The following is a 72,089-nucleotide window of genomic DNA, read 5'->3' as shown; positions in this document are numbered from 1 at the left end:
TACATTGGGGTGAGGCAGCAAGGCCGCTCTATGTAAAGGTAGTTGTAGAGGATTCCCGACTTGAAATTTATAAGTGTTATTGGAAGTTCTTAATAAATCTGTTTTGACTTTTATGGCTACATAAGCCCTATGATTGTTACAATGATTCATCATATTCATGTTGTAATTCCAAGACCTTGAATAGGTGTTTTGGTTTTCATATTAGTACTATTTGACATGTACTAACGTCCCTTTTGCCGGGGGCGCTGCATCTTTAACGGATGCAGGTGGTTCCACAACAGGAGGCATTGACCAGTAATAGCGGTACACTTTTTCCCAGCTGACTTGGTGAGCCCCACTTCATTCCGGGGTTATGCATCTTTTGTTCCGTGTGTATTATGTTTTGAGGTATAGTCAGAGCCTTGTTGCTGGCACCATCATTGTACTCTTTTATATCTATTAGAGGCTCCATAGACATAGTGTGGTTTGTGTATTAGTGTGGGAAAGTTAAACTAAAGATGCCGTAATTGTATCTCATGCTTCCACTGTAAAACTATGATTGTGAAATGTATTGTTTTGGAGACTTATAAATGAAGTAACTAATGGTGATGGAACTTGTGTTGTTCATGAATCCTCGTGGTATTAATTAATGAAGTTTATATTCTCTTTATTTATGGGTGAGTTGGGTAGAAGAAAATCCTGTAGGCTTGCTCGGCCGGGTTATCTCGGTTGAGCACCGGTCGCGCTCCCCGAGGTTGGGGCATGACAGTAATTGAGGTAGAGGGGTGTTTGTTAATCGCGTTCGCGACCTATAGTTCGTGTTCGTGTAGTGTTATGATCAGGAGAAACATGTTTGTGAGATTGGGTTCACCTTCGCGAAGCAGCGAAGTTTGGTTGGGGCTTGGTGCGCCGCATTCGCGGTCAGAGTGACTCATTCTCGTAGAGTTGGTAGCAGGTGAATCACGTTTGCGGTGAAGGCTTTGTGTTCATGAAGTGCAATATGGGGATGGAGGCTATTTAGACTTCCCGATCGTGATGGGTAAACCTCGATCGTGAAGGGATTACCTGAAGCAGACCTTTAAGTTTTATATTTCGGGACTTTTGCCCATTATTTCATATTTTAAGCCCTAGACTTTAAGAGGAGGAGAATTTGAAAAACCATTTTTAGTACTACATTGGAGGTAAGCATTTCACTTGGACATGGCTTTAGATCTTGGTTCTCCATGGATTTCTACACCTAAAACTTGGAATTTTAAAGTGAAATTTTGGGGTTTTGTCTACAACTAAAGATGACGTATTTTGGGGATTTGTGGGTCGATTTGGACCCGGTTTTAGAATCTAATCACATATTTGGACTCGTGGGGTTATGGGTAGCCAGGATCTATCCCTTGACTCGAGTTTTGATTGTGTGGGCTCGGGTTGACTTTTGGGTATTTGATTAAAGATCATAGCTTTAATGTTTAGAGATGTTTCTTATGGCTTTATTTAACGTTATTGAGTTGTATTTGACTAGATACGAGTCGTTTGGAGTTGGTTTTGAACAGTAGGCGATTGTTGCTTGATTTTAGCTTGTGGGCGGAGGTAAGTCTCTTCTCTATCCTTGTAAGATAGGATTCTCCCCATAGGTAATCTATTTGCTACTTGAATCATAATTTTGGAGCCACGTATATACGAGGTGTCGAGCGTATATGGGTATCCGGGTCTTGACCATATCCGGTATTGTTGACTTGAATTGTACATTGTTGGATTATGTGAAGTTGTTATTCACGTTTAATCGATTATATGACTACGTGATAATTTATATTAATGACTTAGGAGTATGCCTAGGGTTATGACTTGTTTATTTGATATGAAGGATTATTTTGCCGTGTTGAGCTTTATTATAAATCCGTAGTCATAACTTTCTCTTATTTGCTCCATAATTTTGGTGGTTTCTATGGCCTAATTGACTTATGATAATTGATATGATTAAGCTAGAACATGCCAAAATAGCTTGTTGAGCTGTAGTGATAAATTGAGTTACATGATTTACCATAGCCATCTTTTAGCCATATGAACTTTTTGTGTGCATTCCTATTATCATGTATGGTGCCCTTTTATTACGTCATTTCATATACATATGCATGAGTTGGAGAGTTGGATGTTGTGGAAATATTGAAGAATATGGCACTAAGGACAATGTGACCGGATATTAGTTATCGATTATTGATGGTATTTGAATGGTTCGGGTTGCGCGCCACAATGATTGATTAACGGTGTTATGATTAGATTGGGTTGTGCACTGTAACAATTGACTGGTGATCTTTAATTATTAAATTATCGACGCTTGGATATGGATCCGTCCCTCTAGACATGTGATTACCCATGTTACCTTGGGCCCTATGAGTGTAGGTATCGGTGATTCTTTTGGTGCTTGTTGGACACGTTGCATGTGTCAGGCATATGGATTTGCATTGTGAGTGTTGATATTGGATCGGGGGCATGCATTGGAAGCTTTTCCTCATGCATTGGCTCTTATATATGTTTATATTGGATCAAGATCATGCATTGATAGCTTAGACTGATGCATTGACTCTTATACACATTGATATTGGATCTTGAGCATGCATATGTACATATCTTTGACTTATGCAGTGATTTGATATAATTGTTGTTGACATGAATTGTGTTTTGGTGTGATGATCGAGGTGCTGATATCTTAATTGCTCTTTTTATCTGTTAAGCATGCCTAAATTTTGTATAACATGTGTTTCTTTGAGTTGTCGTATTCATTTGATGATAGCATGCTTATTTCCATATTTTATTTATGCTTTACTTGATTATTGGATGGATAGTGAGTGTTGATGTCGACCCTTCGCCACTACTTCTTCGAGGCTAGACTTGATACTTACTGAGTACCATAGTTTTGTACTCATACTATACTTCTGCATATTTTGTGCAGGTTATGAGACTGATATTAGAGGTATCATTGAGTTGAGTAGGAGCACTATATTGGACATTGTGGTGAGTGTTGTACTTGATCCAATAGCAGCACTTGGAGTCCCCTTTCCTATTTATCTATTTTCTGTTAATGTATTTCTTTCCTGGACAGATGTATTTATTCAGTTCATTCTAGTTACTCTAATTAGATGCTCGTGATGTTGTTACACCGGGTTTTGGGCAGATGATTAGACAGTTGTGGTCGTGTTTAGACCTTTTCATGGATTAAGTACTCATGTTATTGATTTGAAATTTATTTTGCTTTGTTATTCATATTGTGAAAATAATCAATGGCTTTATAATCGGATTTTGTAATGAGGATTGAGTATTGGCTTGCCTAGCTAGCATGTTAGGTGCCATCATGGTCTTTGGTGGGATTTTGGATCGTGACATTATTTCGACCCGATGACACGCCCATAGTAAATGCTAGGATGAGTAAACAAATCTGATCCAGTGTAGAATATACATTCTCATTAGGCCTACCAATAGGCCCCCAAACCGATTCAAACCATTCCAAAATAGGCAAATTGCCTTCCAAAATTCATATTGACCCTATCCATGACACAAGCAATCGGTTGTCTAACTCTTAACACAATTTCACAATCCACAACCAAAGGGATAGTATGCCTTTGAGAAAATCTGATCCCTAAACCTTCAAAATGTCACAACCCAAAATCCACCCTCAGGCCGTGATGGAGCCTAGCCGTACTTGCTAGGCAATTCAACTCACAATCAACAGAATATAATTTAGATTCTTTCAATTAACAGAATCATATAATAAATAGATTCAAGAATAATCTCGCAAGGATAATGTCTTATACAATCATAACATGGGCCAAACACGACCAAAATAGAACAACCCCCAAGAACTAGGTGACACAAGTAAATGGGCAACTACTGAATAAGTACAAGTCTGAATACATAATTGAAATGGTCAGAGAGAAAGAAAAATATACAAGATTAAATAAGGATAGGAACTCGAGCCCTGCGAAACAAATCCATGAGATGCAGCTCGCCCTAAGTCTCTAAGCAAATGCCTAGAGTCAACAAGAGGCTCCTTTAGTACCACCTGAGGATCTGCACAATAGGATGTGTAGAAGCGTAGTTTAAGTAAACCACAATCGATACCCAGTAAGCATCAAGTCTAACCTCAAAGAAGTAGTATTGAGACTATAGGCATCAAGATACTTACAACAAAGATATAAATAATAGACCCTAGAGCTGAAAAAGTAATTATCCTTATGAAAAATAGGTATCAAATATCTCAAATAGTCGAAATATGTAAAGCATGCTCTTACAATTAAAGAGATAATCAAAAAGCTGGTCAGATATGGTATTTAAAGATGGAATGCTTCAATCAAGATCCTACCTACCTTAACCGATACAAGATCCATGTACCTCAATACGAAATCCATGTATCACTGAAACCCGATAAAAAACCAATGTATCACTAAAACCCGATACAAAATCCATGTATCGGCCACGCTCACAGGGTCCAATGTAACATGGGAAATCAACTGACTTTGAAGGGGCAGTACCAAATCCAAGCACAACATGGAGCTTGATAGCTCACTTATAATCAAATGCGCATTCATCATGTCATGTACCATAAATATATTTGTCACGCCCCAAAATTGAGGAGCGCGACCGGCGCTCAATCGAGTGAACCCGACCGAGCAAGCCTGTTAGATTTCATTCTACCCAAACTCATCCATGAATGGCGATAATACATATTTTCATTAATTAGACAAAATGGTGTTCATGTCTACAATACCAATTTATTTCCAATAGCTTCATCATTTTTAATGTCTCGAATGGACAAGTAATACAACTACAACATAACATATTTTGTCTTTCCCAGGACCAATACACAACCCACACTATATCTACGGAGCCTCTATGGATAAAGAAGAGTACAATGATAATGCCGGCAACAAGGCCACGGCTATACCTCAAATGGAATACACAAGATACAAAAGATACATGACCCCGGAATGAAGTGGGGCTCACCAAGTCAGCTGGGAAGAAGGTGCACTGCTATCACTGATCAATATCTCCTGTTGTGGAACCACCTGCATCCATTGAAAGATGCAGCGCCCCCGGCAAAAGGGACGTTAGTACTGTCGAATAGCACTAGTATGTATAACTAAACACCCTCTCAATAGAATGACAAATAATACAACAAGATTATCATGATATCAAAGGAAGTTTTAATCAACATCAAACCTTAATTTATGATCAAGACACTGTTCAAATAGATTTCCATATCTCACATTGGGAGATTTTTAGTATCGATATACCATTGTCCACAATACCATTATTCACAATAGTATTATTCACAATACCATTATTTACAAAACCAGTACCACCGTACTCTTAGCACGGGTCCGATCACGACCCGATCGGCTAGGCCATCTCATTAGAGACATCAACCACAATTTCTCTCAATATCAATACCACTCGTCTTTAGCACGGAGTCGATCACGACCCGATCGGCTAGGCCATCTCATTAGAGACATCAACCACAATTTCTCTCAATATCAATACCACCGTCTTTAGCACGGAGTCCGATCACGACCCGATTGGCTAGGCTATCCATTAGGGACATCAACCACAATTACCATCAATACTAATACCACCATAAATTTTGTACGGAGTCCGATCACTACCCGATCGGCTAGGCCATCTCATTAGAGACATAACCTTCTAGAAATATCCAAATTCAAATACGAACATACACCAAAGTCCAAAATAACCATAAGATCCTATTGAAACCATCAGGACCGATTCTGAGATCATTTACTCAAAATTCAAACTTTGGTCAACTCTTCCAACTTAAAGCTTTCAAATTAAGAATTTCCCTTCCAAATCAATCCTGAATATCTCGAATATCAAAATCAACCATTCACACGAGTCATAATACATTATATGAAGCTACTCAAGGCCTCAAACCACCAAACAAAATGCTAAAGCTCAAAATGACCAATCGAGTCATTACAGAATACAAGGATCTCCACACTTGATCTCAACTCCCCTACTAAAATGACTACTACAATCACCTCATGAGAAATGCTCCCATAAATCTTCTACGTCAAGTAGCAAAACATGAACATTAGTGGTTACTAAGCATACAATTTCTGTAATACATCTGCAAATTAATACACAGTGTGTCTTCCAAAACACACACCCTTCTCAGGCAATACAGGATAGTGCTAGAATTCTCTTAAACATCTGAAATATCTCATGTTGTGAAGAACTCATGGCCTTCCCTTCAAATCCAACCACAACCTTGACCATTCTATCCCAATCCCAGAGGTCTCACCGCATCTATCATGTTATTATATGAAAATATAAGAACCCAGTTATCAACTCTGAATCGCAAGTAGGATGGTCCTCCTTATAAAAATTTCATCGACAAGAAGACTTCCCCTTAACTCAATTTAGGACAGAATAACAACACGCAACAAACATTCCATACCCGAAAAAGGCATCGGTCTCAAGTCATGGTCAAAACCATCATGAACTCTTCGAATCTCATCTGCACATAACCAAGCCATCAAAACTAAATCCCTCTAAATCAACCAAATCATACCGACTACCAAACCTAAAAGTCTTGCCACAATAGCACCTATAAGGCCCTATCATACCAAAGAAAACAATCTTTTCTATTACCATGTCGATCCAAGCCACTACTACGCTGACCCAACCTCTTCAGCAAATACTTAAGTGCCACATCATAGAACTTAAACCCACTAGAACTATTCTTGGGAGTCATCCACTCTGTCTAGCCTTGTTGCATAGCCAATACACGCCGAACGATTCGTGCTCTATTAGACAATCATTACTCTAAGAAGCAACCTCATCCTTAGTCAACTGAGTAAATCCTTTCTCTTTTACACCATATCCATGACGAGCATCAAACCTGAGGCATTCCACATTCTCCATATATCAATAAAGCATAGTAAATCATGCATCCAGAAAATTCCTTATTCAAACATCCTCGATGTCACCCTTCTCAAATCATAGCTGCATAGCCTAGTTCAAGAACCCCAACAACACATGCCCATATGATTGGTAGACTCCCCCACTTAGATTGAAACTGCAAAATACATCATCTGATAACCCAAAATACTCCTCTTTATTAACTTTCATGGTCTCGCACTATTATTCAGCTGAAGTCTTCACAAGCTCACATAACACTAGTCATAACACATTCTAAATTCTCTGTCAATGCTTAATATCCTCGTGACGGTCATGCCAACTTCCTCAAGTGATATGAACTGTAGTTGTAGTATATGCAGTCCAATATATAGAAGGAATACTCTTCATAGAAACCTCACAAGAATCATACAACCTCAAACCTTCTCGCAGGGGATAACCCGCCTGCTTAGCCTCAAATAAACATCTTTATATGCCCTTACTAGGGTTATAACTACTATGCAATCAATTGATCCTCCCGAGTCTACACTCGTCAACAAGATATAAAGGTCCACTTCATTCCACAAACGAACAACTAGCCACTCTCTGAGCCATCAATTCCCCTTCTAGGGATACTACTAGATATGTAATAGCCCAAAATCATATGTCCACATAACTGGATCCACCAAACCAAAGTTTCGGTCTAAATCTAGTCTCAAGTCCTTTGGCCTACACTCAAAACGCAAAAAAGCATCTCACACCAAAAATGCCACAGCATCAAAAGTTACTGGTGCCTAATTCATACCAAGCACTCAACGTCGCATACGAATGAATAGAAATAAGTCGAAGGTATAGACTTCAAGATAAAATAATATTTGGCTGAATGTTTAGCAAGGATGGAAGGTTAATCAATACTCTTCTCACATGGTTCTTGTCGCAAGGTGCAAGGTCTTTCCACCAGTTGAGTATCAAGGGTGGGATATTTTGGACCATACCAAACCTGGGACTTCATGTCTCATTTTATGCATTTCTCCAGTTGATGTGCGAACTGTGGTATGATATCCAAGCAAAGCAAATGGCAGTACTCGTGCCATTGTTTATAATTATCTACCATTTTCCTTAATATCTTCTCGATGTTCTTGTTAGCGGCTTCTACGACTTCGTTCATTTGTGGCCTATATGCTGTGGAATTCCTATGCTTGATCTTGAATGTTTCACACATAGCTTTCATCAAATCGCTGTTTAAATTGGCGGCATTGTCAGTAGTGATTGACTCTGGTACTCCGAATCGACAAACAATGCGGTCCCGAACAAAATCCGCTACAACCTTCTTAGTTATCGCTTTATAAGATGCAACTTCAACCCATTTTGTGAAGTATTCTATGGCCACCAGGATGAACCTATGCCCATTTGAAGCAGCGGGCTTGATTGGGCCGATGAAATCCATACCCCAAGTGGAGAAAGGTCAGGGTGAACTTGTCGCATTGAGTTCATTGGGTGGTACTCGTATCATGTCAGCATGTATCTGGCATTGGTGACACTTTTGAACATACTTGATGCAGTTTGTTTCCATAGTCATCCAGAAATACCCTGCTCTTAGTATCTTCTTGGATTAGATGAAACCATTCATGTGTGGTCCGCAAGTTCCGGCATGTATTTCCTCAAGCAATCTAGATGCCTCCTTGGCATCGACACACCGTAGTAACCCCGGGTCAGGAGTCCTTCTATATAGAATTACCCCGCTTTGAAATAAATGGTTGGCTAATCTTCGAAGCGTGTGCTTCTGAGTATGGGTAGCAGTCTCTGGGTATTCTCCCTTTTCCAGATACTTCTTGATGTCGTGGAATCGTGGATTTCCATCAATCTCTTCTTCAACATGAGCACAATAAGCAGGTTGTTTATGAAACCTTATTGGGATAGGATCAATGAAATTCTTGTCCGGGTACTGTATCATGGAAGATAAAGTGGGTAACGCATCTGTGAACTCGTTCTGAATCCTTGGAATGTGCTTGAACTCTATCTTTGTGAACCTCTTGATCAGTTCTTGTATACAATGCAGATATGGTAATATTTTGGTGTTCTTCGTAGCTCATTCTCCTAGAAACTGATGCACCAAAATATCAGAATCTCCAATTACCAGAATCTCCTGAACATTCATGTTAATGGCCAAGCTAATCCCCAAAATGCAAGCCTCATATTTTGCCATATTGTTGGTGTATGGAAACCTGAGTTTTGCAAATACCTGATAGTGTTGGCCGGTTTCTGATACTAAGACAGCCCCGATACCCACTCCTTTGAAGTTTGCTGCTCCGTCAAAGAACATTATCTAACCATCATATGCCTCGGTGATATCTTCTCCCAAAAATGACACCTCCTCATCGGGAAAATACATTTTCAATGGTTCGTATTCTCTGTCTATGGGATTTTTTGCCAGATGATCTGCCAATACTTGCCCTTTGACCGCCTTCTGAGTTACATAGACGATGTCGAATTCACTCAACAATATTTTCCACTTTTCTAACTTGCCCGTAGGCATGGGTTTATGAAAGATGTACTTTAGCGGATCCATCCTTGATATGAGATATGTAGTGTATGCACAGAAATAATACCTCAACTTCTGAGCTATCCATGTCAAAGCATAGCAAGTATGTTCCAGCAAAGAATACCGGGCTTCGTAAGGCGTGAATTTAATGCTCAGCTAATATATCTCCTGATCCTTTCTTCCATTTTCATCATGTTGTCCCAAAACACAACCAAAAGCTCCCTCTAATACGTACAAATAAAGCAGCAGAGGCCTTCATGTTTCTGGTGGACCAAAATGGGTGGTCTAGATAAATATACCTTGATTTTATCGAAGGCTTTCTGGCATTCTTCAGTCCAACTTGTTGCAGCATCTTTCCTCAGCATCATGAAGATTGGCTCACATATCACAGTTGATTGTGCTATGAAGCGACTGATGTAATTGAGACGCCCTAAAAAGCTCATCACATCTTTCTTATTCTTCGGAGGTGGTAGGTCTTGGATAGCTTTGACCTTTGATAGGTCCAACTCAATCCCTCGATGACTGACGATGAATCCTAACAATTTTCTCGCAGGGACTCCGAAGGCATATTTTGCAAGATTCAACTTCAAATTGTATTTTCGAAGCCAGTCGAAAAACTTCTTTAAGTCTGCTATATGATCCGAACTCCTTTTAGATTTGATGATATCGTCATCCACGTACACCTCTATTTCCTTGTGTATCATCTCGTAGAAGATGGTTGTCATGGCTCTCATGTAGGTGGCCCCAACGTTCTTCAGACCAAATGGTATCATTTTGTAATAGTATATCCCCCATGGTATAATGAAGGCTGTCTTTTTGGCATCCTCTTCATCCATCCAGATCTGATGGTATCCTGCGAAGCAATCCACAAAGGATTGGAGATCATGCTTGGCACAGTTGTCAATCAGTATGTGTATGTTGGGCAGTGGAAAATCATCTTTGGGACTTGCTATGTTCAAATCTCGATAGTTAACACATACTCTAACTTTCCCATCTTTCTTTGGAACTGGCACAATGTTGGCCAACCAAGTCGGATATTCGACCACTCGGAGAACCTTGGCTTTGATTTTCTTGGTGACCTCTTCTTTTATCTTCAAGCTCATATCCGGCTTGAATTTTCTGAGCTTCTGCTTTACCAGTGGACACATGGGATTAGTGGGTAGCTTGTGAGCCACTATAGAGGTACTCAAAACAGTCATATCATCGTAGGACCATGCAAAGATATCTTCATATTCTTGAAGGAATCTGATGTACTTTTCCTTATCTGATGGTGATAGATGAATGCGTATACGTGTTTCCTTGACCGTTTCGGAATCCCCCCTAGTTAACGGTCTCAGTTTCCTCCAAATTAGACTTTGGTTTGTTTTCAAAGTTTTCCACTTCTCTGATGATTTCCTCAGGTATTATATCATCTTCCAGATCCTCTTAATCACTATCCTTATGTCGCGTTGTCTCATTACATTTCACAGTCGTAGGTCCATCGGGATAAGTAACAATAATGCCAGGAACTCGACGGGCCCGAGATGGTACAGCAGTCTAGTTCTTGAGAACTCCTTTCTCCACGGTCTGAATAGTAAGGTCTTCCTCCTCCTCCTCCTCCTCAACTATTGCACTGCAGTCCATATCCTCTTTGTCTAGAAACAGCTTCCTCATGCCCAATAAAACTTTATCTTCCTCGGATCCCCACATCATGTCAGCTTGATGGAATGTCTGGTGCAAAGGTGGTACCGGTTGTTCCAGTGGATAATAAGGACCATTCCATGGTGTTGACCAATCCTGCTACTCCTGCCATGTGTATTCATATTCGAGTCCAAAAGTCATGACATGACGCTGTGGTTGTACGGGTTTCGTGATCCCTTGGAGATTTTTTCCGAGACCCTTGCCGGGTTCATACCCTATCCATAGTAGTATGCTTTGTATCTTGTTGTTCCACCATCGACCCTTTTCAATTGCGTTGACTCGCTCAATGCGATGGTATGTTTCTCCACCCAGCTCTTTTATGTTTTCGATGACTAGAACAGTCTGATTGGTGTTGATGTGGTTACTTCCATCTCCATTAATGATCACCTCCTGATGATTCCACTCAAATTTCACAGCCTGATGCAAAGTTGAAGCCACTACACCAGCAGCATGTATCCATGATCGTCTCAATAATAGGTTGTCAGTAGCAGATATATCCAGCACCTATAACTCGACATCAAACCAAGTCGAGCCTATTTGTAGACTGAGGTTGATCTCTCCAATGGTAGCTCTCTGAGATCCATCAAATGCTTTCACATTCATGCTTCCCATTCGTATCTCTTGTAGGCCTTTACCTAATCTCTTCAGAGTAGTCAGTGGGCATATGTTCAGACTTGAACCGCCATCTATCAGGACCCTGGCGATGAACTTATCCTCAAATCGCATTGTGATGTGTAGTGCCCTGTTGTGACTCAATCCTTCTGGTGGTAATTCATCTTCATGAAAGTTGATTCTGTGACTCTCCAATACCTGTCCGACTATGTTAGCCATCTCCCCACTAGTGATGTTGGTTGGTACATAAGCTTCACTCAACACCTTCATCAAAGCATTCCTGTGTGTTTGAGTTTTGCATGAGTGACAAGATGGATATCTGAGCGGGAGTTTTGTTTAAGTACTCTCTTGCTTGCACCTTCCTCCAAAGATCATCATTGACAGTCTTGATAATAGGTGGCTTAGATGTAGCTTCCTTGCTTGTTCCTCCCAGGTTCTCAGGTGTGTAAACTTGACCAATTCTAGTCATACCTTGTGCTGCCCATATTTCCTCTATTTTTGCTTTTCCTTTTCTCCTTGCTTCCGCAATATAGTCCCATGGGATGGCATCACACTGGTAGGATAGCATGGGAGCTACCATCACGGTAAAGGTTGTAGATACCTCAACTACAAACGGCTCCTGGGTTTGGACCACAATCGGCATGCGGGTGACTAGAGACATTTTTGAAGCATCTCCCTCTCGAATGAGTCCTATTGACCCTTCTGAGTCCCATTCTTCATCTGTCTCTATCACATTCACTCCCTCACCTCTATGATCCGGGAGAGGATTGTTACGAACATTTGGTGCAGCTTCCTTTGCCTGGATGACCTTAGTGTCTATCAATGTCTGAATTTTATCTTTTAATGTGCGGCACTCATCAATGGTATGACCCTTCATGCCTGAATGATAGGCACATCTCTTGTTGGGGTTGATCCATTGGGAATAATTATCCATAGCAATGACAGGAATGGGAGTGACGTAACCAGCGGCCTTTAGCCTCTCGTACAATTGGTCTATGGGTTTAGCAATTGGGGTGTATTGTCTAGGTGGTCTTTGGTTAAACTTTTGTCATGGTTTTTGGTAGTTTTGGAGGGCGGGTGGTGGAGAGTGGTAATATGTGGGTTAAATATTATAGGCATGATAGGTGGTAACAATTTGATGGTATCTGGGGGTGAGGGTTGGTATGTGGGTGGAGGTGTTTGGTATGTGAGAGGAGACTTGGGACCCTGGGTTACCATTATGGCACCTACTTCTTTCTTTTCGAAATACCTCCCGATTGCAAAGCTTTGTTCGTGGCCTGCAATGCCTCGAAGTTGGTTTCCATCCCACTCTTAATCCATTCTTCTATTCTTTCTCCTAGCTTGATGATGTCGGAGAATTTGTAATTTTCAATAACCATTAACCTTTCATAATACTGCGGGACTTGAACTCTGACGAAGAACTTATTCATTTGTTCTTTTTCAAGTGTTAGCCTTACTTTCGTTGCTTCTGATCTCCAACAAGTAGCATACTCACGGAAGGTTTCTGTTGGCTTCTTCTTGAGGTTTTGAATGTAGAAAACGTCTAGCGGTTTTTTCGTGTTGAATCTGAATTTGTCCATGGAGTCTGATGCCATGCATTCCCAACTAACCAACTTCTTTGGGTCTTGACTGATGTACCAAGATAAAGCATCTCCTGTGAGGCATCGCATGAACAGCTTCATATGGATTTGTTCATTCTTGCCCACTCCTACAAGTTTGTCATAATATGTTATTAGATGCACTTTCGGATCACTAGTCCCGTCGAACATTTTGAACTTGGGAGGTTTGTAACCCTCCGGCAGTTCCACATCCGGCTGAATACATAGGTCCTCATAGTTTAGACCTTCAACACCTTTACCGACTTCAACATTCTGAACTCTACCAGTGAGCTTCTTTAGTTCCTCCGCCATGTTCTTAATGAGCAGGTCTTTTTCAATCAATTCGGGTATGTATAGGGCTTGTTGTGGAGTATGGGGTAAAGTTTCAACATATATCGGATTATTTTGGTGGCCTCTGGGAACTTGGGTATATGGGTGGTCATTAGTTGAGTTTTGGGGATCAGGAGTAGGTTGTGGTGCATTCTGGGGAGTGTGATAAGTAGTGGTTTGTGGGTATTGAGCTGGATGATGAGGGTGTTGTTGAGGAGTCGGTACTGGTGGAGGTTTAAGATTCTGAGGAGGTGTGGGATAGTTGTATGGTGCAGGAGGATTTGGTGGTGGGTTTTGGTTTTGAGTGTTTTGCGGTGGTATCTGGTTTTGGGGAGTCGGATTTTGCTGGTTAATGTTGGGGACATTGAGAGTGAGGGAAACGTTTGCCAAGTTTCGTACCTGCTCAAGTTCACCTTGTAGTTCCAAGATTTTCTATTCCAGACGTAAGACCAATTCATTCTGCGCAGGAGTACTTCGACCATCCGAGGTTTCAACGTTTTCTGCCATGGTAGCATTGTCTTTTCTGATACCACTCAAATTATCCATCTTTCCTTTTCCTTTGCCTTTGGGATTGCTTGGTGGAGGAGGAGGTGGAGGACCTCTGGATCTAGTGTGATATGTTGACGATGCCAGTATGCACGAACCAACCTTGGGGAATAGGAATAATCAAAATAAAAGAAAAATAAAACAAAAGGTAGCCAAGTTAGTAAGAAATATTGAAAGAATGCTTGCGGTATTAAAACATGTTTTGCAAAGTTATGCAATAATTCGTGTCCTAAATTTGGGGACCTCATTATGCCTAAGGTAGGCCTAAGCGATACATAGACTTGGAGAAAATCGATGCCAATAATTGCGTCATTTCATTAATGTGAAAAATGAGCCAAAACTTTACTAAATCAAAAATAATAATAAAGTTACTAGTGGCATTTAGCCTTATTACAATCGAAATCTAAAGCTAAGCTAGAAAGCAGTAAAGAATATCATTTCCTAGTCGACTTGGTCCCTGAAGGACCTTCCCCGTGCCTGGCTCTTTTGACTCCATCAATCAGGTTCCCCAGATCGCCCATATCCAACAGTAAGTAAGCCTTTGCTAGATGCCCTCCTTCACTGCCATCCGTGCTTTGACAATCTGAGAGTCTCTTCCTCATCTTTCCTTCAAGCTCCATCAATCCTTGTTCCAAGTATTCCAACCTCTCTGTTGACTTTGTGGCAATTTCTTTCCATTATTTTATTGCTTCCACATTCACTTTGTGTTGTTCCAAATGTTTAGCTTCAGACTCGAAAACCCTTTTGCGCAGCCTTCTATACTTAACATGTGCCTCAGCAGCGTCATCTACGATCCTGTCTTTCAGATTGACTCCTGGCTTGACGTCTCCTGCTATATCGTCCACCAACCACGATGGATAGAAGTACACATGAGCAGCATGATACCTGTCTGGCTCAATGGTTTCTTTTTTCGCAATGATCTTTTGGTTCCACATAGGTTGCGCCTCGAACTTGAATGGAATGACGTCCCATTTGAAATCTGCCTTGTATTGGACCATATTGGAAACCCGAGGTATGACCTGTTCTCTTCCCGCTTGTCTCATTACCCTTATAGGAGCATAAGGATAGATGCCTCGCAACCCTATCCATACCAAATGATTAGTCTCTCTTGACCTGATGATGAACTCACTGCTAGGAAACCACTCGAACATCCAAAGTACTTGCTCGTCAGTCAGATTGCTGAAGAAACGCACCCAACTTACAGCTTTTCCAGGTTGTGCAAACCTGTCTGGGATAAATGTCATTTTCTTTGGGTGATGGTAATCTATGTGGCCATTCAACGACCATCACAGAAGATCTTGATGATATTCTCCTCTCTGAAAGTGTTCCAATAGCCAAACTTGTAGTAACAGATTACAACCTTCGAAGTGTCCAAATCCCTTCTTGCATCGATCTAGAGCGCGGTATATTTCAGCTAAAATCATAGGGACGATGGTATAAGTTTGTCCTTCGATGTCTTCCACCAAAGTCCTAGAGACCATGGCTAAGCGAGTATGGATCCTTCCCCCTTTCATTGGAAATATCAACAACCCCAAGAAGCAGACAATGAACACATAAACCCGATGGTGCGTCCAACCCAAGGAAGTAATGGCAAGTTCATCATGATGAAGATGATACGACTTGCTATGCACATACCGTTTGTAAAGAAATTTGAAGTATGACTTCTTTAAATAGAGCAGCTCGTCATTTTTCTTGAAACCCAACATCTTTAGAAAATCGTGGGGGGTGCGATTCTCTGCCACTAGTAATCCCGGACTATCCCACGGCAACTTAGTGAAGCCTCCTATTTCTTTCGGGAGAGGAGTCATTTCTATGTCACCAAATCGAAAGACGGCCCTTTTCTCATCCCAGAACATGGTAGCGGCCTCAATCAATGACCTATTTGGCTGAATGTTTAGCAAGGATGGCAGGTTACCCAATACTCTTCTCACATGGTTCTTGTCGCAAGGTGCAAGGCCTTTCCACCAGTCGAGTAGCAAGGGTGGGATGTTTTGGACCATACCGAACCTGGGAACTTCATGTCTCATTTTTTGCAAACAAACAAAAGTTAGCCCCTTTCCCCCTCTAGATTTGGCTATTGACGCAATAATGATCAACACATTGGCTCATTTTCTCCAAGAAATGCACATAATATGATAGTGCCCATTGGGATTGTGGAAATCCCGTCGGACTTTGGACAGGGTTTATCTTAGTGGGTTGTTACGTTAATAACACTCCAACCCGTACTAGGTTTAGCATGATGCATGTACATTTCAAGTTGGATTAGGATTTCTAGAATGGTCTAGATTGGTACTCCCAAGTGGACAACTTGAGAGGGAAAGACACGGGTGTCACGCCCCAAACCTAGGAGCGAGACCAGCACCCGGTGCCTCACCTAACCTAGCGTACCAAATTGCGACTAAGGGACTTTGAACATATAATGTCATACTTTGGCCATGGGGCCACCTTGCAAGACAATTTGCGAAGCAAAATATAAAACTGAATGGAAATTAGCGCTAACTAAACATCAATATAAAGCTAGGCCGACAATGCTGTCATAGCTACTACAGCTGACAAACCACCAAATTATACATACCAGGCCTACAAATCCAACATACTGCACTAACCAACAGGATATGTCTACAAGCCTCTACTGATAGATGCACTATGATCGGAACAGGGCCCCGACCTACCCATAACATATATACAGATATACATAAGATGTACACAAAACTCTAGACTTGGCAACTCCGAAAGACGTGGAGCTTACCGATCAGGCTGAACTCAGGAAACACCTACTCAGGAGGTCTACCCGTCTGTCTGTCTGAACCTGCACGCATGAAATGCAGCGCCCCCAGAAAAGGGACGTCAGTACGAAATAACGTACCGAATATGTAAGGCAATAAAATAACTGAAAGCTGAAACTGAACTGATAATATGATAACTGAAATTAACTGGGAGTCAAAAATGGTCTGGAGATATACTTACCTGCTAATACTGACTCAACTCTCTCAATATATTAAGTAAAATAAATGTCCGGCCCTATAGGGCATAGAACGTGTAACTGCTCCGCCGTAGTATGCTCGCTCATAGGCGCTCGGCCATACTAGGTTGTGTATCTTGGCCATTCTGGGCTCGCTCATAGGCGCTCGGCCACAGTAGGCTTGGTATATAACTTACCATCTGATCAGAGGTTGCCCAATAGGGGCCTGCCCACCGATTATAGCTCGATGGTGGTGAAAATAGTGTAATACTATATATATATATATATATATATATATATATATATATATATATATATATATATATATATATATATATATATATATATATATATATATATGACCCTCTGCTCTCTTGACTGAATAAAGACAAAACTAAACTGAATATGAAGTCTAGATAAGGAATAATATTGTAACTTATGAGACTAGAATAATGTGAATAAATTCATGAATACGAACTTCTCTTTATGTCTCATTATTAACACATGTAGCTACGAGATCATGCCAAAATGAAGGAAGGGCTTAGCCTTAACATACCTTATCACAATCTTTCTAATCACCAAGGTGAACTCACCTCTTCGCACCTTAATCTACAAGAATGAAAAACATACTATCGTTAAGTTACGAAAGTACAACTATCACACAACGAACGACAAACTTATTTTGTATTAAAACAGGCAGCATCTCCCCTATAATCCTTACTTCCTCCAAATTCAAGATAACACCAACAATACAAGAACAGAACAATAACAACATATATACATCATTTTCCAGCCCTATATACGCCATCAAATACTACAAAACAGCCCAACACACCCCAATCTCTTCATACACAAAACGACCACCGTAGTAGTGTCAAACGACCCGAAAATGTTATGACGAACGACCAGCCAACCACCCTACATTTATATGGTGTTTCTACACCCCCTTCCTCCTCCAAAACTCCACAAAACAGTAGTAAAACACGCAGCCCAACAGCAACACAAAACAGTCCGCTACAAGTGAATAACTCGAACTCACGGCTTCCGATCACCGTCTCGTGAGTTCTCACAAGTATAGAACGACTTACCATGAATTTATAGAAGAAAAACTGGATGAAAGAGAGCAGTAAACTCACCTTATTTGTTGGATAACTCAGCTCCTATCTTGGTTCTTCAAACTCTAGGTTTTACCTCCAATTAGAACTTGAAAGGGAGAGAAAATCAATTAGGGTTTGTGGGAAATTTTTGGGAGGATTCTTTGCAGAGATTATGTCTGGTTATTATGCTCTATTTTAAGTCTAATATATGAAGAAAATAGGCCTTTAAAAGTCCTCTTTGGACGACCCGAATTGGCCCATTTTTGGGCTTTCATTTAAGCAAGTAGGTGACACACCTACTTGTCACCTAGCAGCTTGCGCAGTATCGCAACAATGCCCATATCTCTCTACTCCGATGTCGTATTGACAAACGGTTTAATGCATTGGAAAATAGACTCATAGATCTTTAATTTTATGGGTGGAACACCCCATAACTCTAAGTATATTGGGAGAAAATTGCAGTTACATTTGACCCAAAGTTTCAGTAAAACTTATGAGTGTAACTTGTGATGACTTTCATCGACTTTTGTTCCACAACTCTCTTGACATTAAAACATAACACACGGATGTCATACGACTAATATAAATCATAACATAATCTCCTTATCATGTTAATCACCCTAGTCTCACCCCAAAGGTACATGTTATAACATTCCCAACTTGTCGACTTTCGACGAAACATTATTTTATTCAATTGCTTTAGCTTCTGAACTGTCCAACCCTCTTTGTACTTGTTGTTCATGATCTTCAATATTTGTAACCTCAGAGGTAACATGATTAACTTACTTTATATACTTTTAAATATTATCTCATTTTTGGTCCTACATTAGTTTGCTTACGACGCATTTTTACGTACGAAAATATAGGGTGTAACATCACTCCCCCCTTGGGAACATTCGTCCTCGAATGTTTACTCTTAGAGACTATGGAAACTTTTGCCAGAGTATCCTTCGTACACTAGGTTAAAACCAACCTGCACGCAGCCAGAAAACATACTATGCATGCCACACATTGCCAATCTTTATAAATAGCAACAATTTGCCTCACCGACCGTAAATCATAAATATTGAAAGTGAAAAATAAAAGCTTACCTGATGACCTGCTAGCCTAAATAGAGCTATGTTGTAGCGTCCCATCTCGAACCATATCTTCAGTTTGAAATAGGTGGGGGTATTTAGACTTCATTTCTCCCTCCGATTCCCACGTCATCTCTTCTACATTCTTGCTCCTCCATAAAACCTTCAAGGAAGCTACCTCCTTATTTCGTAGCTTGCGGATTTATCGGTCTAGGATGGTAACTGGAATTTCCTCGTATGACAAGTCCTTTGTAATCTGTACATCATCCATGGGGACCACTCGGGTAGGATCGCCAATGCACTTCCGTAGCATAGTTACGTGAAAAATCGGATGGACAGACACCAATTCTGAGGGCAACTCTAACTCATAAGCTACTTGGCCCACTCTCCGAATGATCCTATAAGGCCCAATATACCATGGGCTAAGCTTTCCTTTCTTGCCAAACCTCATCACGCCCTTCATAGGTGATACCTTTAAGAATACCCAGTCATTAATCCTAAACTCTAAGTCTCGTTGCCGCATGTCAGAATATGACTTCTGACGACTCTGAGCTGTCAACAGTCGCTCCCGGATAAGCTTTACTTTCTCTATGGCCTGCTGAACTAGGTCTGGCCCATGTAACCCAGATTCTCTAACATCAAACCACCCTATAGGAGATCTGCACTTACGCCCATACAAAGCCTCGTACGGAGCCATCTGGATACTGGAGTGGTAACTATTATTATATGCAAACTCGATAAGAGGTAGATGTTCATCCCAACTTCTTTTAAAATCCAACACACATACTCGTAACATATCCTCGAGCGTCTGAATTGTGCGCTCGGCTTGTCCATCAGTCTGTGGATGAAAAGCTGCGCTGAGATTCACCTGAGTCCCTAGACCTCAATGAAATGACCTCCAAAAATGTGCTGTAAACTGAGCCCCACGGTCAGATATAATTGAAATCGGTACTCCGTGTAGCCGCACTATCTCCATAATATATAACTTTGCATAATCTTCTGTTGTATATATAGATCTGACCGGTAGGAAGTGAGCTGATTTCGTGAGCCTATCGACTATCACCCATATGGAATCAAACTTACGATTAGAACGAGGTAAACCCATGATAAAGTCCATGTTTATCGCCTCCCATTTCTATGTCGGGATCTCTATAGTCTGCATTAGCCCTCCGGGCTTCTGGTGCTCTACCTTCACTTGCTGGCAACTAGTACATTGGGCGACAAACTCAGCAAAGTTCTTCTTCATATCGTTCCACCAATATATATCCTTAATGTCATGATACATCTTCGTCGATCCAGGATGGATGGAATACCATGAATAATGTGCCTCTGTCATAATCTTGTCTCGCAGCCCTGCTACATCTGGGACACACAAACGACCCATGTATCTGAAAACCCCATCTCCCTTGAGCTCTAACAATGGCTTCTTCTGCTGCGGAACTCGCTCTCTCAACTCGACCAACTCTGGGTCCTCGTACTGCCTTTCCTTGACTTCAGCTATGAGGGATGATTTTGCAGTGTTTTGGAGTACAACTCCACCATCCTCAGAATCTACTAATCGAACCCCCAACGAAGCCAATTGATGAATCTCTCTAGCTAATTGTCTTTTCTCGGGCTCTACATGTGCTAAGCTACCCATAGATCGGCGACTTAAGGCATCTGCTACAACATTAGCTTTCCCTGGATGGTAGAGAATGGTAACATCGTAATCTTTCAATAACTCAAGCCATCGCCTCTGTCGCAAATTCAACTCTTTCTGCTTGAAGATATATTGTAGGCTTTTATGATCAGTAAATACATCAACATGAACACCATATAAATAATGCCGCCATATCTTAAGTGCATGGACAACCGCAGCTAACTCAAGGTCGTGGGTCGGATAATTCCTCTCGTGCTTCCTCAACTGCCTTGAAGCATACGCAATTACCTTCCCATGTTGCATCAGGACACATCCTAACCCGACACCTGATGCATCACAATACACGGCATAACCCTCTAGACCCTCTGGAAGTGTTAGAACTTGAGCTGAGGTCAACCTGTTCTTAAGCTCTTGGAAACTCCGCTCACAAGCCTCTGTCCATTGAAACTTAGTTTCTTTCTGTGTCAACTTCGTCAATGGTGCCGAAAGGGAAGAAAAACCCTCTACGAACCTCCGATAGTATCCTGCTAAGCCTAGAAAGCTACGAACCTATGTCGGAGTGGTAGGTCTAGGCCAAGATTTCACGGCCTCAATCTTCTGAGTGTCCACCTTTATACCTTCATCTGATACAATATGCCCCAAGAATGCTACAGACTTCAACCAGAACTCACATTTAGAAAACTTAGCATACAACTTACGATCACGGAGGGTTTGGAGTACCGCTCGCAGGTGGTCCGCATGCTCATCCTCTGAACGGGAATAAACCAGAATATCATCAATAAATACTATCACGAACAGATCTAAAAATGGCCGGAATAGGCTATTCATCAAGTCCATAAATATGGCGGGTGCATTAGTCAACCCGAAGGACATGACAAGGAACTCGAAGTGGCCATATCGGGTCCTGAAGGCTGTCTTTGGAATATCTTTTCCCGAACTCTGACCTGGTGGTACCCCGACCTCAAATCTATCTTTGAAAAGCATCTAGCCCCCTGCAACTGATCAAACAAGTCATCGATCCTTGGAAGTGGATACTTATTCTTAATAGTTACCTTGTTCAGCTGCCTATAATCAATACACATCCTCAGCGAGCCGTCTTTCTTCCGCACAAATAGTACCGGTGCACCCCAAGGTGAGGTACTTGGGCCTGATGTAACCTTTCTCCAGCAAATCTTTTAACTGCTCCTTCAACTCCTTCAATTCGGCAGGTGCCATTCTATACGGAGGGACAGATATTGGTTGAGTTCCTGGAAGCAAATCGATGCTAAAATCAATCTCTCGCTCTGGAGGAATACCTGGAAGCTCATCTGGAAACACATCTGCATACTCTTTGACTACGGGAATAGACTGAAGTGTAGGTATCTCAGCATCTGCATCTCTAACTCGCACAATATGATAAATGCACCCTTTTGCGATCATTTTCCTCGCCTTCAGATAGGAAATAAACCTACCTCTGGGTGTTGCTGTATTACCTACCCATTCAAGGACTAGCTCACTCGGAAAATGAAATCTGGCTGCCTTTGCTCGGCAATCAACTGTGGCATAGCAAGCTGCCAACCAGTCCATGCCCATGATAGCATCAAAATCCATCATCTCTAGCTCAACTAGGTCAGTTGAGGTCTGACGACTACAAATTGTCACCGTACAACCTCGGTAAACCCGTCTAGCAATAATCGATTCTCCGACCGGTGTAGATACCGCAAAAGGATCACTTAGCATTTCAGGCACAATACCAAACTTCCTCGCAACAAATGGGGTAATATACGATAAAGTAGATCCTGGGTCTATCAAAGCATAAGCATCATGAGAGCAAATGGTTAATATACCTGTCACAATGTCTGGTGAAGACTTCTGGTCCTGTCGACCCGCTAAAGCATAGATACGGTTCTGATTACCACCTGAATTGGAACCTCTACCTCTTCCTCGACCTCTACCAGCCGAAGACTGAGACTCGCGCCCTGAAGGATGCGCGGACATAGATAATCCTGTTGCTGAACTCGCTGGTTGTGCCATTCCCCCAAAATCTCTATTTGGGCAATCTCGCATCATATGCCCCGGACGCCCACATGTATAACAAGCATCAGAACCTGCTCGGCATTGGCCCAAGTGTCCTCTACCACAGATGTCACACCGCGGAGGAAATGACCATGCCTGCGCAGAACCTCGGTGTCGCTGCAAACCTGACGCCCGTGAGCTCTCACCTGGTCCTGACCGAGTATAGCGGTCATACCTGTAACCCTGTAACTGAGGTAGCGGAGGCCTAGGTGGCCGTCCGAAGTACTGGGCCCTATAACTACCCTGAGATTGCTCCTGAGACCTGGGAAATCTTATCCTCTTACGTTGCCCTTGCTCAGCCCTCTCTGTACCCTGCTGCCGACGCCTACCCCTTTCTATATTCTGGGCAAATGCCTGAATCCGGGAGATATCCATACTATCCTGCAATGCAGCGGTGGCACATGCCTCGGTTAACTCTGGGGCTAACCCTGCTATAAACCTGTGAATCCTGTCCCGCATAGTAGCAACTATGGATGGTGCATATCTGGCCAATGAGTCAAAATGGAGACTATACTCTCGAACACTCATATTACCCTGCTTGAGGGCTAGAAACTGATCGACTCGAGCCTGTCGGATCTCCCGCAGTAAGTACTGGTCAAGGAAGGCATCTGAAAAATTCTCCCAAATAGATGGAGGTGCATCACGTCCCCTGAACCTCTCCCATCCCTCGTACCAAAGGATGGCTATATCTCGGAGTCGAAAAGCTGCTAGCTCAACTGCCTCTTTCTCCGTGGCATGCATAACACGAAAGATCCTGTGAAGTTGATCTATGAAATCCTGCGGGTCCTCCCTCTGATCTGTCCCCGTGAACTCTGGGGGACTCAAAGCAATAAACTCTCGGACCCTTGAACTCCCAGACCCCTCAGAAGTTCCTGCACTAGCTGATGCCCTAGCCTGTTGCTGGGTAGCTACCAACTGTGTCAACAAATGCACCGCACTTCTCAAGTCCTGATCTGATGGAAGTGGAGGGGGAACTGGATGTGCGGTTTCCCTAGGAATCTCCGTAGTTGGTGGAGGAGCCGGTAATGGCTGAGTAGGGGTCTCACCTTGAGCCTCAGACTGGGCCCCATCTACTGGGGGTACCCTGCTGGTCCCCTCACCTACTGTTGTATCTCTCCTCTGGCTAGCCGTAGTCTTCCTAGTCACCGTCATCTGTGCATGCAAACACCAACACATAAGTTTAATTCAAATTTCCTATAACTCAGTTCTATAGCACGATTTAGATTTCAAAGAAGAGTAACCAACTCCTAAATGCCCTGTAGTTCCCTGCTTATATAATGTGGTGCACAACACATCTATAAACAAGACCCTACTAGACACGGCTTGTAGACTTCCTAGGAAAGAACTGCTCTGATACCAAGTTTGTCATGCCCCGAACCTAGGAGCGAGACCAGCACCCGGTGCCTCACCTAACCTAGCGTACCAAATTGCGACTAAGGGACTTTGAACATATAATGTCATACTTTGTCCATGGGGCCACCTTGCAAGACAATTTGGGAAGCAAAATATAAAACTGAATGGAAACTAGCGCTAACTAAACATCAATATAAAGCTAGGCCGACAATGCCGTCATAGCTACTACAGCTGACAAACCACCAAATTATACATACCAGGCCTACAAATCCAACATACTGCACTAACCAACAGGATATGTCTACAAGCCTCTACTGATAGATGTACTATGATCGGAACAGGGCCCCGACCTACCCATAACATATATACAGATATACATAAGATGTACACAAAACTCTAGACCGGGCAACTCCGAAAGACGTGGAGCTTACCGATCAGGCTGAACTCAGGAAACACCTACTGAGGAGGTCTACCCGTCTGTCTGTCTGAACCTACACGCATGAAATGCAGCGCCCCCAAAAAAGGGACGTCAGTACGAAATAATGTACCGAGTATGTAAGGCAATAAAATAACTGAAAGCTGAAACTGAACTGATAATATGATAACTGAAATTAACTAGGAGTCAAAGATGGTCTGGAGATATACTTACCTGCTGATACTGACTCAACTCTCTCAATATATTAAGTAAAATAAATGTCCGGCCCTATAGGGCATAGAACGTGTAACTGCTCCGCCATAGTATGCTCGCTCATAGGCGCTCGGCCATACTAGGCTATGTATCTTGGCCATTCTGGGCTCGCTCATAGGCGCTCGGCCATAGTAGCCTTGGTATATAACTTACCATCTGATCAGAGGTTGCCCAATAGGGGCCTGCCCACCGATTATAGCTCGATGGTGGTGAAAATAGTGTAATACTGTATATATATATATATATATATATATATATATATATATATATATATATATATACACCCTCTGCTCTCTTGACTGAATAAAGACAAAACTAAACTGAATATGAAGTCTAGATAAGGAATAATATTGTAACTTATGAGACTAGAATAATGTGAATAAATTCATGAATACGAACTTCTCTTTATGTCTCATTATTAACACATGTAGCTACGAGATCATGCCAAAATGAAGGAAGGGCTTAGCCTTAACATACCTTATCACAATCTTTCTAATCACCAAGTTGAACTCACCTCTTCGCACCTTAATCTACAAGAATGATAATAATACTATCGTTAAGTTACGAAAGGTACAACTATCGCACAACGAATGACAAACTTATTTTGTATTAAAACGGGCAGCATCTCCCCTATAATCCTTACTTCCTCCAAATTCAAGATAACACCAACAATACAAGAACAGAACAATAACAACATATATACATCATTTTCCAGCCCTATATACGCCATCAAATACTACAAAACAGCCCAACACACCCCAATCTCTTCATACACAAAACGACCACCGTAGTAGTGTCAAACGACCCGAAAATGTTATGACGAACGACCAGCCAACCACCCTACATTTATATGGTGTTTCTAAACCCCCTTCCTCCTCCAAAACTCCACAAAACAGTAGTAAAACACGCAGCCCAATAGCAACACAAAATAGTCCACAAAACAGTCCGCTACAAGTGAATAACTCGAACTCACGGCTTCCGATCACCGTCCCGTGAGTTCTCACAAGTATAGAACGACTTACCATGAATTTATAGAAGAAAAACTGGAAGAAAGAGAGCAGTAAACTCACCTTATTTGTTGGATAACTCAGCTCCTATCTTGGTTCTTCAAACTCTAGGTTTTACCTCCAATTAGAACTTGAAAGGGAGAGAAAATCAATTAGGGTTTGTGGGAAATTTTTGGGAGGATTCTTTGCAGAGCTTATGTCTGGTTACTATGCTCTATTTTAAGTCTAATATATGAAGAAAATAGGCCTTTAAAAGGCCTCTTTGGACGACCCGAAATGGCTCATTTTTGGGCTTTCATTTAAGCAAGTAGGTGACACACCTACTTGTCACCTAGCAGCTTGCGCAGTATCGCATAAATGCCCATATCTCTCTACACCGATGTCGTATTGACAAACGGTTTAATGCATTGGAAAATAGACTCATAGATATTTAATTTTATGGGTGGAACACCCCATAACTCTAAGTATATTGGGAGAAAATTACAGTTACAGTTGACCCAAAGTTTCAGTAAAACTTATGAGTGTAACTTGTGATGACTTTCATCGACTTTTGTTCCACAACTCGCTTGACATTAAAACATAATACACGGATGTCATACGACTAATATAAATCATAACATAATCTCCTTATCATGTTAATCACCCTAGTCTCACCCCAAAGGTACATGTTATAACATTCCCAACTTGTCGACTTTCGACGAAACATTGTTTTATTCAATTGCTTTAGCTTCTGAACTGTCCAACCCTCTTTGTACTTGTTGTTCATGATCTTCAATATTTGTAACCTCAGAGGTAACATGATTAACTTACTTTATATACTTTTAAATATTATCTCATTTTTGGTCCTACATTAGTTTGCTTACGACGCATTTTTACGTACGAAAATATAGGGTGTAACAACGGGACCGTCGATTGCACCGCTGATCGACTAGTCTACCGGAAATAAGCCTTTCCGATTTTAAAAGGTAATTTTGGAAGAGCGCCACTCATCAAGCGCCTCTATGTGGAGTATGATGTGAAGCATGCCTTATACAGAGATAATAACATGTTGCCAAGTATTTACATGATAAAATATGTGAAAGCAGTAAATACAATAGCAAAGTAAATATGGAAAACGTAGAAAAGGAAAGACAAAAGGAAGAAGTCGGTTTATTTCGTAGAATATATGCAAGAATGTAATAAAGTAAGTAAGGAAGTAGGCATGATATAGCAATTTTGACAAGATAAAAGAGCAGTCATAGCAAGTAAAGTTGAATAGGGGGAAGGGATGTGTATGTCATAGTAGATTTAAATAAAGGTGAGAAGGGGAAGGGATATGCATGTCGTAGCAGATTTAAACAAATAAAGGTGAGTAGGGGAAGGGATGTGCATGTAACAAAGAAAGGAATCCACATAAGCCAAGTTCGTTATGGTAAGAGCTTAAGTGTAAATCCCCAGCAGAGTCGTCATGCTGTCGCGCCCCTTTTTCTCACGAAATCGGGCTTCGACGTGTGACAACTCTTTTAAGGGAGGGTATTAAAAAAGAAGAGTCATCACCTAACGGTTTTAAGGTGCGTTAGGGCACCTATTACGCAAATAGCTCTGTTTGACTAGTCCACGCCACCAAAGATCGGGTAAGGGCTCAAATTACCTCAAAGAGAAGGTGTTAGGCACTCTTTGAGGTTCACAATTGTGGGTCTCGGTCGAACTTAAAACTATGTGGATTAGGCTAAGTGATCAAATAAACAAAGTAATATAAAAAGTCAAAGAATTTTATTATAACACAAAGGGAATTGGTACTAATCTTTAATGATTATAAGGATACCACTACATTGGTCTATGTTAAATGACTAAGCGTATAAAGGAGAGGGGGTCCTAAGTTTTTTAGCCTAAAGGATCACCTTGTGCAACATAAATAATATTTCGCAACTCCTTTTAGATAGGAGTTGCTCATATTATTCAGCGGGCACAGACTGTCATCTCTAGTTACCCAATTACTATGTTGAAGTTGTTTACCTAAAGCGTTCTAATTCAATTCCAAGCCGCGTCCTATGCGTGCACTACCCGTCCTATGCCTAAGGTCCAGGAGGCTTTGGACCTCTATTTGGGTGGTTCTAGACTTACTTAGGCTGCTCAAAAATGATAAAACTAATTGGGCATTCAAAAACAAAGAGGACTGCACATAATAGCAAAAAGTGGCTCATGTTAGCCTCCACACATAAACAGAGAAGCACGCAGACTGATTTTCATATTAAGCAATAGAACATTTCGAACTTGAGACTCAGAATCTTTTGATCTTATATGCATGATCTCTATATGATTCCAATATCAAACAGGCAGTGTTGCATTTTAGGATAACGTACAGATTAAATCATTATAAGTCCTATAGACATGGTTTCTAAGTGAATCTGATTTTAGCAATATACAGGCAACGGATTTGCAGATTACAAAAACCTATAGGCATGATTTCTAGATTATTCACAAAAAGGTAGTGAAACAACTCCAAAACCATGAACTACCAACACTTATTTTATAGACAAGTTCGTTAGGCAGGTGACAGTGTCCTAGAAACATGATATCTAATAGTCGGCGATTGACATTGATTTTATATAGTTTTATCTCTATAGGCATGCTATCTAGATGAGCAATACAAATGATATGGGCAGCTGATTATTAAACCCATAGGCATGAGCAGTACAATGATAATTGAGGTAACAGATAGATTAATTATTCGAAGTCCTATAGGCATGGCACCTAGGTAAGTAGAATATTGCATTGCTACGCCCTATAGTCATGTTATCTAAGAAAATACAGTAGTGGAGACTAGTACAACAGATACTCTAAATAGCATGTATTGGCCAGTTAAGTGATATGTGTGCGTGTAACTCCTACAGTCTGGCTTTCTACTTATGAAGTTAAACATGTGCAGCAAATAGCGAATAAATCACATATATCCTATAGGCATGCTTTCTACCCATTTATATGAGAATTAGAGCACCCCTACCCCTCTTTTACTAATCTCTCCATCTGTTTATGTTCACACATTATTACAGACCCCAAAATAATGAATACAAATGCAAATATTATATATTAAAGAGTTGCAGGCCAAATACACAAAACAGGCCCAAAAGAATATAAACTAGTAACACTTGGGCCTTCAGCAAGCGTCTCCTTTCACACGAACAGTGAACCCCGGACCCAGCGTGTTTCAGAGTGAGAATGTATCAGCTACACACCCAGGGCCATACACAAACTCATACCAAGATTAAAGGTGGTCATAATTCTTAGAAGCTAAGGGAACAAGATTGGTTAAACAAGAGGGCTTGAGCATACCAACTGGGTAGACAACTTTGGCATAGCAAGTTTGACATAGAAGAACTAACACCATATTGAACAATTATTCAACAAAGGGAGGGTATAGCATACTGAGCATAGTTACACATTAAGAAGGCTGAAGAGGCAAGTCTATAGAGTTGATAAGACAAACACACACATATACTAATTTCTCAAAAATCACGTTTAGCACAAGACATTAACCAAATGTCAGAAAAGGATTTTAAACAGGTGAGCCTTATTTGAAACAATCACAGTTAGAGGGATATGCAATTTCACATGAAGATGACCATAAGCAGCATAGCAACAAACTAATGGCATGGTTTACCATAAACCTCAAAAGTGTCCTCACTCATGAGAACATACAACACTTAAAAGAGATAGGCAGGCATAACCATTCGTACCAATTACCTAGGCGGCAGATAAACTAACATAGCAGTTTTCTCTAGAAGCCATTCTAAACCAAACATGCAACAAAATTTAAATGGAAACGTGCTTTAGCTAATTGATACAGTCTCAGAGATCTATCATATTGGGCAAGAAGAACTCAACAAGGTCTAGAATACAAACATAGAGATACAGGACAAAGTAGAGAACTACATTAGTCTAGAAATACCTAATAAAGCTAGAATCCATTCTAATAATGAAAGCATCTTACATGTGCTGAAACCTACTCAATTCAACTACTAAAGAATATGGAATTGCAGGGAATTATCATATCAGGGATCCATGAATAACCGGGAAACTAAATCATGCTTAAACAACATTAACGCATAGAACACATACGTCATAGATAAACAAAAAGGAAAATAGTTAACATTGCAAGAGTTAAGGACATTAACCAGTAGTAAAGTTAAATGAACAAAAGAATGAGGAGTTAGAATACTGGTAGCAAGAGAATCCCAGATCCTCGATGCTTCAGAGTTCACAAGAGTATCGAGAAGGGCTCTGAGCAGTTCTTGCACTGGAGGAGGTTGTCTTAATAATATTATGGCCTTGGCTTTCAGTCGGCCAAGGATTCAACCATTTCAGAAAATATTCAAGTATCTCAGAAGAAGTGAACGAGTGAGAGGAGAGTGTAGTGAATGTGCTAGCAGTGAAAATTCGGTCTCTCTCGGGGGGAAATTGGGGAGGGTTTTATATAGTGTTCAAATGGAGCGGACGAACATGGAAAATCATCAGTCAAACACAAAAAGGGAAAGAATATATCACATGCAATCAAAATCAATAAGGAAAAAGGAAAATCGCAAACCCTAGTTGGGTCCAACGGTCTTGAATCGAACCAATAATGCAAGAATCGTTCATTGTAAAGTGTATATAGAGGAAAGATCATCCAGATCTTCACAAAATCGGAGTCAATCAGGCCTGCTCTAGAAAGGTAGTTCTTTCCAAAAATAGGGCAAGAATTAAGTAACACCATAGACACGCACATAATAGTAAAGTATCACAAAATAGGTAAGTAGATCATGGATTGATTCCATGTTTAGGTTGGAATCGGAGAGGATTAAGGGTATGGCGGCTAGGGTTTCTCAGAGATGAGTGGAGTGGAGAGGTTTCAGCGGCGGCTATTAGGTGGGAAATGAGGATTAGGGTTTAGGTTGGGTTAATTAAAAGAGGGAAATGAACAAGGGCTGTTGATCTTGAGAGATCAACGGCCAGGATAAAAAATTGAACGGGTGGGTCATTTGAAGTGGGTTGCGACCGGGTTTTAGTAAAGGGTCATTTGGCTTGGGCTGGGGTTGTTGGGCTGAGGATTTGGGCCAAATTTGGTCCGAAATTGGCTTAAAATTGGGCCATAGTTTAAATACACAAAATTTATAAATAATTATTTATAAAAATAATTAATAAATAAAAAAATATTACTTATGCAGTAAAATGATTGGAAATAATAATTTAGCATTATAAAAATATAAAATACTATTTTGGCACAAATAATGTAATAAAAATACAATTATGCATGAACATAGGCTATTATTGCAAAATTTATATAAATAACTAAAATATAGATGTAGTTATATAAAATGAAGTAAAATATTATTAAACACACACGTGGATATAAAATGATAAATGTGGATGATTAAGTCATCATAGATAATTTAAAGGGATAATAGTAAATATTCAAGTAATTTAAATGCAAGAAAATTAATTTTAGAGCTCTAAATATTATGGAAAATTATAAAAGAAAATGCTTGTATAAATCTTGTAAATTAAGTAATGATGCAAAATGATATTTTGAAAATATATATACTATTTGAAAAAATGTGAGGGCAAAATTGGGTATCAACACCCAGTGCCATACATTGTTTCTCTCAAATTGATGGAGTTCATCTTGCATAGCAGTAATCCAGTCAGCAACTTTCAATTCTTCCTTGATATATTTGGGCTCAATTTGAGAAAGGAAAACTGAGAAGGCAAACGAGCTTCTTATCTTTGATCTGGTTTGAATCCCTGAACCAAGAGGAGTGATCACATTTTGGAGAGGATGTGAACTTTTGTGCTTCCAGTTGGACACCTGAATCTCATTGTGAGAAGACTTAGGTTCCTCTGAATAGGATCCATCGTTAGCATCAATGGAAGAGTGAATGCCACTTCACTGCTCAGCATCAGGAGTTCCTTGTACGGTATCAGCAACTCTGTTTTCTGCTTCAGTTGTTGTAATGGAGGAACCAGGTTCTTCTGTATCAGCTGCTGCATCTTCTTTGTTAGATTCCTTGACTTAACTCATCAGATCAGCCTTTCCATTTGCCATATCAATAAATTCTCCAGGAACCTTTGACTGCTCTCCGTCTTGATCAATCTTATCATGTGAGTCTTTCCCACATAAGTGGTGTGATTCATCAAAGATTACATGTATGCTTTTTTCAACACATTGAGTCCTTTTGTTGTAGACCTTGTATGCTTTGCTTTGTGAGGAATATCCTAGAAGGATTCCTTCATCACTTTTGGCATCAAATTTTCCCAGCACTTCCTTACCATTATTGAGAATGAAACATTTGCAACCAAACGTTCTCAAGTGGGTTAGCTTGGGTTTCCTCCTATTCAGTAATTCATACGGTCTTGTTTAAGAGGGACCTGATCATGCACCTATTTATCAAATAGCAAGCAGTGTTGACTGCCTCTGCCCAAAAGCTTTTTGGTACACCACTGTGAATTAGCATCGTCCTTGCCATGTCTTCAAGAGTCCTATTTTTCCTCTCCACAACACCATTTTGTTGGGGTGTTCTGGGAGCTAAAACATTATGACTTATACCATTTTCAGCACAGAATTCATCAAATTCTGCATTATCGAACTTTGTGCCATGATCATATCTTATGCTTACAACATTATGGCTCATCTTTACTTGAATCTGCTTCACAAAAGTAGCAAAAACTGGAAAATTTTCATCCTTGGTTCTAAGGAATAAGGTCCATGTGAATCTGGAGTAGTCATCAACTATGACAAAAATATACTTCTTTCCTCCTCTACCGGGCACCCTCATAGGTCTACACATATCTATATGAAGGAGATCAAGTGGACTTGAGGTGCATACTTCCTTTTTTGGCTTGAAGGATGACCTGACTTGCTTTCCTATTATACATGCATCACACACCTTGTGATCCTTTAACCTTGGCTTAGGCAGTCCACGAACCAGGTCCTTCTTAACCAAATTATTCAGCAACGAGAAGCTTGCATGTCCCAATCTTATGTGCCACAACTCAGCATCATCATCAACAACATTCAAACATGTAAGATCCCCACTGTTCAAAGACTCAAAATCAGCAACGTAGATATTTTTGAATCTCTTTGCCATTAGAACCACTCCACCAGTCACAAGATTGGTGACTGTGCAAGTCTTTGATAAGAAATCAACTTTGTTTCCTTCATCGCAAATTTGAGAGACACATAGTAGGTTGTATTTCAGGCCATTCACATAGTACACATTCTCAATTGAGTGAGTGAGTGTCTTCCCAACTCTTCTAACTACCAGGATGTATCCCTTTTTTCCATTGCCAAATGGCACACTCCCACCTTGTAGGGCTTTGAGTGAAAGGAAATCATCAGTACTTCTAGTCATATGCTTAGAGCAGTCACGATCCATATACCATTGTTGGCTGCTCCCTTTCACTGCTCCCTGCACAAGGAAATCAGAGATTAGACTTAAGAACCCAAACAACTTTGGGTCCCTTGAAGTGAGGAAAAAGATGAATTCAATTTCTTCTTGTCCAAGCAAACATCATACGTTTTTTATTGGAGGGACCAGGTTCCTTAGCAGTAGGTACTTTCTTAACAAAAACTTTGTTTTTCTATTGGGACTGAAATCTGGCTTTACAGGATTCTTTAAAATGCCCAGTGTTACCACAATGAGTGCAAAGCTAGTTATTAGGGACAGTAACATACTTGCTATGTGGGTTGTAAGGAGCCTTTTCCTTTTGGAACCGAATTCCCTGCATGTTCCCCTCGTTACTTTTATACATGGCAGTGACTGTATCAGAGGACTAGGTCCACTTTAGAGATTTATATAGGTAATTTTTAACCGTGCAAAGATCTTCCTGAAGTTGTCTATTCCTTTCAAGTTCAGCACACAGACTCAATTTCACCATTTTGAGCTCATTTTCAAGTTTAAGGTGTGCCTCACTTGCCATTTCCTTACCTTTTAAAGTATTTCCATAGCTTTTTTTTCCTTTTAATTCTTCTACTGTTTCTTTTAGATCCACACCTACTACCAACAAGTCATCTCTCTCATGCTCTACGTTTTCAATTTTCTCAGTTAGAGCATCCCTTTCTTTCTTTAAATCCTCAATGGTATCTTTTAAATCAACCATTACGACTACCAAATCATCTCTCTCATGTTCAACCTCTCCTAGTTCCACAGTTAACACATTTTTGTCATTGATAAGATTATGGTAACATCAATCAGAACATTAGCTAAGGATACAAGTTTCTTTTGGGAGTAAGACTTCATATTTCTTTGAATGTCTAGAAAGTTTACCTCATCGTCATCATCATCTTCATGCTCATCAGATTTTGCCATCAGGATAAAGATAGAGTCATATTCAGCTGCTTCGCTTTCAACTGCCATCATAGAGGTATCCCCTTGTTCACCATCTCCCTCAGATTCACTAGAGGAGTCTCCCCATGCAGGAAGAGCTTATTTCACAACAATGTTAGCGGCGTCTTTTCTCTTGAATTTCCTGTCAGGAACCGGGTTCTTCTTGGTTATTTTGTCTGTGTTGTGCTTGTACTAGTCTTTCTTGTAGAGAGGACAATCTTTGATGAAATGACATGGCTTCCCGCATTTATGACACAAGTCATAGCCTTTTGATCTGTTGGAGCTGCCCTTTTTCGAAATGCTTCTATTTTCGCAAACTATTTTCTGAAATCTCCCTGTCAAATAGGCCATGTCAGCATCCTCATCACTTGAATCATTGTTGTCTTCCTTGAGGACCATGTTCTTTTCTTTTTTGGGTTCTCTTCTTTCATGGTCCTTCTTTTTCTTCATTTCATAGGTCTTCAGATTTTTAATGAGTTCGTTAATGGTAAGCTTTTGCAGATCTTTTGCTTCTGTGATAGCATGCTTTCCCAAGAACCAGGTAACACACTAAGTATTTTCCTAACAAGTTTGATCCTTTGAATGATCTCTCCTAGAGAGTGGAGCTCATTGATGATAGAGGTAAATCGAGTATGCATATCCTGAATGGACTCATCATCATTCATCCTGAAGATTTCATACTCAGTAGTGAGCATGTCGATCTTTGACTGCTTGACTTGAGTTGTTCCTTCATGTGCGGTTTGGAGAGCCTCTCATATCTCCTTGGCAGATTGACAAGCAGAAATTTTGTTATACTCATCTGGTCCAATACCACAGACGAAGATCTTCTTTGCTCGGAAGTTTTTCTCTATAGCTTTGCGATCGGCATCATTATACTCCTTCCTTGTCTTTGGAATTGTCACTACTAGCTCGCCAATGGTCTTCATGGGGACGAAGGGTCCATCGCAGATGACATCCCAAAGCTCTGAATCTTCATCCATGATAAAATCATGCATCCTTGTCTTCTATCATCTGTAGTATTATCCATTGAATCTTGGTGGTCTGTAGGTTGATTGGCCTTCTTTAATGTTTGGTGGAGAAGCCATGTGGATCCTTTCTAGGTGTTAGCCTTATAGAAAGAACTTGCTCTGATACCAATTGATGTAAACTTAGAGTCCACCAAACTGTATAGAGAACCTGGTTCTCTATCAGTTCCCACAGAGCACACACACAATAACAAGTAAATGACACAGTAGTATTTTACGTGGAAAACTCCTAACTCACGGGATTAAAAACTACGACCTACACTCATAGGATTTCAACTTCACTAACTGAGCAAACTTTAGATTACAACATATTGTAATCTAAGAATTAACCTCTTAATCTCTCACCTACTTGCAATACCTCTATTGCAAGCCTCTTTGTAATAACTCTTTTACAAAGCTCACCACCTTGACTTACTCTAGCCAAACACAAACACAAGGTTTATGATTTTACAAACGATGTCCTACATAATGCTTTTAACTAAGCTGAGTAAGAATTACAAGTAAATAACACTAACAAAGATACAACAATACTAAGGACATGTAATAGACTCAGTGCTAGGATCTGGTCCTTTGTTTTGTTGCAACTTTGTTCTTCAAGCTTTTGAGTCAATGAGGACGGCAGCACACTTGAGAGAAACTTGATGATTTAGGGTTTGCAAGTGTGTGTTTTCCTTTGCCTCATGTTGGTAATATATAATTAAGGTCATTGGGATGATGTATACAATTATCTGATACAAGATATGCTCTATAAAGTGACTGTTGCATTATTGTGTGTGCAGAGAAATAGTGCAGCGACTTTAACAACTATAGGAAGTTGACTTATACTGTCGCCGGAGGAACTTATAGCCATTTGTTCCCTCTGTTGTTTCTTTGACTGAACATGTTGGAACTTGTGCCAAACATGAGACTTGTTGCTCTTAGGCACTTTGAAGATGTGTAACACGTTTCCAATCTGGTTCTCATATAAGTTTGTTAGATCATCAAAATACAAAAAGGCACCTAACTTATCAAACTCTAACTGAAAGAACAAATTAACGACTGGATCATATGCATTACCAGTGAGTGAAAACTTTCTTTTCATATACATCAATAGTTTCCTTGCTTTTACTTTATACATTTTCTATAAGGCCGTCACGGCTATATTAATTTTATTCTTACTTCTTTGTTTAAAACAAATTAAACCATAGATGCATTTTTTTCTTAACTTTGGTTTAGTTTTGGAAAATGTACCAACAATAACAAACCAGTGTAATCTCACAAGTGAAGTCTGGAGAGAATAATGTGTACGCAAACCTTACACATACCTTATGAAGATAGAGAGATTGTTTCAGATAGACTCTCAGCTCAAGGAACTGTTGAGGTTTTTTTTTTATTTAAGATGAAATAGTCTTAAAATGAGGGTAAATGGGAAATGGAGGGAAAATGAAATTTTTGAGTAAAATTTTAAGTTTCCCCCTCTTGACAATGAGACATTGTCCCATATTGGAAGAGGAAAAGATTTTTGGTGGGTATATATATAATTGCTCTTCTTGTAGCTCTTAAAGAGTTAAGAAGAAAGCAAGCCTCGTGTCGTCGTCGTCGTCGCTCGCTCGGCTCGGCTTCGACTTCGGCTTCAGATTTGGATTTGGATTTGGATTTGGTCAAATGATCGATTGATTGATTAATTTTTTGGACCAAATTTATTTGTTAATAGTAAATATTAACGTAAGATTTTCCGCATTTGTAACGGATATGTTCCAATCCGTGTATTGACCATCAGCTGCAATAGCAGCCGCCTAATGCTCTTCCCACCATGGCCAAGTGCTTGCTCCACAAACAAGCTAGTGCATGCTCCACCATGGAGGGTGGAGGGTCGTTCATCTTCAAAGCTGGCTGCTATAAATATGTGCAGCAGCTGTTGAAGAAAGACACACAATATACATACCAAACTGAAAATGCTCAACTTTGGCTATACATTGCACTCTTTACTCTCAGCATTTCCATACGATTTTTTGAGTTTCTACTCCTTTGTTCTGCATTGTTTTAACTTCAAACAAAGCAACTGTAAGTGTGATTTGCTACCGAACTTTGTGTTCGCTGAAACACTGGGGTTTGAAGTACCGCTACACCAGTGTGTGATTCGTTCTATCCTGGGAGAAAATAATCCATAACCTTGGGTACTAGGAGGGGATTAAATTCCTTAAGGAAACACTGTGAATTCAGTGGGCTCGAATTAATTACTGTTTCATTACGATAACTTATATTTTCTAGAATTATTATTTACAAATACAGCAATATTGGCGGGACTAACAATCTTAAGGAATTTAATATTTATTTCTGTATTTGTGTTATTCTTATTATTCTGCAAACTAAAACCTTTGTGGTTTTGTGTACTCCCGTTTTGGAGAGTAAAGCCTTCGTGGCGTTTTGTTGGAGATTAAAATCTACGTGATTTTTACTCCAGTTTGAAAACGTTTATTAAACGTTTGTTTGTGTCATTCTTTTACAGAAAAACATGACGATTGAAAGCGAAAACCAAGCTGTTCCGACGGTGACTGCCAACGCATCAACAAGCCGAACACCGGCGTTGGCACCGGCAGAAAAACCCGAAAAAATTTTCGGGATTGATTTCAAGCGCTGGCAGCAGAAGATGTTCTTCTACTTAACTACGTTATGTCTACAGAAGTTCATCAAGGAAGATGTTCCTGATCTGCCAGATAAAACTCCAGAGAATGAACGCTTTCTCGTGATTGAAGCGTGGAAGCATTCTGATTTTTATGCAAGAATTATATTCTTAGCGGACTGGATGATAATCTGTATAATGTATACAGTGGCATGGAGACGTCAAAAGAATTGTGGAATGCGCTTGAAAAGAAATATAAAACTGAAGATGTCGGGATGAAGAAATTCATTGCCGCAAAATTTTTGGACTACAAAATGGTAGATAGCAAGTCTGTTATTACCCAAGTCCAGGAATTGCAAGTGATTATTCATGATCTACTTGCTGAAGGTCTTGTCATTAATGAAGCATTCCAAGTAGCAGCAATGATTGAGAAGTTGCCTCTGTTGTGGAAGGACTTCAAAAATTATTTGAAACACAAACGAAAGAAAATGTCCCTTGAAGATCTCATTGTTCGGTTGAGAATCGAAGAGGACAATAAAACTGTTGAAAGGAGAGGCTGTGGAAATTCAACAATAATGGGAGCAAATATTGTTGAAAATAACAAAAAGAGAAAGAAGGCTTCTGTTCCGAAATACGACCCAAGCAATAAGCGGTTCAGTGGAAACTGCTACAACTGTGGGAAAATCGGACACAAATCTACGGAGTGTCATGCTCCGAAGAAAGACAAGAAAAGGGGTCAAGCAAACATGGTAGTAAAGCATGATGATGTTGATAACTTGTGTGCCATGCTTTCTGAATGTAACTTGGTGGAAAATCCTAAACAGTGGTGGTTTGATTCTGGAGCCACTCGCCATGTTTGTGCAGTTAGAGAAGCTTTTGCTACTTATGCTCCTGCTGGACCCGGAGAGACAGTTTATATGGGAAATGCTTCAAAAGCAAAAGTTGAAGGATATGGGAAGATATTTCTGAAAATGACTTCTGGCAAGGTCATGACTTTGAACAATGTCCTTCATGTTCCTGAAATGAGAAAGAATTTAGTCTCTACTGGACTTCTTATTAAGCACGGTTTTAAGTGCGTTTTTGTGTCCGACAAGGTTGTCATAAGTAAGAATGAAATATTTGTAGGAAAAGGTTACCTCACCGAGGGCCTTTTCAATCTGAATGTAATGGTTGTGGAAAACAATAATAATATTTCAGCTTCTTCTTACTTACTTGAGTCAAATGATTTATGGCATGTACGTTTGGGTCATGTCAATTATAAAACCTTGCGGAAAATGATTAACTTAGAAGTACTGCCTAAGTTTGAATGCGAAAAATCAAAATGTCAAACATGTGTGGAATCTAAGTATGTTAAACATCCTTATAAGTCAGTTGAAAGGAATTCAAATCCTTTAGACTTAATTCACACAGATATTTGTGACATGAAGTCAATACCATCTCGCGGTGGAAAGAAGTATTTCATAACTTTTATTGACGATGGTACTCGATATTGCTATGTTTACTTACTGAATAGTAAAGATGAAGCAATAGACGCATTCAGGCAATACAAAAATGAAGTTGAAACGCAACTTAACAAGAAAGTAAAAATGATAAGAAGTGATAGGGGTGGTGAATATGAATCTCCTTTTGAAGAAATATGTTTAGAATATGGAATTATTCATCAAACAACAGCCCCTTACACGCCCCAATCTAATGGGATTGCGAAAAGAAAGAATCGCACATTAAAGGAGATGATGAATGCGTTGTTGATAAGTTCTGGTTTACCATAGAACTTGTGGGGGGAAGCCATTCTTACGGCTAATCGAATATTAAATCGAGTGCCCTATAGCAAAACACAATCCATTCCATATGAAAAATGGAAAGGAAGGAAGCCCAACTTGAATTATTTTAAAATGTGGGGGTGTTTGGCAAAAGAGCAAATTCCTAAACCCAAAAGGGTAAAGATAGGACCGAAAACCGTTGATTGTGTTTTCATAGGATATGCGACAAATAGTAAAGCATATCGATTTCTGGTTCATAAATCAGAAAATCCCGACATTCATAATAATACGGTTATAGAATCAGATAATGCTGAGTTCTTTGAAAATATATATCCGTATAAAAAGGAATGTGAGTCGTTTGGTGAAGGATCTAAATGACCTCGGGAAGAAATAAAAGAAAGTACATGTAATCAGGAGGATCCAAGACGTAGTAAACGTCAAAGAACGTCTACTTCATTTGGACCAGATTTTGTGACTTTCTTATTGGAGAATGAGCCAAAAACATTTAAAGAAGCTATGACTTCTTCGGAATCATTGTTTTGGAAAGAGGCAGTCAATAGTGAAATAGAATCCATATTGAACAACCATACATGGGAATTGGTTGATCTTCCTCCTGGAAATAAACCTTTGGGTTCTAAATGGATTTTTAAGAGAAAAATCAAAAATGATGGAGCCATTGATAAATTCAAGGCAAGACTCATAGTCAAAGGGTATAGACAACGAGAAGGTCTAGACTACTTTGATACATACTCTGCAGTTACAAGAATTACGTTCATACGGATGTTAGTAGCATAGCTGCAGTATATGGTCTTGAAATTCATCAAATGGATGTTAAGACGGCCTTCTTAAATGGAGAATTGGAGAAAGAAATTTACATGGAACAACCTGAAGGGTTTGTGATTCCAGGTAAAGAGAAGAAGGTATGTAGACTTGTTAAGTCTCTTTACGGACTAAAACAAGCACCCAAACAATGGCATGTAAAATTTGACCAAACAATGTTGTCAAATGGTTTTAAGATAAATGAATGTGATAAATGTGTGTACATTAAAAATGTTCCAAATCACATAGTCATTGTTTGCCTATATGTGGATGATATGCTGATAATGAGTAATGACATTGCCAACATAAATGCTACTAAGCGTATGCTCAATAGCAAGTTTGATATGAAAGACTTAGGAGTTGCTGATTTAATTCTGGGAATTAAGATCCATAAGACTCCTCAAGGTCTGGCATTGTCACAATCTCATTATATTAAGACAGTACTTGAAAAATTCAAGCACTTGGGCTTTAAAGTTACAAAGACTCCGATTGACGTGAATCTTGCATTAGCAAAGAATAAAGGCCAAAGCATATCACAATTGGATTATGCTCGTGTGTTGGGATGCTTAATGTATATCATGAATTGTACACGACCAGATATAGCTTGTGCTATAAGTAAACTGAGTCGATATACGAGCAATCCAGGCCAATCTCATTGGATGGCAATGAAACGAATTTTGGGATATTTAGAACATACCCAGAACTTTGAATTGCACTACAGTAAATTCCCTGCGGTGATTGAGGGATACTGTGATGCAAATTGGATCACCGGTTCAACTGATTCTAAGTCCACGAGTGGATATGTATTCACTATTGGTAGAGGAGCGGTATCTTGGAAGTCGTCCAAACAAACATGCATTGCCCGCTCTACAATAGAGGCTGAATTCATAGCCTTAGATAAAGCCGGTGAAGAAGCTGATTGACTCCGGAATTTCTTGGAAGACATTCCATTTTGTCCCAAACCGTTGGCACCAATATGCATACATTGTGATAGTCAAACGGCAATTGGAAGGGCTGGGAGCGTTATGTATAACGGTAAATCTCGTCATATACGACGAAGATATAAAACCGTTAGGCAATTACTCTCTAGAGGAATTATCACGATTGACTATGTAAAGTCAAGTGATAATGTGTCGGATCCACTTATAAAAGGCCTAACTAGAGAGGTAGTTGAGAAATCATCAAGGGGAATGGGGCTATGGCCGAGAACAAGTCATTGTGGCGGTAACTCTACCTAGACGACTGGAGATCCCATGATCTAGGTTCAAGGAGATCAAACAAAGTCATTAATGACGGTTCAACATTGTCAAATAAAATTTTAGTCCGTTCTCGTGATGAGACAATGTTCAGTACCAAGGATAAAGCATTAAGGTTTTTTAATGATTTCTAAATTTGATACGGGGTATATCAAATAGTGTATCTACAGGATGACACGTTTAGGAATCACCTATGTAAGTGTGAAGTGTTAGCCGCTTCAAGGAGAACTTTGTAAGGCCAGTCAGTTCTCTACGCACTTATGAAACCAGGCGGTGTTCATGGCTGAAACGAACACAACAATGAGAACCAAAGACGGTTAAGAGTTGATTGTGTGACTTATGGTTGTCTAGGTATACACCAAAGATCGACGGTTCAAAGATATCAAATCTACCGATTGACCGAGTATATCCGACATAAGTTCACTACGGAAAGTTCAAAGGAAAACCTACTTATCCAGATGCGATTAATCCTTGCTTGCAAATCACACAGTTTTTCCATGCATACTTTCGTGATATAGCCATTCCCTATTCATGTGGGGGATTGTTGAGGTTTTTTTTTATTTAAGATGAAATAGTCTTAAAATGAGGGTGAATGGGAAATGGAGGGAAAATAAAATTTTTGAGTAAAATTTTAAGTTTCCCTCTTGACAATGAGACATTGTCCCATATTGGAAGAGGAAAAGATTTTTGGTGGGTATATATATAATTGCTCTTCTTGTAGCTCTTAAAGAGTTAAGAAGAAAGCAAGCCTCGTGTCGTCGTCGTCGTCGCTCGCTCGGCTCGGCTTCGACTTCGGCTTCAGATTTGGATTTGGATTTGGATTTGGTCAAATGATCGATTGATTGATTAATTTTTTGGACCAAATTTATTTGTTAATAGTAAATATTAACGTAAGATTTTCCGCATTTGTAACGGATATGTTCCAATCCGTGTATTGACCATCAGCTGCAATAGCAGCCGCCTAATGCTCTTCCCACCATGGCCAAGTGCTTGCTCCACAAACAAGCTAGTGCATGCTCCACCATGGAGGGTGGAGGGTCGTTCATCTTCAAAGCTGGCTGCTATAAATATGTGCAGCAGCTGTTGAAGAAAGACACATAATATACATACCAAACTAAAAACGCTCAACTTTGGCTATACATTGCACTCCTTCCTCTCAGCATTTCCATACGATTTTCTGAGTTTCTACTCCTTTGTTCTGCATTATTTTAACTTCAAACAAAGCAACTGTAAGTGTGATTTGCTACCGAACTTTGTGTTCGCTGAAACACTGGGGTTTGAAGTACCGCTACACCAGTGTGTGATTCGTTCTATCCTGGGAGGAAATAATCCATAACCTTGGGTACTAGGAGGGGATTAAATTCCTTAAGGAAACACTGTGAATTCAGTGGGCTCGAATTAATTACCGTTTCATTACGATAACTTATATTTTCCAGAATTATTATTTATAAATACAACAATATTGGCGGGACTAACAGGAACAATGAAAATGAAGCAATAAACAATAGCAAAAACAAGATAACAGGACAATGAAAAATGTAATTGTTGAAATATACCTTTGGGTTGAAGTTACAAATTCGTATGTTTAGATTTTACTTTGTGAGAAAAAAATTAAAATTATCTATAGTTTTTACAAAGATCTACTTTTTGGTTATGTATGAAAATTTATGTTTCTTCTATTTTAATAAAACTTTCAAAATACATTTTGTATATTTTTAAAGATGTCTTTTAGAATCGCGTTAAGCAAAGGCTATTTCACTAGTACGAAATATAAAACTCAAAATTGGCCAAATTGTAGGGCACCTAGTTAAAGCATAGTGGAGTAATAATTAAGATTCGACTTGGCTCCTTGGATCACGAAATATTAATGCACATGTACTCCCTAAAACATTTAGCTAGGCATATATTTTCCTTATTTACATGCACATGGGGCTGTCTCCAGCCACACCTTCAAAAGTAAAAAGTTCTACTTTCCAATCACTTCCCTTCGTCTCTATATACAGCACTACTACTTCTAGTTTTCAAGAAAAAATCCTTCTTCAATGGCTTCACTTTCTCTACCCAAAGTATCTTTGTTTTGTTTACTGATAACCTTGGCTTTTTTCTCTTCTCCTTCCGCTGCCCAAATAAAATGCAACATCAGATCTCTTTACCAACTAGGAGATTCTCTGGCCGATGCTGGAAACGTCATCCGTACACCCGGCGCCTCAATCATATTTCGTGCCGACAAAGCTCCTTATGGCGAGACATTTTTTAAGAGACCTACTGGTCGCTTCTCAGACGGTCGTATCATTATCGACTATATTTCCTCTGCTTTCAACCTCCCCTTCCTTAATGCTTACTTGGGCACAGGCGCTTCTTTCGACCAAGGCGTCAACTTCGCTGTCGCTGGTGGCACGGCGCTGAGTACCCCTTTCTGGACTGCTCGCAATATTAGGTTGCCCGCCTGGAACACGCCACTACCTGCTCAATTAAACTGGTTCAAATCACATCTGCAGTCCACTTGTGGCTCAAATTGTACACAAACTCTCAGTAACTCCCTCATAGTAATGGGGGAATTTGGTGGCAATGACTACTACAATTGTTTTTTCCAAAACAAGAAAATACCCGAAATCCGAACATATGTTCCTTTCGTTGTTGCTGGTATTATTAGAGGCATCAAAGATGTGATTCAGCTGGGAGCAACGCGCGTTTTGGTTCCAGGAGTTTATCCCTTCGGATGTCTGCCTCTATACTTGACAACTTTTCCTGACACTAATGCTAATGCTTATGACCAATTGGGGTGCCTGAGAAATTATAATGAATTTGCTTCATACCACAATAGGTACCTGAACAGAGCTCTTGTAAATCTACGACGCGAGTTCCCAAATGTTGGAATAGTCTATGGGGGTTACTACGAGGCGCTTTTGACTGTTCTTGGCAGTCCTTCCTTTGGATTTAATCAGAGCGCATTGCTCTCTGCCTGCTGTGGAACTGGAGGACAATACAACTTTAGTTTTAGGACTGTGTGTGGATCAACTGGTGTTGGGGTTTGCTCTGACCCAGCTAGATACGTGCACTGGGATGGCATTCATTTGACAGATGAAACTCATCGTCGTATGACAAACATTATCGTCAGCGACATGATTTCGAAATTCGGGTGTACCAACATTCGAGATTCAGCTGTACTATCTAGTTATTGAGTTTCAAAATTTTCTATGTTGAGTATTTGCGTGTTTTGACTATGATGAGATGTGTCCTTTCTTCTTCATGAAGAGGTGGAAAAGGAATAAATCGAAGAATGATTGTTGTTGCAAATAAATAGTTAAAAGCCTTGTTCTTGGGATTTCTTTCAAAACTTTACCCATTACTGTAATAAAATTATAAAATTATTTTTTAATACATTAAAGTAACTGAACTACATGATAATTGCTTAAGAAACACAAACATAAGCTCTACCCACTATAATAATAAAGTTCTAAATCTATCTTTTGTCATAATAAATTAATTGAATTTCAATCACTATAACGGTCATGTCAAAATCTATTTTTTTGTCAATATTAAAGTGATTGAACTATTTGTTTTACCCTTAAAACGATACAATTGAATTTATAGCATGATTTACAGACAACTTAGCGTTGAAATCGAGATAAGATAGCAGACATATGATTCCAGATTGGTAAATCAATTAAATAAAATGCAAGACTTAGCATTGAAATCGAGATAAGATAGCAGACATGCTGGTTCCGAGAGCAAGGCTTCCGATGACAGCAATAAGAATATTGATAAAAAGAAGATAAAGTATTATTTAGCTTGGAATAATGTGTAGTATAAGTTTGTCAGAAATTTCGTGTCTTACAATGGATGTGGAAGTCACTATTTATAGCTATACTTAGGGAACAAGGTGATCAAGCCCCTCTTAAATGAAAATAATGGGGGTCATCGATGAATATATAACGGCAAGCTATGAATGCCAAAATTCTCTATAACAGATTGTGTATTTAATACTGAGGAATATTCTTTATTGAATGTCATCTGGTGGCAAATATTTGTTTGCCCTCGTTAACAATGTTCCCTTCGGGGTCTGCCCGATGCCAACCGAAGTTGTTGTCCTCAGTCTTGATTTCCACTCGCTTCATCTTTCGTCTGTCTTCGGCTCCACATATCATTCGATTATTTAATGTGAACCGATTTTACCCTATACAAATAGTCCCCCTGCTTTCCGATGGCATATTTTTGTGTCATCGGGAAGTTGGTGAAGATTCCTTTCTTGGCGGAAAATTTTCTGAACACTTTTGAAAAGTTTCTGACGCTTGATTAGACGCGCGTCTCACCGTATTTAATACCCCGAACACGTGTTACTCCACGATTTAGCAATATTTTTGCCGGCTCTCGAGGTAATCACGACCACGGTTTTAGCCGCCTATTCCTTTACTTATACGCCTCACTGTTCTTCCTTTACCCTTCACAGTTCTACAAACTCTCTCAACTTCTATGTATTCAACTCTTTCCAGCATCTTCTTTAATCTTCTTCTTCAAAGAACTCTTATTACCTTCTCCTCATCATGGCTTCTTCTTCCAAGAACTCAGGTTCTCTCGTCGGTGGGGGTCCGAAGGAGAACAAAAACAAAGAAATCACCGTTGATGCTGACCCCCCCTACGGTGAGCACCATCATTCCCAAAAGACTCAACACATCCAAGAATTTCGAAGAGAAGTTTCCTTCTTCAAGTTCTCGAACTTGGGCTATTGGCATATACCCTTGTTCCATCCGCCCTTCCAGCATTCCTGCTGTGAAGGAGGATTGTCGTTGCCATGATCTGAACATCATTACTCCCGAACTAGTGGAGCAAGTAACCTTCTGTAACGACCCGGCCAGTCGTTTCGAGAGTTATAGCCCTGTTTTCCCCCATTTCTGTTCTATTTATGTGTTATTTAGCTGCATTGTGTTGTATCGGGTTGGTTGGTTCGGGTCCAGAGTGGTTTCGGAGTGGAATGAGACACTTAGTCTCCTATTTAGAAGTTTAAGTTGGAAAAGTCAACCGGATGTTGACCTATATGTAAACGATCTCGGATTTAAATTTTATGGTTCTGTTAGATCCGTTAGGTAATTTTGGACTTAGGAGTGCATCCGGAATGTGATTTGGAGGTCTGTAGTAGAATTAGGCTTGAATTAGCGAAAGTTGGAAATTTGGCGATTTTGGTCAGCAGTGGAAAATTTGATATCGGGGTCGGAACGGAATTTCGAAAGTTGGACTAGATTCGTAGTGTCATTTGTGACGTGTGTGCAAAATTTGAGGTCATTCGGACGTGGTTTGGTTGGTTTCGGCATCGGTTGTCGAATTTGGAAGTTTAGAAGTTCTTAGGCTTGAATCCGAGGGTAATTTGGTATTTTGATGTTGTTTTGAGTGATTCGAAGGTTCGACTAAGTTTGTATGTTAATATATAGCTTGTTGGTATTTTTGGTTGAGGTCCCGAGGGCCTCAGGGTGATTCTGGGTGGTTAACGGATTGTTTGAAGTTGGAAAATATAGCTGAAGCTGCTGCTACTAATATTTCCGCACCTGCGGAGGGGAGAACCGCAGGTGCGAGGTCGCAGGTGCATGTAGGGAGTTTGCAGGTGCGGGCTATGTTGGGCTAGGCAGGATGCGCAGGTGCGAGATAGTGGTCGCATCTGTGAGCCCGCAGGTGCGAGCCCTAGGATGCAGATGCGGAGAAGGAGATTTTGGTAGGCTTCGCAGAAGCGGAGGGAGATGCGCAGGTGCGCATCCGCAGGCGCGAGATTTGGAGCGTAGATGCGGAAGGGCAGAGTTGGTCAGTTTTCGCAGAAGCGGAGTGTGAGTGCGCAGGTGCTCGATCCGCAGGTGCAAGGTTTGTCCGCAGATGCGGAACCTGGGATCCTAAGTGAGTTCCGCACCTGCGATGGATTTTTCGCAGGTGCGGTGGCGCAGAAGCGAGAATTGGTCCGCATGTGCGAAAGGCCTGGGCAGAAAATATAAAAAGGAGACTTCGCGGATTTTGGTCCATTTCTCACCATTTTCAGTCGGTTTTGAAGCTTTTGGGAGTGATTTTGAAGAGGGATTCAAGGGGATATCAGTGAGATAAGTTGCATGAGCCCTAATACTCGTATATATGGTGATTTCCCGTTGTTTAATCATGTAATTAGTGAAAATTAGGGGTGAAAATGAGGGGTTAGGGCTTGGGATTTTGGAGAGTTTGATTTGGGAATTTGAGGGACCAAATGAGGTTGAATTTTGATAAATTTGGTATGGTTGGACTCGTGAGTGGATGAGCTTTCTAGTTTAGTAAATTTTGTCGGATTTCGAGACGTGGGCTCGGGGGCCGAGTTTGAGTGAATTTCGGGTTTTTGGTCTAAATTGGTAATTTTGCTTGTGGAATTCATTCCATTAGCATATATTGATGGTATTGTACTGATTGTGAATAGATTCGGAGCATTTGGAGGCCGAGTCAAGAGGCAAGAGCATCGCGGGGTAGATACTTGACCGGATTGAGGTAAGTAACGATTGGAAATCTAGTCCTGAGGGTATAAAACACCGAATTTCGTATCATTTTTACTATTTTGAGGTGACGCACATGCTAGGTGACGGGCGTGTGGGCGTGCACCGTTGGGGATTGTGACTTGGTCTGTCCCGTAGCAACTGTAAAGTTGCATATTTTGTTGAAACTATATGATACTTATGAGTTTTAGAAATGAGTTTCTGTAAATTGGGCTGAATGCCATGTTTGGGCCTTATGCCAATGTTGTTTGGACCCTTAGGGGCCTTTTCTTACTATCCTCTCACTGTTTTCGATTGAAAATCTATACTCGATCATGGTCATACTTGTTTACTGCATAACTCAACTTTTATTACTCTGTTTTGATGCATATAAATATTGTTTTGGGCTGAATACCCTGTTTTACTAAGAGCCCAAATGACTTGAGAGGTTTATGACTGAGTGAGACCGAGGGCCTGATTTGTGAGGATATTATGGGATCGGGCTGCACGCTGTAGCATGTTTGATATAGGCCAAGGGCCTGATTGATTTATGCCATGATTTGGCTTGATATAGCGCTTGGGCTGAAGGAGCCCCTCCGGAGGCTGTACACGACCCCAGTGAGCGCAGGTACCTAGTGAGTGTGAGTGCCGAGTGCTGAGAGACTGGGAGGCATGAGTGATGGTGAGGTATGCCCGAGGGGCTGTTTATGAGTGATTGTGAGGTATGCCCAAGGGGCTATATACGAGCGACTGTGAGATTTGCCCGATGGGCTGTATATGAGTGATATTTTTACCCGAGAGGCTGTTATGATTTCATCATTTTTGCTCACCTTTGCTTTGAGCCTCTGTTTGAAGACTGTTGGAAAATATCTTTAAATGATTTTACTGGAACTGGGTTTAAATGAGATGTTTTGATTCTAACCCTGATTCTTTAAAAGCATATGGTATTTTACTAAGATTTCATGATAAGAACTTTATATGCTTTACTGCTCGTCACTACTGCTCAGTCTTTATTTATTGTTGTTACTTACTGAGTTGGCGTACTCACGTTACTCCCTGCACCTTGTGTGCAGATCCAGGTGTAGCTGGACACGGTAACGGTTGTTGACTCTTCCAGTTGCAGATTTTCTCGGGGATAGCAAGGTAGTTGCCTGGCGATCGCAGCCCTGCTCTTCTCCCTCTTATCTTCCTTTAGTTGTATTTAGCCATTTTTCCAGACTATGTTAGTCTCGATATTATCAGACAAATTGTAGTAGATGCTCATGACTAGTGACACCCCGATGTCGGGCTTTTCTTTTTACGCACTTTTGTTTTGATTTGAACTCTTTTACGAAGGTTTTTATGTTATAAGGCCTTGAAATTTTCTTTTTAAATGAAAAATATCATTTTTTTTTAAATGAGTCGGCTTGCCTAGTTCCACAATAGGCACCATCACGACAGGGTTAGTTTGGGTCGTGACACCTTCCCTACGAAGGGCTTCATGTACGTTTATATGTACCCATTTACTTTGGGTGCATTTGTTTTTAGCAAGGGAATTGACCCCGTGACTTTGGAGCTATGCCACAAATACAAGATTTATTTGGCACAGGTGGGCCCTTCGATGTGGCAAACAGTGGCATGTCTGCGGCGGTTGTGCCAGGAGACGAAGGACGAGCTCACCTTGGCTCGCATGAGGAATCTCTACTCCCCCAAGATTTTCTGTGGGGGAGTAATAAATTTTAGCAAATGTGGCTACTATGCTTTGTTCACCAGTATGGATGACGACAACGACCATGGATGGATGGAGCAGTTTGTCGTTGTTGCCACTAGGGATATTACTTCGGCCACTACTCTGTCTTTCCTTGAATCCTGGACTTGTACACGTAAGTTCAATGTCTGCCTTTTCTCTGAAAAAAGGTTGTTTCATGTCGTTGCTGATCCTTCTCTTTTTGTTATTTCAGTAACTCGGTGGACTCCACCAAGGGTTGAAAGCTTGGACCAGTGGGTTCAGAAGATTCTAGATATTACCACACCTGAGACTCGCTAGTGGAAAGAACTGGCCCCCAAATACGGGTGGAAGGCCAAAAATCATGGTAAGTTGACTCGTGAAACTGATTTTGTCCTCATCTCAATTTTGTGCATAAGAAAGTTGGTGAACCTCTTTTTTTGTTGAATTCAGGTCTCCCGCAGAGCTATGTTACCATCCTTAAGGGGGATGTTTTGGCTGATCCCGCAGAGGCTGCGAGGTTGCTGAAGGAGGCTTTCACCCGTACTAGCGCCATCGGATCTGCTTCAAGTGCAAGTACTTCCTCTCGTAGTCCCTGGCCAGAGAACAAGCAACCAAAAAGGTAGTGTTCTTCCTCGGCCGAGGGAAAGAGTAAAAAGGTGAAGAAAGTTGTGCCCAAGCCAGCTGCAGTCACTGTGGTGATAGATGATGACGGCGAAGCCAGTGATAAAGGGGCTTTCCTTCAAAGGAGACAATGACCTTCATCAGCTCAACAGAATGCTCAATCTGAAGAGCTTATAACCCCAACCGGGGATGACACCCACGCACTCTGGGAGAGTTTGACTTGGTGGAGAATGCCAATTCTCCCTTTCCAGTCCCAGTTGTTGCTCCCAATACTATGAGGCTGAGTACTGGGCCTCTTCCGTCTTTGGTTGGTGAGCAACCAACAACCAGCATTGCCTTTGCCGCAGCTGATTCTCAACCCACAACACCATCAGCTTCATCTCCTTCTACGCTGGTCATACCCTCATCACCGGCAACTGCTACATCACCTCCACCGCCCACAGACACCCGAGAAGAGGATGTCCCTCCTCCCCAGTCCCCAAACCATGGGAATTTGGGACACAACTATTTGCCCCCTTCTACAGATCCCCAAAGGAGGAGGAGTGTTTCTCTCTCGGTATCTACCGAGTGCCATCTGATGTCTCGGCTAGTGGAACTCGCCAATTATATATCTGAAGTCACTGGCTTCCGAGAAAGACAAGAAGAAAACACACTCTCTTTCGGGGGAGTGTATGATAAATAATTCCACGCACAAGGCAGCAACGGTATTGTACTTGTTCTTTTTACTGTCTGTTTCCTTTTGACTTGCTATAACAGAGTTTCTAACTTGGGCTTTGCTTCGCAAGCCAACTTTCTTACTTCTGAGGGCCTTCAGAAGTTGATTCTCGATAAGGAAAAGCTTAAGACCGAGCGGGATCAATTGTTAGCCGAGAGGGACCAAGTTGTTGCTCGCCTCCCAGTGCTGGAAGCCCAAGCTGCTGAAGCCGGTGAGTTAGAGGCTCGGTTGCAGCAAAGTGAGTAGGAGGTGATGGCCCTCATCCAAGAAGCCTCTCAATTAAATGTACATTTTCAAGAAGTCAAGGCTAAATGGTCTGAGGTCAAAAATGTTGTGCTTGTTGCTGCTGAGCACGAGGCTGCCTCTACTGAGAGACTGAATAACTTGGAGGTAGCCTTGAACTACAAAGCTGAAGAGCCTGCTGCTGCTGAGAAGAAGCATGCTCAGATGGAGGATAAGTCTAAGAGGGTCACGGAACATAATAAGGTTCATATAACTACTATATGTGACCTTGATCTTAGCCTTAGGGCCACGAGATTCGAACGGGATGGCCTTTCGACCGAGGTTGATCGGCTTAAATCAAAACTTCAGTGCCAAGTGGATTCTCTCATCATCGAAAAAACACATTCTATGTATATCATGAGGAGAAAAACCTTGGAAAAGACTAAAGCGGGCATCATTGATTTTGACGATGAAATCGCTAAGACCCGAGATCTGGAGTCAACCGCTCGAAGGCGCCTCCCGGCTCAGCCCGATGCAACTTACTCTTCTAATTTCGAGTTCTCAGGAACCGAGGAGGAACTTGAAGAGGACAATGACAAAGGCCAAGATCTCGAGCCGACGGCAGATCTGCCTACTTCTCCTGGGGGCACTGATGCTTCTCTTCCCCCGAGTTCTGGGGGTGATATAGTTTAGTTTTTTCCTTTTTTTTCCTTTGTTGTTTTCTTTTCATATTTTTGTAATTATTCTACTTGGCACGTTTGATATATAAAAGTGCTTTTCGTTTACTTTTTTGCATCGAATTATACAAGGCTTCGGGTGCATTTTTCCTCGATAGCATTTGGGTTCCGTGCATAAACCCTTCCGGAACCAACCATTTACTATGAGGGTTTCATAAGAGAGGGCCTTCTTATGTTTATGGCACTCTTGAAGAGGATGTCTCTTGTTCATTCCAGCACTAGCATTTGAAGTACTTGATTAACTTTCAAATGATAAAATCAATTCATTGTTTGGACAAGAAACAAGATAAAAATAGAAGGAATTTATTTTATTTCTTCTATCTTCAAAAGTATATAAGCATTTATTTTGCTGTTTGAAAAGAAATTTCCATTACATGTGGCTAATTAGTACAACTTGTTTCTACGGAGTTGGCTGAGCAGTCCCCTGTCCCGACGAGACACTTGTGTTCCCGGATTTTGTAATCTCGATTTCTGTGACAATCAGACTTCTGTATTCTCATATCATCCCCCTCCCCTGATGAGCTCGAAACACACACTTAAATTATGTTCGCTAGTCAAATATAGTATAGTTTAATATTGTATCCACAAGGATTGGATTTTAAAAGTATTCTTGTAGTTTCTAGCTTGATTTCTATCCAAGATGATCAACAATTGAGATTTCTATGACTTCTAACTACAATTAACTAAGAATCTAAAGTTATTGACTAATTGTAAGCACAACAAAGGTAAGCAAGGAAGTTATCAATGGGAGAAAATAGGGTTTTTATGGGATAGGTGCAAGATAATTGTTTGGGATCTAACTTTAGATAATTAACTTTTAATGTTCAAGTGAGTCTCTCGAATTCACTCAATTATTAGTTCAAACGTTCAGCAAAAACTCCTCTCTCGATTAAGTTTTAACCTCACAAGATGAACCAATTCAAGCGCGTGAAGATATGCAAGAAAGCGTAGTGGATTGGTCTTTAGGAGAACCTCTTTAGATTCTTCTCCTAACTACGTTTAATCAATGATTCAACTAGCCTATTTCGATTACTTAGAAGAATCTATGAACTCAACCAACAATATAATGCAACGATATCACAAGTTATGCCTCTCTCGATTACATGAACAAGCGAATATAGATGAAACAATTAATTCATCCAAAAACACTTCAATACATAAAAACTAGAGTTATAATCCACAAATAATCATCAATACACCAAATCCCTCAAACCCTAAAAGGGAACTACTCCATAGATATGGAGTAATTCATCACAAATAAAATTAAAGTATAGGAAATATTCAATCCAAAATCGGGTCTTGAGTTAGGAAGGAATGATGAAATCCTTGTGCTCGTGTTCTTCCAACTCCTCCTTAGCCTCCTTAGGTCGAATATGTGTTAAAGGTCAAGAAAAAATATTTTTCTATGTATTTATACCAAGTAGGATCGGGCCTAGATGAAACTACCTTCTCCTAACCGAAATAGAAAAATTACTTTGTAAAAAATACATAGGTGTATCGCATGGGGTGACGCGCCATGCGGGGCATTAGTGGGGAAATCGAGAGAGCTAACTTCTGACAGACAGCAGGGATTTGCACAAGCGCGATGCCCCATGCGTGGCCCCATGCGCTGCGGTAGTGGGGAATTCTCAAAGTACGGAGCAAATTTGATTTTTGACGTCCAGAATTGGTCCTCGACCCCCTAACACGATCCCGGCTTGATCCCTTGGGATTTTACTCAGACTTCAAAGCTCCAAATCACTCGAATTCATTCCACAACATCTTCATAGCTCGGAATCACTACTACAAGGCATAAAACACACAATAAGTGCAAAACACTGTCAATTAAATCTCAACACAAGTAAAGTGCAGTGAATTAGAGTGCTTTAAACGACTAAAATACGCAATTATAGCCTACCATCAACACCCCACACTTAAACTATTTCTCTTCCTCGAGCAATCAAACTACATTTCATATAGACACGACTTGTTTCAGCAACTCTCATAACTCGTCACACCAAGAATATTTAAAACAGATTAAATACAATACCGTAACATCCTAGCCTCAAAATTTGACTCAAAAGCACCACACATTATTTATAACCCGCTCACTTACTCTAACACAGAGGTCAATGGCATTACCTTTCCTTCATGAATTAAGTGCCCTCACACAACAATAGAGAGTAGTTCCGCACACAATGAAATTTAAAAACAATTAGGAACTCAAGATAGAAGGAATCCACTCACTCTCAGAAACAACATTCATATGCCATAAAGGCGTACCATAGGCTTGCCCGTAGTATACTAATCTACTAATTGAGCTCATTCAGTCAAGGATCAAGTAGGACTTTAATTGGTTGTAATGTAGACTGCGGGATGGGTAGGATACATTTAGATATAAGAGTGACTACACCTCCCTAAGCACTTTAAGACATACATTTCATTGTTCAAAATCCCACACATATGTCAAACCATAACTCTACATTCACATCAATATACATTAACTCCCTACTTCTTTAAGCATAATTACATCAAGTTACCACTATCAAGGAACATTTTTTACAATCATACACTTATTCTTTTTTTTTTCTTTTTTCAATTCAAGTGGCTCTTATTTTTTTTCAAAACCATGCACCTTTCTCCTTAATTCAATAGTTCCACTCAAAAGCCAAACCAACCACCCCACACTTCACTTTTACAAAGTTCATAACAAATTCAAGTGTTCACGAGAGGTACAAGGTTCAAATAAATGGTTAATTCAAAATAATGGGTAAGGCTTGTAATGTGGTTGCCAAAGAAACAGGATTACAGGCTCAAAGGGGTTAACTAAGATACATAACAATTAGGTGGGTAAAAACATATAACTGGCTCAACAAAGAAATGCCTATATCACTTCCAAGACTAAATAAAACTACTATTTCACTTTTCAAACACACGGGGAAAGTTCTGAACATCAAATGCAATACACAGAATAACACAAAACCTCATACACACATGACACATAACTCACTTAAGATTGGACTATCAAGACACTCTAGTCAAAGTAGTTAAGCAAAGTTAAGATCATACAATTTAAGGTACTTATACAAGAGTCAAAAACTGAGCCTAAGCGTCACAACTAAAATACTCACCATTCTCAAGGTATAATAAAGTTAAGAGATATTTCCTTCAATTCAAATCATAACACAAGGTTTTCTACTACTCTACAAAACAAAAACTAACTACACTCGGTTCAAACAAAACCTTTGAAAAAGAACCGTGGCACAAAGAAAAATCAAGGGAGAATTGTTACACTACCTAACAAAAGAAAATCTTTTTGTCTTTTTCTTTCAACTTTAATCCCTCAAGAAACCCGTCGAATGATATCCATCGTCGGGAAAAATCAAATTTCTTTCAAATTTGTATGGTTTTTCAATTTTCCAAACTACTACAACTAACAAAACTAACACATATACATACAACATAACAACTATCCCCCACCCCACACTTTAAGTTGTGGCATGTCCCCATGACACACAATTAAAAAGCATAAAGTTAAAGAAAACTTCCATGAACATCTGTCGGGGTCTGAGTCGAAGTCGGGCTCCATTCCTCGCTCCCGAACTAATGCGCACATCCATGCAGACAGCTTCTTCTCAGCCTTTTTGGGTTACACCCCACACCTATCTTTCTCACTCAGTGCAGACTTCTCTTTTGAGCCCTTCACTTTCCACTCAACACTCGCAGCTGGTTTTTCCTTTTGTTCTCCCTTTGCTACATTCATCTCAAAGGTCACAGTCTCCTCACCCACTCTAAGCATGAGTTTTCTCTTATGTATATCCAATATTGCTCTACTCATCGCTAGGATAAGGGGGGCCTCCTTGTTTTCCTTCATATTCACCACTATAAAATCTACAGGAAATATGAACTTATCCACCCAAACTAACACATCTTCCACAATCCCCTCGGGTGTTATAGTCGTTTGATCTGCTAGTTGCAAATATATTGGCACCGGCCTTATCTATCCAATCTCCTTCTCCAGTTTCCTGTAAATAGATAGAGACATTAAATTAATTGAGGCACCAGAATCACATAAAGACTTGTCAAAATTAATAGTTCCTAAAGGGTAAGGTATAGTAAAACTCTCTGAATCTCCACATTTTTGTGGGAGTTTATTTTTGCAATATCGCGTTGCAATGCTCTGTGAGCTTAACCACTGAGGTCTCTTCTATCTCCCTCTTCTTTGTAAGGATATTCTTCAAGAATTTGGCATAAGCAGGAATTTGTGAGAGCACTTCAGTGAATGGTAAGTTTACATGAACCTGTTTTAGCACATCCACATATCTCTCAAACTGCTTGTCCATCTTTTCTCCACATAGATTTTGAGGGAAAGGTGGCGCAGGTATATGCTCGCTCTCATCATGTTCCTCTCTTCTTGAAGTTTCTCCTTTCTTCTTTTTCTTAGCTTTTATCTGGTCCTTCTTCTTTTTATCAACATCATTCTTCAGCTGCTCCCCACTTTCTTTTTCAAGTTTCACATCACTTTGGATTGGGGTGGGATCTTTCAACACTTTCCCACTTCTCAAAGTTACAGCATTCACTATTTCTTTGGGATTTCTCTTAGTATCATCGGGGAGAGTTCCTGGAGCCCTCTCAGATAATATTGTTGCAATCTGTCCCACTTGTCTCTCCAGGGTTCAAAAATATATGCCCAACTCTTTGATAGTTGATCCATGGGCGTCCAGCCTCTCATCTATCTTGATAATGAAGGCCTTCATTAGATCTTCTAGACCAGGTTGAATGGGCTGTTGAGGCTGAAATTGCTGCCTCTACTGATTTTGGTATGCTGGAGCTCCTTGTCCCTGGGGTCTAGATTTATTTTATTGCCAAACATTCACAGTACCTCCAGGTGAACTCCATGAAAAATCAGGGTGCCTCTGACCCATTGCATTGAAATTGTAGTTTCTCACAAGATTCACTTCCTCAGTTGAGGCTTGACACTTATGAGTAGGGTATCATATTCCACATATATCACAAGCTGTATGAGGCTCATTTTGTATCGAGGCTAAGGTCAGCTTCCTTATTTCCTTGGCCATAACATCAAGTTGCACCTGCACAGATGTGTTAGCATCAACTTAGTGAACACCAGTTGATCTTCTTCTTTCAGTACTCACAGAGGGCCACTGATTTGCATCTTCAGTTAACTCATCAAGAATTGTAACTATCTCCTCTGGAGTCTTCTTCATCAAAGGGCCTCCAACTACATTGCTCAATGTTCTACGCGAGGCTGGTGTCAATCCTTCCCAAAAGTCCTGGAGTTGCATCCAGAGTTCAATTCCACTATGTTGACACTTTCGAACAATCTCCTTAAACCTCTCCCATGCTTCAAAAATAGTTTCAGTCTCTTTCTGGCAGAAATTATGGATTTCTCTTCTAATCTTGCCCGTCTTAGCTAAGGAGAAATATTTATCAAGGAATTTTCTGGTCATCTCCTCCCAAGTTCTAATCGATCCACTGGGAAAACTCTGAAGCCACTGTTTTGCATCATCTTTGAGTGTGAATGGGAATGTACTTAAGTACACTGCATCTTGTGACACCCCATTGTATTGAAAGGTGTTCATAATCTCCTCGAAGTCCAATAGATGTGTATTTGAATTTTCATTTGGCTTCCCTCTAAAGACATAGCAATTCTGAAGGGTTTAAAGCAACCCTTGCTTCAACTCGAAATTGTTTGCTGCAATTGGAGGTGGTCTAACAGTGGATAATCCTTGATTGTAGACCGGTCTAGCATAATCGCCCAGAGGTCTCCCAGGCATGAGAGCTATATTTTCGAACTGGTCTGCAGCCAAGGTTGATGTTGATTAAGTTTGTGACCCCTATCTTCTTCATAGATGTGTTGCGCATCTCTAATAGCTGCTTCCTCAGCATCCCGTGCAGCTTTTTCTCGTTGTTGGGCTGCCTCTCTTGCAGCCAAATCTACATTATCATTACCGTTTCCAGCCATGGTTTCTTTGGTTGAGGATTGTAAGGCCCCGGAAAATTTCGCTAAGTAATTTAAGGTTTCGGGGTACAAAGGTAGGTTAATGTATTATATTTGGGAGTTTTGGGGTTGAATAGTGTGTTGGGGAGTTGAAATTTTTCACTCTTACGTCGCCTAGCTTATAGCGCGCTAGACCGCGCTACAGAGCATGCCTCGCTAGGTCTATAAATGGCTACAGAGCGTGCCTCGCCAGGTCTATAGTTGGCTACAGAGCGTGTCTAGCCTGGTTTGTAGCCTGATCCGGAATTTCGGAGTATCCATTCTTCTATTGTTATAAACCAACCCAACTTCAATAAATAACCCTTGAAGCTCATTTTGGAGCAAAAATCTGATATTTTTAGAGAGAAGTGAGAGTGTTCTAGAAAGAAGCTCAAGTGCTTTGTTCATCAAGATCTTGTCCAAGCCTTGAAATCCAACAATAAATCTCTCAAGTTCTTCATCTAAGAGGTAAGGTTTCATACCTTAGTTTTCAATTTCGAATTTGGGTGGAAGATGGTTGATTGAGAGTAAGATTCTTGGATGTAAAAGTATTATTTATACATGCATGTACCAATAAGGTTTGTGAGGAGATTGTTGAGCTCAAATAAGTAAAGATTGGGTTGTGAAGTGAAGGAAATTTTGTGAAAGAACCTTATAACCAATTTGCACACCTAGTGTTTGATGAAATGCTTAAATGAGCTGAGACCATGAATATCTTCCTAATTATGGTTCAATTTTGTTATGTCTCAAAATAGATTGGGATTGCTAGAATTTTCGGAACATCGTAGTAATTTAAGGAAAGCTAAAAGCAAGGTATGTTGGCTAAACTTTCTCTCTTGGAATTGAATTCCATAATATTCCCATAAGTTTCAAAGTATGGGTTGCGTATTAAAATGTTGTGGCTTTGAATCATATTTCAAATGAAAGCTAGTATGCCAAATTGTGTGAGAAAACCTCAATATGCTTAAGACTCTTAATTGCTCATATGTGTACCTAAAGTCTTGATTGGAAATGTCTTACTGTTGATAGCCTATAAAGACGATTGGAAGTGAAATAAGTGAATTGGGATATAAAATGTGGCCAATGTGCATAAGTGAAAGTTATATTTGTGGCCAATGGTGCCAATGGAATTAAAAGATGTGAAAGAAGTATGAAATGCGATAATTGATATAAGTGAAAGTTATACTTGTGGCCAATGGTGCCAATGGAATTAAAAGATGTGAAAGAAGTATGAAATTCGATGATTGATATAAGTGAAAGTTATACTTGTGGCCAACAGAGCCAATGAAATGAAATGATGTGAGAAAGGTTATGAAATGAGCCTTGATTCAACTATTCTGAAATGACTTCGAAAATAGAATTGCCTAAAAGCTTATAAACTCAAGTCATGCTCATATGTGGCTGTTTTAACAGACGTTATGATTTGTGAGTATTTTCAATGTGTTTTGCGTTCTTGCATATTCGTGAGTGGAAATTGTGTATTTCCCTTTGTGGGGAAAAATGTGTCAAGAATAAATGGTGCGTTATTTGCTGATGATTTTTACTTGCACATTAATTGCCAATCATTTTACTCCATTTCTCGGAAAGATATCTATTGTGCTTAAATTGTTTGTTTCTAATGACCTTAAAGTTGTGATTTCCGGAATATTATATGTATGTTGATATTTATAATGATGATACATGAGAGGGAAGAAATGAAAGTGTGGAATATCAAATATGGCCACCGTACCTTGAATAAAGAATCTTGTGAATGGCCAAAAAGAGCCAAGAAAATATTGTTATTGTTATTGGTTAAAAATACTATTGGAGATTTATACAATGTGAAAGATGATGAGGTAACTACATTTGCACCTATGTTATTTTTGTGAATATTCCCCTTATTTGGGATGAGATTGATGTGATAAAATCATTCCTCTTAATTGGAATGAGATTGATTGATATAAAAGGGTTGATGTCTCGAATAAGACAGCCTAGCCGATCGGGGCGTGATCGGACACCATGTCGCACACATGGAGGTGATTGTGCTGGATATTGTAATTGAAATTTAGATTTTGGTTGATGTCTTCAAATAAGACAGCCTAGCCGATCGGGTCGTGATCGGAATCCGTGTTAAAATTACGGTGGTATTGGTATTGATAGTAATTGTGGTTGATTCTCTAATGAGATAGCCTAGCCGATCGGGTCATGATCGGACTCCGTGCTAAAAGTACGGTGGCATTGGTATTGTGAACATTGGTATTGTTTGGGAGTTAGTCAAATTTTGGAGCTTAAGATGTGTGGAAGAAGAAATGAGTTATGTTAATTGTGAACATTGGTATTGTGAACGATGGTATTGTGAACAGTGGTATATCGGTGCTAATGATCTCCCAACCAAAAATTGTATATGAAGTTCGTATTTTGAAAATTATTATGTTTTAACTGGACATTTGGATATTGTGGATTGTGACTTGCTGTTTCTATGTGTTGTCTTTTCTTATATGGGCATTCTATTTTGAAAGAGGATTTTTAGCTATACATACTAGTGCTATTCGACAGTACTAATGCCTTTTTTGCCGGGGGCGCTGTATCTTTAATGGATGCAGGTGGTTCTACAGCAGGCGCCATTGATCAGTGATAGCAGTACACTCTTTTCTGCTGATTTGGTGAGCCCCACTTCATTTCGGGGTCATGTATTTGTTTCTCATGTACTGTGTTTTGAGGTATAGCCGGGGCCTTGTTGCCAGCATTTCCATATTACTCTTCTATTGTACTTAAGGGCTCCGTAGACAGGTTGTAGGTTGTGGTTGATGTTGGGGAATTGAACTAGAAATATTGGTATTTGGAAATCATGTTTTTCATTAATTCTATAAACTCTTCGAATGAAGCTGCTAATGGGAATGAAAATGAAGTTGTTAATAAAATATTTTCAGTGTTTAATTAATGGAGTACATCTCCTCTTTATTCATGGATGAGTTGGGTAGAAGGAAATCTAACAGGCTTTCTCGGCTGGGTTTACTCGATTGAGCGCCGGTCGCGCTCCCCGAGTTTGGGACGTGACAAACTTGGTATCAAAGCCTAAGGTTTTTAAGTGTCCTAGGATGTCTCGGAGCCGTGTCTAGTAGAGTCCTTCTTATCGGCATGTTGTTGACCACATCTATAATGAGGAGGCTACTTGGACATTTAGGAATTTCTCACGTCTTTGATACTCTTGATCGTGCGATAGAGCTCAAATAGGAAACTAAATTCCTCGTCCTGTCTCATTTTCCATATGAGTAACTCATGGGTTCAAGCCATCGAGGAGGAAATGAAAGAACCAATTGCTAGGGGAAGTATTTAATGTCACCACACCCCCAGATTATGTGGTGAGAGCACCTAAAAAATATTAAAGAGGATTATTGGCATCAATAAGCTGGAATGTTTGATATGAAAGAAAAGCCACTCGGGTTTATGTTGGATGATTCTTGAAATATGTTATGGTTGAAGAAAGAGGGGGCACAAGAAGAACAAATTCCCTTGGGTTGGATACACCTCTTCCGATCTGCCCGATATGCGGGCAAAAATAATTTACGTCATGTTGTGAGTATGCTCAGAAGCATGTTAGGGGTGGTAGATTTGGGCAATTCCAAAAGTCCATACAACGAGCTGTTGCAGAGATTGTTACTCCCGCCATGAAGGCTTGGAGGAAGACTAAGGGAAATTCTTAAGATGTATGCAAAAAGGGTAAGTATCAGGTAAGTGGGGCGAGCCAGTTTAACGGACCCCATCCTCGTTGTGTGAAGTGTATGAGATGTCATTCGGGGGTATGTCATTATGGTACTAATATATGTTTGGATGTGGAGTAGAGGAGTATCAATTAAGGTACTGTCCTGTCAATCTAAAGTCATCAAGTGAGTCACTCCTTAGTATATCATTATGAACACCGCATTATTTTCCTTGTATATGTACATCCATATTGAAGAGCCTACATAAATATGGTCTTAACCAAAACGTTGAAACACAAAATATTGCATGTACCTACTCTTTGAACGAGACGCGGTATTCGTGAAGCCTCTTGATTACAATTTTCTTATTTACAACCTCTTGAGGAATTGAGCTCTATAATTATGTCCTTGAATTGAGTTATAACTCTATGATTAATACTTCCCAGTTGCTTCCCTAAATTCTCAACAAGGGACTATACCTGATGAATTTCTTATAGAACATTTTGATTTAAATGGATAACATCTGCTCAATTGTGCTTATGCATGCACAGTCATGAAGTTTACCTATGTGGTATCAAATCCAATGTAAAGCAGCCTAGTGTTGAGATCCTTCTTGAGCCACTCTTTCTCTTTCCGGTAAATGTGGTTCCTATGGTTTGAACAATCACTTCACTTCTTTGCGAATATTATCATGAATCCTTTTCAGTGTCTAGTAACATGAGAGCATATCTCAGCACCTATCATGTGCATACATGCCAATTGAAAGGGGACACTTATCCGCATAAAGTTTCTGACCAATTTGAGATTTATCACAAATTCGTCACAGGGAGATCTTGTTGTTTACCCATCTCAGTATGACTTTTATGTCCACCTAGAGCATGCCTCCGTGAGTAACTCACTTTGTTCCTAGTATTATAGTTGCCAGTGAAGTGGCCTGATATGGCAGCTTGAGAGTTATTATGGTAGAAACATGTCTAGCTCATTGCAAAGTGTTCATTCTCTCTAACTAATACATGATTTCACCCCAATATTACGATGTCCTAGCTATGTGGTTTCACTAGTGAAAGGTTGAAATTAGATGTTTTTAGATTTTGGCACATATCATGAGCATATTGATTTGAAAGACAAATTTGTCGTATCTCTAGTCCTCTCATATAAGATCAACTATTGGCAAGGGATGAGCTGACAAAATGATAATAATCTCGCATGTGTTCAACTTCTTTTTCAACCTCATGGGCTTGTGGCATATCTATTCTTTGTGTCAGTTAATGTTGAGAGCCTAATGCAACTACATGCATTTTGAAACCCATATCACATTCGGAGTGCCAAAATATTCTCATTTCAAGTTGAACTGATTTTCCCTTGATTATCAATGCCTACTAGGAAACTCTATGTTTCATTTGTTGAATCGATGATTTCGTCACAATAATTAATAGTGGCAGCACTATTGGTGGTCACCCTCATGTCTCTTAGAATATAACCTTTTAAAATACCCTTCTCGGCACGTTGATGGATTCTTGAATAATTCCAGCCCAATCTCGAACCTCCTTGTTCCTATTTATAGTAACCTATGGGGGTTGAAGGTTCAAATATGTCAAAGAAGCATCATCATCCAGTGATCAAATATAATGGATAGGAAGTTTTATGGTCATATTCAAGCTAGCACATCTAAGAGTAATTGTTGGAGGTCGCCAAAGGTTTAGTTTGGGTGTTCGGCATAGGGGTTTAGATTTGAAGAAAGTGAATAGGTTATTCTCAAGATTTTCGCTATGAATATGTTGGGTGAATTGTTAAGGAAGGTAAAGTATGTGTAATCACATTAGGCCTTATCAAATCTTGAAGGAAATAGGCCAAACTATGAGTATGATATTTTCCCTATTATTATCCTCCGTGTACCCGGTGTATCATGTGTCTATGTCTATATTAAGGTAGTTGTAAATCCTTTGTCTATAGCTCCGGTGAAAACTACTGAAGGTGAAGTTAATGGATGATTGGCTTATGAGGGGTATCTAATTGTCATCCTTGTTAGATAAGTTTGGGAGTTGAGATTGTTTCTGTGAATGTGTAAGGTTCATGTCAAGATACCGCTTTTGTTAATGTAATGCCCTCAATGTTTAGATTAGTATTGTTGATATATATCTTGCGATGCTTTGTCGAGTTATGGAAGTGTTGTTAGGGTGGTTTTGGTGTTACTCTGGCAGGTGATTAGGCCCAAATACAAGTCTGTAGGCCGTAAAACGGCCGCAGAGTGAAGCAGGACAGCCCAGTTCCCAGGGTCACTTTTCGCGGTCATTTCGCGGACCGCATAACCATTATGCGGTCGCATATGTGACCGCAGAACCTGTTCCGGAGCTTCATTTTTGGGGGTTTTAAACCCGACCCTATTCCATTAAAACACCTACCTTGGACCATTTTGAACTTATTTTCTGATATTTTTAGAGTGAGGGAGAGGGTCCTAGAGGGAGAAAGTGATCTTCATCAAATTACTCTTCAATTCTCACTTAAAACCTTGAAGATTATCAAGAAAGGCACCTAAGTCTTCTTCCTAAGAGGTAAGATTCTATCACCCAAACTCTTAATTTCAAAATGTAACTAGAATGGGCCATTAGTAAGGTAATTCATGGGGATGGGAGTGCTTACCTTGCATGCATGTATTCCTAAGGCATGTGGGGAGATTGTGAGTTAAAGATAAAAAATAATGGGGTGTGGATTGGTGGAGTCTTTCATAAAAAGTCCGTGAAACCTTAATACACACATAGTGTTTGATAGAATGCTCAAGTGAGCTAGAATTATGATCGTTTTCCTAATTTTGGGTTCAATTTTGCTATATTGCAAAAATAGATTGAAGTTGCTAATATTCCGGAACGTCTTAGAATTTTTAAGAGGCTCAATTGAGGTATGTTGGCTAAACCCCCTCTTCTTAGAATTGGATCGCACGGTATTCATACAATCGACGTAAGTCCCAAATTGAACGTCCTAGAAATTGCTATCCTGAATGTGCTTGCTTTGCAAATATATGTGTAATATGTATTCACATGCTTTCATCATGTTACCTCGTCATCTGAGGAAATGTTCAAGACTTAGAATATGTGCTAATATACCTATACTTCAAGTCAAATTTGGTTAAGGACTGTTATGCCAAATTATGTGAAAAGCCTCTTTGTGCCTTGAATTCTAAATTACTCACATGTGAAATCAAGAGTCTTGAATGAAAACCGTGTTGTTATTGATGATAATAATAATAATGTTGGATTGTGGAAAAGAACTTGAATTATAAAATAAGGCCAAGTGCCAAGAACGACTTTATAATTAAAGCCATTTGTGCCAATGTGCTGAAAAGATGGGAAAGAAATATAAAGTAAGATGATCAATTGAAATGGTTGATGTCTCGAATGAGATGGCTTAGCCGATCGGGCCAAGATCGGACTCCGTGTAATAACACAGTGGTATTGTGAATGAAATAGTGAATATGGTTGATGTCTCAAATGAGATGGCTTAGCTGATCGGGCCGAGATCGGACTCCGTATAAGAACATGGTGGTATTGTGGACTGTGGTATATTGGCACTAACAACCATCCAACCTAACAATGCGGGAGTTGACTTAAAAATCTATGTGATCCTTAACTTGATGTTTTAATGTTATTTGAAGCTCGTATTGAATCCTTGACTGTTTCCCTTGTATTATTATTCATTCTATTGAGATGGTATTTAGCTATACATACTAGTACTATTCGACAGTACTAACGTCCCTTTTGTCAGGGGCACTACATCTTTAAATGGATGCAGGTGGTTCCATAGCAGACAGTGTTGATCACAGATAGGTGTTGCATCCTCTTCTCAGCGGACTCGGTGAGCCCCATTTCATTCCGGGGTCATGTAATATATCTTTTGTTTATATTGTTGTACTTTTTGAGGTATAGCTGGGGCCTTGTTGTCGTCACCTTCTTTACACTCTTTTGTATCTTTAGAGGCTCTATAGACACAATGTGGGTTGTATACGGGTGTTGGGAATGTTAAACAAGTTATGTTGTGTTTGATCACTTGTTCTACTCAGATTATAAGAATATGTGTATTTTGAGACTTAAAGGAGAAATAGCTAATGAAACGGTTTAATATTGTATGTATGAACTTTCCACTATTTAATTAATGAAATCATATCTTTCTTTTCCTTGATTATGGGTGAGTGGGGTAGAAAGTATTTAACAGGCTCGATCGGGTTCACTCGGTTGAGCGCATGTTGCGCTTCCCGAGGTTGGGGCGTGACAGGACAGTATTCTTGTAGTTTCTAGCTTGATTTCTATCCAAGATGATCAACAATTAAGATTTCTATAACTTCTAACTACAATTAACTAAGAATCTAAAGCTATTGACTAATGACAATCGCAACAACGGTAAGCAAGGAAGTTATCAATGGGAGAAAATAGGGTTTTGATGGGATAGGTGCAAGATAATTGTTTAGGATCTAACTCTAGATAATTCACTTCTAATGTTCAAGTGAGTCTCTTGAATTCACTCAATTATTAGTTCAAACATTCAGCAAAAACTCCTCTCTCGATTAAGTTTTAACCTCACAATATGAACCAATTTAAGCACGTGAAGATATGCAAGAAAGCGTAGTGGATTGGTCTTTAGGAGAACCTCTTTCAGTTATTCTCCTAACTAGGTTTAATCAATGATTCAACTAGCCTCTTTCGATTACTTAGAAGAATCTATTAACTCAACCAACAATATAATGCAATGATATCACAAGTTATGCCTCTCTCGATTACATGAACAAGTGAATATAGATGCAACAAATAATTCATCCAAAAACACTTCAATACATAAAAATTAGAGTTATAATCCACAAACAATTATTAATACACCAAATCCATCAAACCCTAAAGAAAACTATTCCGTAGATATGGAGCAATTCATCACAAATATAATTAAAAGATAGAAAAACATAAATCCAATCCAAACTCCGGTCTTGAGTGAGGAAGGAATGATGAAATCCTTGTGCTCGTATTCTTCCAACTCCTCCTTAGCCTCCTTAGGTCGAATATGTGTAAAATTTCTAGAAAATAATATTTTTTCATGTATTTATACCAAGTAGGGTCGGGCCCAGACGAAACCACCATCTCCTAGCCGAAATAGGAAAATTACTTTGTAAAAAATACACAGGCACGCCGCATGGGGCGACGCGCCATACGGGGCATTAGTGGGGAAATTTGGAGAGCTAACTTCTGACATATAGTAGGGATTTGCACAAGCGTGGCGCCCCACACGCCACGGCAGTGAGGAATTCTCAGAGTACGAACCAAACTTTGATTTTTGACGTCTAGACTTGGTCCTTGACCCCCGAACACGATCCCGGCTTGACCCCTTGGGCCTTTACTCAGACTTCAAAGCTTCAAATTACTCAAATTCATTCCACAACATCTACATAGCTCGGAATTACTCCTACAAGGCATAAAACACACAATAAGTGCAAAACACTATCAATTAAAGCTCAACACAAATAAAGTGCAGTGAATTAGAGTGCTTTAAGCGACTAAAATACGCAATTATAGCCTACCATCACCTGCGCACCCTCCCCCTGTTCGAATGTGAATAATGTGAATTGGAACACTAGAAGTCTTGCTGCTTTGAGGATTCCACTAGTGAATGGTTGGATAATCTTTGGTCCGGTACCAAGCTTCGTTTTTGCTACCAAGCCAAAGATTATCTAACCACCCCAGTGGCTTGTAGGGAAGTAGCAATCGTGAACGGTTGAATAGCCTTCAGTCCGATACCAAGCTCAGTTTCCCGTTAGGAATTTCTGTATCGAGCCAAAGACTATCTAACCATCCCGCAGTGGCTTGTCATTTTTATGCCTTGTCATTTAAAGGTCTTATTTCTACCGATGGCATTTCCTTCGTAGTATGCTTTCCGATGCTGCCTTGTTAAAATCCTTGCCAGAAAAACTCAATTGGGACAAAAATTGGACAAAGAGAAAAAGAGTGTTGCACATACTTTCAGTATAAGCGGTGCTCATCAGCAATAATACCTTTTGAGGTGGGACATATTCTAGTTGCTTGGAAATTTTACTCCATCTTGGTTTTCCAGCTCATATGATCCTTTTCTGGTGACAGCTAAAACCTGGTAGGGGCCTTCCCACGTCGGATCGAGCTTCCTTACATTGAGTTCTCGGGTGTTTTGAGTCACGTTTCTTAAAACCAAGTCTCCCACTTTGAAATAATGGAGATTGGCTCTTCGACTATAGTATCTTTCCATTCTTTGTTTCTGGTCCACCATCCTTATGTATGTCAAGTCCCTACGTTCGTCAAGCAGCTCCAATTTGACTAGCAATGCTTCGTTGTTTGTCTCTTCGTCCGCACGGAAGTACCTCAAGGAAGGTTCTCCTACTTCCACCAGGATCAGAGCTTCTGCTCCGTATACAAGAGAGAAATGTGTCTCTCCCGTGCTTGACTTGGTCGTTGTCTGGTATGCCCATAGCACTACCGGTAACTCTTTGGGCCACTTGCCTTTGACTGTTTCCAATCTCTTTTTAAGGTTTTGAATAATCACCTTGTTCATCGACTCCGCTTGGCCATTTGCGCTCGGATGGTATAGCGAAGATGTGATTCTTTTGATTTTCAAGTCCTCAAGGAATTTTGTGACCTTTGCGCCTATGAACGGTGGCTTGTTGTCGCAAGCTATCTCTTTCGGTATTCCGAACTAGAAAATTATGTTCTCCCATAGGAAATCTACCACTTCGCGCTCGCTAATTTTCTGGTAAGGACCTGCTTCCACCCACTTAGAGAAGTAATTAGTTAAAATTGAAAGATACCTTACCTTACTGAGAGCCGGTGGCAGCGGACCGACTATCTCTATCCCCCATTTCATGAATGGCCATGGCGATAATACCGAGTGCAATAGCTCTGCCAGTTGGTGTACTAACGACGCAGGGCGTTGACACTTGTCGCATTTCTGAATGAATGCCTTGGCGTCTTGTTCCATCCGGGGCCAGTAGCATCCTGCCCTAACTAATTTTAAGACCAATGAGTCTGCACCTGAATGATTTCCACAGATTACTTTGTGAACCTCTCGTATGACGTAATTAGCCTTGGAGGCTCCTAAATATCGGTCCAATGGACCTTGGAATGACCTTTTGTACAACTATCCTCCCCAGAAGTTGTAACGAGCTGCTTTGGTGCGGAGTGCCCGGGATGCCTTCGGGTCTTCTGGCAGTTTGTCGTACTCGAGGAAGTCGATGATTTATTTCTCCAGTCCCAGACCAAGTTGGTTGCATTCTTTTCATAATAACCATCCACATCCAATACGGAATGCATGAGCTGTATGACCGTACCGGAATCTGATCCCTTTATTTATGTGGACGAGCCCAGATTGGCCAATACGTCTGCTTCCACATTTTCTTCTCTTGGGATGTGGGTGATTGGCCATTCCCCGAACCGAGCGTGCAGAGTTTGAACTTTTACCACATATTATTGCATGCGTTCCTCTTTGGTGTCAAAGATTCTGTATACCTGATTTACCACTAGTTGGGAATCGCATTTGATTTCAATGACCTGGGAGTCTAGTCCCAGGGCCAGTTCAAGTCCTACAATCAAAGCCTCATACTCAGCTTCATTGTTAGTCAAGGGAACATGTTTAATGTCCTGCCTCAGGGTTTCTCCCGAGGGCATAATTAAGACTACCCCGAGCCCACACCCTTTCACACTGGAAGCTCCGTCCGTGAACAAGGTCCAAACTCATGATGTTGTTTCCGACACCATCACCGCTTCCTTGGTAGCCAAAGGCAGCAGCCCGGGACTGAAATCAGCCACGAAGTCGGCCAAAACTTGTGATTTGATCGCAGTCCTGCATTTATATTCGATGTCAAATTCACTCATTTCGACTGCCCACTTGGCCATTTGACCTACCAATTCAAGTTTGTGAAGGACATTCCGCAGGGGAAAATTTGTCACTACAACTATCAGGTGGCATTGAAAGTAAGGCCTAAGCTTTCGAGCGACGACTACGAGAGCTAAGGCCAATTTTTTGAGGTGCGGATAATGAGTTTCTGCTCCCGTTAAAATTTTGCTAACATAATAGATAGGAGATTGCGTACCTTCATCTTCCCGGACTAGAACGGCATTTATCGCTACCTCCGAGACTGCTAAGTATACTAGCAATTGTTCACCTTCCTCCGGTTTTAATAATAATGGAGGACTTGATAAATACCGTTTCAGGTCTTTTAGAGCATGTTGGCATTCCGGAGTCCATTCGAAGTTGTTCTTCTTCTTCAGAAGTGAGAAGAGGTGATGACATTTTTCCAAGGACCGGAAAATGAACCTGCTTAGAGCAGCCAATCTTCCGGTTAGCCTTTGGACTTCTTTCACATTTGTCAACTGGTCTGGAATGTCCTCAATGGTTTTAATCTTGCCGGGATTGACTTCCATCCCCCTTTGTGACACCAGGAAACCCAAAACTTTACTGGAGCTGACTCTGAATGTACACTTTTGGGGGTTAAGCTTCATGTTGTGCTTCCTTAGCATGTCAAAGGTTTCTTGGAGGTGTTTGAGATGGTCACCTGCGTTTAAAAACTTAACCAGCATATCATCTATGTAAACTTCCATTGTTTTCCCTATTTGTTTTTTGAACATTTTGTTCACGAGCCTCTGATAAGTGGCTCCGAATTTCTTAAGCCCGAAAGGCATCACATTGTAGCAATATGTGCCAAAGTTTATTATGAACGAAGTTTTTTCCTAATCATCCGGGTTTATTTTGATTTGGTTGTACCGGAAATAGGCATCGAGGAAACTCATCAACTCGTGCCCGACCGTTACATCAATCATTTGATCAATGTTTGGCAATGGGAGCGAGTCTTTTGGGCACACCTTATTCAGATCCTTATAATATACGCACATGCAAAATTTATTATTCTTTTTTGGAACTACTACTACGTTAGCTAGCCAGTCAGGATACTTTACCTCCTGGATTGAACCAATATCAAGCAATCTAGTTACCTCTTCTTTGACAAACTTGTTTCTACCCTCGACGATCAGGCGCTTCTTTTGCCTTACCAAAGGGATATTGGGATCCAGGCTTAACTTGTGTATGGCCACCTCTAGCGGGATACCTATCATATCCACGTGCGACCATGCAAAACAATCAACATTAGTTTTAAGAAATTCTATAAATCCTGACCTGAGGTCGGGATTTAATCCTATCCCCAAGTGGAACTTCCTTTCTAGGAACTTTTCGAACAATGCCACCTATTCGAGTTCTTCTGTCATGGATTTGGCTGCGTCCATTTTTTTGGTACTTGGAAATACATTGGTACTTGATAGGATTCTGATGGCTCCTCCCCTTTATCGTCTTCATTTGATTCAAGAGGGGGCATCGGTTCCTGTAATTGATATATCGCGTGCTCCTTCCCTTTGCTGATGGAAACCCAAATCGTGTTCATCTCCCTTGCCATCAGTTGATCTTCTCTTATTTGTTTGATTCCCTCAGGAGTTGGGAATTTCAGAAGTTGATGGTATGTTGATGGTATGTTGATGGAACAGCCTTCATCTCATGTAGCCATGGTCTGCCAAGAATAATATTGTAGCCCATGTCGTCGTTTATACTTCAAACAAGGTAGTCTTCATGACCCCTTCGGCGTTTGTGGGCAGGAGGATCTCCCCTCGGGTTGTCACACTTGCTAAGTTGAACCCGACGAGGAGCTTTGTGGCTGGAATAATGCTTCCGGTTAGCTTGGCTTGCTCCAGCACTCTCCATTGAATGATATTGGTTGAACTTCCTGGGTCCACCAAAACACGTTTAATCTTAAAATCTAGAACATTAAGGGAAATTACCAGGGCATCATTGTGCGGCAGTAGGAGTCCATCGACGTCTTCCTCTGTGAATGTGATATCGTCCTTGGTGACTTCCTGGAGTCTCTTGCTATGAGTCACCGACACCTTTATCTTTTTTGCTTCCTAGAAGGTCATACCATTGATCTCGTTTCCCCCGAAAATCATGTTGATGGTCTGTCGGGGAGGGTCTTCACCTATCTTCGAGGGCTCTGCGTTATCACGGTTGCAGTCGTAATTATTTTTGGCCCGGTCACATAAGAACTCTCT

The 72,089-nt window shown here is 40.3% G+C and overlaps 2 protein-coding genes and 1 non-coding gene across 3 annotated transcripts; 2 read left to right on the top strand and 1 right to left on the bottom strand.

The window, feature by feature from the left end:
• Window positions 1–43,788: 43,788 nt before the first annotated feature.
• On the top strand, window positions 43,789–45,166 carry LOC142170546 (GDSL esterase/lipase At5g03980-like). Its single transcript, XM_075232464.1, has one exon. The coding sequence runs from the start codon at window positions 43,908–43,910 to the stop codon at window positions 45,045–45,047; it is 1,140 nt and encodes a 379-aa protein (XP_075088565.1). The 5' UTR covers window positions 43,789–43,907; the 3' UTR covers window positions 45,048–45,166.
• Window positions 45,167–57,633: 12,467 nt separating this feature from the next.
• Window positions 57,634–57,740, top strand: LOC142174243 (small nucleolar RNA R71). Its single transcript, XR_012703564.1, has one exon. It is a non-coding gene; the product is annotated as a small nucleolar RNA R71 (small nucleolar RNA).
• A 10,306-nt stretch (window positions 57,741–68,046) lies between these two features.
• On the bottom strand, window positions 68,047–68,556 carry LOC142166426 (uncharacterized). The gene has a single exon (XM_075225688.1). The coding sequence runs from the start codon at window positions 68,554–68,556 to the stop codon at window positions 68,047–68,049; it is 510 nt and encodes a 169-aa protein (XP_075081789.1).
• Between the last annotated feature and the right edge of the window lie 3,533 nt (window positions 68,557–72,089).

The sequence above is a fragment of the Nicotiana tabacum genome, chromosome 2 (genome assembly GCF_000715075.1).
Source record: "Nicotiana tabacum cultivar K326 chromosome 2, ASM71507v2, whole genome shotgun sequence".
NCBI lineage: Eukaryota > Viridiplantae > Streptophyta > Magnoliopsida > Solanales > Solanaceae > Nicotiana > Nicotiana tabacum.
Note: the sequence above shows the minus strand (reverse complement) of the source record. Positions and strands in the feature narration are given on the sequence as shown.

Coding starts and splice junctions, on each gene's coding strand:
- LOC142170546 (XM_075232464.1), top strand. CDS start 43,908: ATGGCTTCACTTTCTCTACCCAAAGTATCTTTGTTTTGTTTACTGATA.
- LOC142166426 (XM_075225688.1), bottom strand. CDS start 68,556: ATGAACAAGGTGATTATTCAAAACCTTAAAAAGAGATTGGAAACAGTC.